Raw genomic sequence first — 62,750 nt, 5'->3', positions numbered from 1 at the left:
TAGGGTAAGTGCCTGACAGTCAGCTTTTTTGACTGTAATGTAAATCCCTGAGATTTAGCTTTTCAGCCATCAATTTCAAAAACACAACTAGGTGAAGAGCCAGGCCACCCCACCCATGAAGTCCCCTTTTTGGAAAGCCCTGGGTGACCTAGGGGGGCAACTGCTGGAGGGACCCTGCATTTCCCTTCCCAAGCTTTAATTCCTGCTTCTATGTTTTGACTTCACCAAAAAAGAGCAAACTCGTGAAACTCTAGACATTCCATCCTTGACCCCAATAAAGGTAGAACTCCAGGTCCTCCGAGCCCTCTGACGCCAAAAGTAGCATGGGCCCACTGGCATCCCTAGCTGATGGCACCCCTATGATAGACTGAGGTCTACCCACAACACATAGTGATGGAAACTTTGCTCAAGTATTCTTCAAAGGGGCCAAATACTTTGAAGTGGTTGTTTTGATACAATGATCTGCTCTTCTGGTCCCAAAGTTGTTTTAAATATGTCAAAAGACCTATCTATTATACATCAGTCTTTTAAAATTTTGAAGCAAAGAAAATAAATATCCACACCTAAACCATTAGCCTTTCCTTATTGACAATAATCATATCTGTTTAAAGTAGCAAGACATAAAAGAAACAAAAAAGCTTTTCTGCCTATTGAATCACTTTTTCTAATGATCTTCCAATAATACATTCTTCTTTCTTAAAAAGGATTTGACCATTCTAATTACTTATGAATTCTTCATGGAGATTCATCTAAAGAGCCCCAGTGGGAAGAAGAATATGTATGGATATCAAGCACTGATAGAGAACTCATTATGTGCTGGACACTCTTCTGAGCACTTTACATATATTAACTTGTATGATGCACACAATACTTCTAGAAAGTAGAGAGTATGACCATATCCATTTGAAAGTCAAGAAAATGACTTAACCAAGGTCATTCAGGGAAGTGGTGGAGTCAAAATTCAAAAAGTTATTCTGTCTTCAGAATTTATTCTCGTAAATACAGTAACAGTCTTTCTCTTAAGGTCACCCTGAGTCATTCGATAGGAAATGAAAAGTGAGACAAGAGGACCATCAGCTTACACAATAAGGATACACAAAGATTCTTGTTAAAAAAGATGACAGAGGCAGTCAGTTATGTGAAAATGAAGGTGGTCTAAAAAGCACAGCTCAGAGTACCAGAGAGTATAGAACAGGTCTCTCCAACACATTAATCGTCCGATCACAGAAAAGTATACTGCAAAGGAAGAAACAGTTTTGCAGAGCGTAATGCCTTTCGAGACTTTGGTGATGACCCAATTTAAGCTGTATGTCCTGACATTTTCAAAGACCAGTGTTTTGTACTCACCTTACTGGAGAATCTACTTTGACTTCTGCTTTAATCTTCACTGCTTGCTGCAGAATGTATTTAAACATTGTCCTACTCCCTTGAGACTCATTTTGTTGAAATTTTGATCTAACTCTAGGATAAAAAAAAATTGCATGTAATTACTTGAGGGAGAGTACCGTGGGTCTCTGTTTACTCTTGGAATGTCCCATTGAGAAAAATCAGAAAGTATTCTGTGCCTCTATCTAACTGAATAAATAAATTAGATACTATCAGGAACGCTGGAAATCATAAACATGCTTTTGTCAGCACCTCCGTTATGTACCATCATGCATGTATTAGGTATATTACACACACACAATGCATGAGTAAATGAAAGAATGACTTCCTAGAGAAATATTATTTAATATTTGATAATATAGCATCCATTATCCAAGATATTTCTACTGGATATATAATTATGGGTTTATATAAGATAATGCTTTACGACTTGTCTTGTTTTTGCCAATGTATCTGTGGTAAATCTTTTCTTCATCTGTTCATAAAGTATCTTTAATCTCTGTTTTTAAGGATTTCTCTTTATGATCGGTTTGTAGAAATTTGAATATAATGTTGGTATAATTTCCTTTCTATTTACCCTGCTTAGACTAATTTTAGCTTCTTATATCATGTATATATATACACACACATATATATACATGTACATATATGTAAATGTATCATATAGTGGTTTTTTAATGAATTTGAAAAAAAAATTCTGGCCAACATTTCTCACAGTGGCTTTTCTGGTCTACATACTCTTTTTTTCCCACTTGAACCTACATTTATTTATTTATTTATTTATTTATTTATTTATTTATTTATTTTTAAAGATTTTATTTATTTATTCGACAGAGATAGAGACAGCCAGCGAGAGAGGGAACACAAGCAGGGGGAGTGGGAGAGGAAGAAGCAGGCTCATAGCGGAAGAGCCTGATGTGGGGCTCGATCCCGGATCGCCGGGATCATGCCCTGAGCTGAAGGCAGATGCTTAACCGCTGTGCCACCCAGGTGCCCCTGAACCTACATTTAAATGTATAGTGTGCAGATTGTTATTGTTCTGCACTTAGTGTTTCTCCAATTTCTGTTTTCTCTCTGGCTTCATTGGGGGTAGCCTCTATTGTGACATGTGTAAGTGTAGTTGTCATTTCTTTTTCCGCTGCTTTACTCTCATCCCATATATATATTTGTTTGCATATATTATTGTACCTTAATTTATAGAAATTCCATTAGGTCATTTTTTAATTTTTCATTCACATCCTCAAAAGGTGAGGGTTTTATTAAATCATTCTGTATATTGGACATATTTTTAATATATTTTAAAATCCTTGCTTGATAATTCTATAATCACTGTCATTTCAAGACCTGTTTTAATCATCTCCTGGTGGGTTCACACGTTTCTGCCTTCACATATGCACAGTATTTGTAATTGGATGCTAAATATGTGAATTTTATAGTAATGAGTACTATAATTTTTGTGTCTTCCTCAGATAATGTTAAGTTGTAAACCATGTTAAACGATGTTAAGAATGTTATGAACAAGGGTTACTTGGCTTTTTTTGAGACTTGTTTTCAAACTATATGAAGAGAACTTTTACCTCTGAGATTTCTTTGGATGCCCAGGGATTGAACATGGACTCTACACTCCAGCTTTCTGAGATTCTCGTGTCTTCCTGCCCTGTGTGATCTCTGGAATTGTTCAGCTTATATTTCCATGCTCATTCTTTTAATCACCAGCGGACCTTCTCTGTTGGCATGCCCGAGTTGGTGTTGAGCCACAAACCAAGAAGACCTTGTAATCTAATAACTTTAAATGTAAATAAATTAAATTCTCCCAAGACAGGGATTGAAAGAATGGATTAAAAAAATTATGATCCAACTATACATTATCTGCAGGAGACTCACTTTGTTTACACTTTGTTGTGGGTTCAGAAAATACAGTGAAAACAAGATTGAGAAGATACCTACCTACCCCCACCAAAAAAAAAAAAAAAAAAACCTGACAGAAACAAACACACACTTGGTTTACTGATGCAGTCTTTAATAAGGGTTTTCAGTGGGACAAATGTGAGGTTCTATGGGATAACTAAAAGAAACTTTGAATCAAAAGCAAGGAACGTTTTGGGCGGGTGCATTTTATCAAGATTCAAAATATCAACTGAATATATATAAATAAATTGACTGAATATAAGAGAAAGAATTTGTCTGTACCTTACAATTAGTTTCTGTTCTGGAGCCAAAAAGAATGTAATTATATCTATTAGATTATTAAGTGGCATTTGCCTTTATCATAGTTTATTAGAACAATATTCCATATTGAATGTTAGATACAAGTTTTGCTTGATTCTTAAAGACCCTGTGGAAGGCATTCTTTACCTCTTTGTTCCTTAAGCTGTAGATGAAGGGGTTAAGCATGGGGATCACTAACGTGTAAAACACGGAGGCCATTTTATCCGTATCAAAGGAATGGGCAGATTTGGGCTGCATGTACATAAATAGTAGAGACCCATAAAACACAACCACCACTGTCAGATGAGAACCGCATGTGGAGAAAGCTTTTTTCCTGCCCTCTGCAGAATGCATTCGAAATATAGATATCAGAATTAGTATATAGGACACTAGGACTACCAGCAGCGAAGAGATCAAATTAAATGCTGAAAATAGTATGATCAACAATTGTATTTCTTGTGCATTTGAGCAGAGCATAAGTAACAAGGGAACATCATCACAATAGAAATGACTGATAACATTAGAACCACAGAAGGTCAATGTAAAAATCTTAATAGTGAACATTAGAGCCTGAAAGGTGCTATAGAGGTATGGAATGCCCACCAGCACATGGCAAAGTCTCTGGGACATAATAACATTGTAGAGCAGAGGGCTGCAGATGGCCAAATAGCGGTCGTAGGCCATAGCTGACAAGATGAAAAATTCACTGATAATGAACATAAGGAAGAAAGCCAACTGTGTGGCACATGCACAATAAGAAATGGTATTTTGATCCACAACAAAATTTACCAGCATCTTGGGACAAATGACAGTAGAATTACCAAGGTCAATGAAAGCCAGGTGCTGGATAAAAAAATACATAGGTGTGTGGAGGCGGGAGTCCACCTGGATCAAGGTGATCATTCCCAGGTTGCCCACCACTGTGATTGTGTAGATGACGAGGAAGACCCCAAACAGGGGAACCTGAAGCTCAGGCTGCCTTGTGATTCCCATCAGAATGAACCCAGTCAGGGATGTGAGATTCTGTTGGCCCATTTAGTCCAGTTAGCTCTTCTAGGAAGAAACAGAGAGGTTGCTATCAGCTTTCATGTAGTATCATTTAAACATATTATAATATTTGTAGACAGAGTATAGATTTTTCTGGGGGTAGAAAAACAATTCCCCCATCTGATTTTGAAACTAAAAGAAATGATAGAATCTTCTACTTCTCAACAGGAGGGATCCCTATGAAACACATGCACTGATATGGCTGATTAAACTCTAAATAGAGTCAACAATATTTGGAACATATCCACTGATTTTTAAAAAGTCACATAAGTATTGATATAGATTTATTAGGCTTTATTTCATCTACACAATGATATCACGATTTTTCTTTAGTATGCTTCCAATTTTGTATGAGAATTCCAGTGAAATTTTGATATTCTTAAAGAAAGAAGCGGAAGTAATATGGAGCTAATGAAGTTTGAGATTTAAATTCCCTCATTAGCATTTTCAAGGCCCTCGGTGGGGACTTAGCAATGATCTAACAAAGTGATATATCTTTGTAAAAGTTGAAAATGTAAAATATTTTAACCTTTTCGCCTTGATCAATTAAGGCCACTTTCTCTCTCCATTCCAGCTTCTGCTCCATCATGCTTCAGCTAATATCAAGATGCATTGGCATGTCTGCAGGCATTTGTGGGGTCCGGTAAAGGGAGATTGAGTAAATAATACTTTATTTGATGGTTAGTGAGTATATCTATATGTTTCAGAATCAATGACATTTATCACTGAATAGTGCTATCCATTTTGGTGTAAGAACAGCTTTTAAGAACACTACCACCAATACGCTGAGATATATGTAGAATTTCATTAATAAAAACATATTTATAGATTTTATGATGCTTCGACTATTAGTTTGTTTACAAGTGAACTTTTAAGATTTTTTTTTACTTTAAATAAACATTGACATTTACGCCTCAATTTACATGTGTAATTTTTATTTCCCTTTTTTTTTTTTAAAGAAAACTCTCAAATTAGTATAAGCTTCAAAATGCACAATATTTGGGTCCATTCCTGAGGTGCCTGGTGGCAAAGTTGGTTAAGGATCTGACTCTTGGCTTCAGTTCAGGTCGTGGTTTCAGGGTCCTGAGATCTAGTCTTGCATCAGGCTCCCTGCTCAGCAGGAGTCTGCTTAAGACTCTCTCTCCCTCTTACTCTGCCCATCTCCTCCACCAAATAAATATATCTTAAAAAAAAAAAAAGATTTATCTATTCATTTGAGAGAGAGAGAGAGAGAGAGCATGAGCAGGGGAAGGGAGCAGGCAAAGGGAGCAGGGAGCCCAACATGGGATTGGATTCCAGGACTCTGGGATCATGACCTGAGCTGAAGGCAGATGCTTAACTGACTGAGCCACCCAGGTGCCCCAATAAATAAAACTTTCAAAAAAAGAAAAAAAAGATGTAGGTCCCTTTCTGCTAAAATATACAATTTAAATCAGTATTCAGGGATTTTCAACATTGAATTTTACATGCTATATTTTCTCTAATATGGTTATTTATATTCATGAATTAATTCTTCCACTGTGGATATAAGGTCTATAAAGCATTTTAACGTATTTATTTGAGCATTTATTATATCAACTTATTCCTTGAATTGTAGAGTGGGATATACGTAGAGTATAACACTGTGATTTACAGGGGCGCCTGGGTGGCACAGCGGTTGAGCGTCTGCCTTCGACTCAGGGCGTGATCCCGGTGTTATGGGATCGAGCCCCACATCAGGCTCCTCCGCTATGAGCTTGCTTCTTCCTCTCCCACTCCCCCTGCTTGTGTTCCCTCTCTGCTGGCTGACTCTATCTCTGTCGAATAAATAAATAAAATCTTTTAAAAAAAAAAACACTGTGATTTGCAAATATTTCAGTGATAAGTCTCTCCTTTTTCATTTCATAAAATTTACATGGAAAGTCAGTAAAGCAAAGTGATTGAAGACAGTGAACCTGCTTTAGCTTAATGCACCTGGATTCCCTTCCTTTCACACTCAGTTTCTCAGTGAACATGTAGAATTCTGTAAGCATGATTTTCAACTGGAGAAGTAATTGGAATTGAACATATTTAGTTAGTTAAATGGAGAATAGAATTACTATAATGTAACAAGATATGTAACTTTAGCTTGCCCAGGTATCAGTCTGAATGGGTCAAGTTAGACTCTTCTACTGATCCTATGGAACTCCTGGGGACCTACCTCAAGGTCAGCTGGAGTCTGAAGCTACTTGGTGGCAGTTGGCAGAGTTCTAAGAATCTGCTTATTTTTAGTGTTGATTTAGCCAGTTTCATCCCAGGAATGGGCACGGAGGAGTGAAGACATACTGGAGATTGGTGAACCACTTCTATCCCATTTGGCTTGATGATATTGTCTACTGTTCTTCCATTGGGTCTCACCGAGCTTTCAGGGCCCTTCCTCTTTCACAAACAAGCACCACGTGTTGCAGGACCTGCTATCATGGGTTTTCCCACAGAATGGAAAATGCACTGGGCTAACCAAGGAATTCAGAATTCCAGTACCAATCCTAACACTTTGAAGTCTTTAATGTGTTGCAAAGAATTATTCTAGTGAGTTTATTGAATTTATCTCCTTTTCCAGTGTCAGTTATTACCTCCCTCTGAAGACGTCTGGATTATTTTACCCTGCCCATTCTTTTTTTCATATTAATTCTTATTTTATTGTGCTAAGAATACTTAACGTGAGATCTACCTCATGAAAAGTTGTTTAAATGTGCAATACAGTATTGTAAACTATACGCACAATGTTGTATAACTCATCCCTAGATCTTCTTCATCTTGTGTTAACTGAAACATTATACCTGTTGATTGGCAATTTCCCATATGATCTAGAAACCCTACTTCTTTTTTTTTTAAGATTTTATTTTTTTATTTGAGACAGAGAGAGAGAGAAGCACAAGCGAGGGGAATGGCAGACGGAGAAGGAGAAGCAGGCTTCCCACTGAGCAGGGAGCCCGACATAGGACTCGATCCCAGGACCCTGGGATCATGACCTGAGCCGAAGGCAGACGCTTAACCGCCTGAGCCACCCAGGTGCCCGAGAAACCCTACTTCTGAGTATTTATCAAAAAGAATTGCTATTAAGATCTTAAAGAGATAGTAATACCCTGTCCATTCTTCTTTGTTGAAAAGGATATCTGATCAGTTTTGAACACCATGATGGAAACATTTTAAATACTTCCATTTAGGGCTAACTAGTAGAGTACACAGGATATAAAAATATGCAAAGAGATGACTTATTAATCTTTAGGCATGGTAATATTAGTAAGGAGTTATTTGAAGTTCAGGGCTTTGTCCATAACTCTTAGAAGTTATTCTATTTTTTGCCAGTCTACTCAATCAGTTTGTAAAGCCCATTCTGCACAAATAAAACAAGTAGTAAGTAGCCCAGTTAGGAAAACAAAGGAATAACTAGAATATCTACACGCTCATGCCTGTGCGTCCTTAAATAACAACTATTTGTAGTTTATAAAATACTGCATGGGACCTATATATATCTTAAAATACTCTTTTTCAAATAATTTCACTGGATATATTTATATGAAAGGATATTATTTTTTTTTTTAAAGATTTTTTATTTATTCATTCGACAGAGATAGAGACAGCCAGCGAGAGAGGGAACACAAACGGGGAGTGGGAGAGGAAGAAGCAGGCTCATAGCAGAGGAGCCTGACGCGGGGCTCGATTCCATAACGCCGGGATCATGCCCTGAGCCGAAGGCAGACGCTTAACCGCCGTGCCACCCAGGCGCCCCTAGGAAAGGATATTATTAAACATTATATAAGACATATACTAAAAATTATTTTCTGTTTATCTGAAATTCATACATAACCTTTTATTCTGTATTTTATCTAGGAATCCTAGCCTTAACAGTTTCCAGTTGATGAGACCAGTGATGATTTTCTTTAGATATTTCTAACTTCCTCTTCACTTGTTCCTCTTCCACTATTGATTCTCACTAATCAAATGGATCTATGATATCTAGTCAATTCATAGGATTTAGTGCCCTAAAAAGACCATTCCACCACAGGAAACCACAGTTAACAAAAAATGTAATACATTTTTGTGGTGTATTAGAAAGAATCAGCTGTCAGTGACCGTAAGAGTGTCCATGGTTGGAAGCCAGGAATCATGGGAAATTGCCAAGACCCTGGTGATAATCAAAATTAACAAGTCCTAACCACTCACCTTTAGTGAACTGGGTTTTCTTCTTCTAAATTACTTTTGCTTTTTCTCTGGGTAGGGAGAATTTATGCTTCTCTTCTCCTTGTGAGGCTCCCGGAGGAAGTAGCATGTAATTCATCCAGAGGATGATGCCCAAATCATCTGAGAGATTTTTTAAAATTGTTATGTGTTACCTACCAATTATCCAGGACACCCTACATATTCCCTAGCGAAAAATGTAAATGCAAGGGACAACTTGAGGAGAAGAACAAACAACATAAATGATCTGGAGAGTTCCATGGAGACTTACATGATACAAATGCACTCATTTACACATTGTTGATGATTAAAGTAACAACGGAACATACTTTGACACCAGCTTTATCCCAGTAAAACTGGAACAGTTCCAAAAACCATGGATAAATTTGAAAATAACATCATAATCAAACAGGATTTTTTTTCTTTGAATTTATTATTCAAATACAAATATATCAGTGGCCACTGGGTTAAAATATGTCATTTAATGTCAGTAAGATAGATATTACTATTGCCATATTCAGAGGACACCAAGCTCAGATAATTTGCCCAAAGTCACATGGTTGACAACTAGAAGATTTGAAATTAAAGCCTCATCTTTACATGACTAATATACATACCTTGTCCTTTCATATGGCAAAGCTGTAATAATATTGTAATGCAGTGAGTTACTATAATGTTTACCTCAATGGTAGTGTCTCCTGAGCTGAGATCCCACCAGCTTTGGATGTTTAGTGAAACCTCATTAAGAGTAAAATCTATTGACTTGTTTTCAAATTCACTAATTCTTTTTCTGCAATGTCTAGTCTGCTGTTAAAAAGTGAATAATAAATGTTCATGTCTGATATTACCTCCTAATAACTCATTTGGGTTCTCTATCATAATTCCTGTTTCTCTTTTTAATATTTGTGTTTGCCTTTAAATTCTTGCAAACATTTGCAACTGTTTTAAAGCCCTTATCTGCTAATTCTATTATTTCTGTTATTCCTAGGTCTAGTACTGATGATTTGTTTTTACTGGGGTTATGGATACATTTTCCTGCTTCCTCAAAGTGCAGAGAAATATAACTTTGCATGCTAAACATTGCAAACATTCTGTAGTTGAGTAGGGAATTTTTAAATCTTTTTAAAACAGTGTTGAGTTTTATTTTGGCAAGGAGTTTGTTTACTTTTATTTACTTGCAAATAGACTTAATCCTTTTGAGAGTTAAAGTTGAGCTCTGTTAGAATGGAGTATAGTGAATCCTTTCCTCTGGGGCAAGTTCTCTCTTTCTGTGTCTCCACTGGAAGCCCTTAGATATTCAATGCTTCCTCACTAAGATTTGACAGAATTTGAATGTATCTCGCCCTGTGCGAATCACTCCTTTTCATCATACAGATCCCTGGTAGATTCTTTCTTCCTGGTAGTTGCTCCTGATCTGGGCTTATGGGGTCTCACCTTAATATGTGCACTTTAGAAGTCATCCAAAGTCTCAAACTCCATGCTAACACCTTAATCACTTTGCTTAGGTCTTGCTACCCCTGTAGTCAGCTCACACATTCCAGCACCTCAACCCTTCCTGATGATTTTGTGCTTTCATTTCAACTTGACTAGTGTCTTCTCCATGCGCCCCAACCACTGCCCCACGTCAGGAATCAGTTAATGCACCCCTCTTCTCACAGATCACAGTCCTGAACCTCCATTCATCAAATATCTGAAAACATTTGTTATATGTGCATTGTCCAATTTTCCAGTTGTTTTCAGCAGCAGAGTTATTAAAATCCAAGATTCCAGTTACAGAGATTGACAAAAGCCCTGAGGAAACACATGCTACCAATTTTCCCTTATCAGTCTGATTTTTAGCATCCATCTTGATGTAGGAAAGACATTACGGTTCGAAGCCAACAGCCAAGGAAGAATTCTTGAGATGTGTTTGTTGCAAAAAGGTGGTTTTATTAAAGCACAGGGTAGGACCCATGGGCAGAAAGAGCTGCACTGGGGTCTTGAGGAGCAGCCCATTATATACTTTCAAGTTGGGAGCTGGTTAGGGATAGCATAAGCCTCCCAGATATTTTGGAAACAAGGTTTTTAGGACCTTGACGGGGCAAGCTATTGTCAGGCAAGGTCATTTATTACTGTTTAGTAAAAACTCAGTCATGAGACCCTTCAGATGTAGATCAGTGGGTCATATGCTTGGAGGATGATAGTTAACATGCACCTTGGAGGGTTTAGAGATAAAGGAAGTTTCCAAAGGAATTTTTATACGTTAAAGTAGACTTTCAGGATCCTGGGGGGTTGGGATAATGCTAAGCTAAAATTGCCTTTTGCCCTTAGCAAAGTATTAACATCTAGGCAGTGGAGTTCCTAGAGGAATGTCCCTCTGCCTGTTTCAAGGACTTGTCAATGAGCTGTTAGATAGTAAGGAAATTTTATAATTTTTCTTCTGCCTTTGTTTCCCACGTCATTTCTCATTATGCCCCATGATCATTATCCACTCTTTTTCAGATCAGATTTCTACATATTCTGATGTAAGTGTCTTTGGGAAGATATTTATTCTTCAATCATTCTAGAAGTGAATATTCCATTATTTTTTATAACCCCTTATCTCCAGTGCACAACATAATGACTAGAGTCTATCATCCATCAGTGAATATTAGTTTGATGAGTGTAAGTGACTTGGAAAGCAAAGGCAAAAGAAAAAAAATAAATTTCCTTACTTCCTACAGCCCATTGACAAGCTGTTGAAACAAATATTGAGTAAACTTCCTCCGGTAGCTCAGCTGCCTCAATGTTAATACTTTGCTAAGGGCAAAAAGCAATCTTAGCTTAACATTATCCCAACCCCCCAGGATACTGTAAATCTACTTTAATGTATAAAAATTCCTTTGGAAACTTCTTTTATCTCTAAACCCCCCCAAGGTGCATGTTAACAATCAACCTCCAAGGATATGACCCACTGATCTACATCTGAAGGGTCTCAGAACTGAGTTTTTACTGAACAGTAATAAATGGCTTTTTCCTAACAATAGCTTGCCCTCTTAAGGTCCTAAAAACCTTGTTTCCAAAATACGTGGGAGGCTTATGCTCTCCCTAACCCCCTCAACTTGAAAGTGAATAATGGGCTGCTCCTCATGACCCCTGTGCAGCTCTTTCTGCCCATGGGTCCTGTCCCTGTGCCTTAATAAAACCACCTTTCTGCACCAAAGATGTCTCAAGAATTCTATCTTGGCTGTCAGCTGCAAAACCCAACATCTTCCCTACATCATAAACACTGACTCTGAACAGGATTTCTAGCAAGGTTTCTTCCAACCCCTTCTGCATGTTAAACTGACAATAGAGATAGGTGTCCCAACCGTCAGAATTTGCTTGTTTACCGTGTGTGTCTGTGTTGCTCTAAAGTAGTAACATTTGTCAGTTTCCTTATCTTGAACATCTGCGTAAAGACAAAGTGTGTAACAACCCTAGAAACGTCTATTTATCATTTCAGTAATTTACTTTTCTATTGAACAGATTATCTTCATTGTTGTTCCTATTACATTTTACTGATTTCAAAAATCTCCCCATCTTTTGCTTGATATTTCCTTAAGTTCTTTGTAGTATTTTAGTTAATAACACACATTAGGGAGGTATATGAACCATGGGAAAATGTAAAGTCCCTTGAGAAGCAGTGTTTCCTAAGGTTTCATTAGTTACCCTATAACGTGGAAGTGGTACTAGAGGTCCTTAGGGGCTCATGTAAAGGGTGTATTAATAAATAGCTGTCCCTTCTATCCAAATGTGTCCTCTTAGAGGAAAAAATTGAATATGTTAAAACTGTATTTATTAGTTTGTTATTCTGCTTGTCGTTCATTCATAGATAAGATTTGCCTTCAATTATTTTACCTGGGGTTATCTTCACACATATACTATTAATATAATAACTCTGTATATCATATAATCATTAACTTAAATTATTTTTGACTAAAGACTGAAAAACAGACAAAAGGGTATGAAGTTTCTAAAGTTGAAAGTTTAAAATATTTTTTGGTAAGTTAATTTATTTTGTAATTTTTTTTTCTTTTTCCTTTGAATTTCCTCCTATGTAGTAGATCAATTAGAAAATTTGTTTTAAATCTGATAGAATCATATGAGTCTTAAAAATGTTAGCGGTCATTTCATCTAACTCTGCAGCCTATCATTCAATTCTATTTCAATATCATCTTTAATTTTGCAGAGGACGGGCATCGCTGAAAAAGCAACGTAATCAAATTTCTAAATTCCTTTTGGAAGTGCCGTTTTTTAAAAATTATGCAAACTCTAACCAATACAACTTTCTGCAGCAATGGAAATGTCTATAATTTGTGCCGTTCGGGATAATGATTACTAGTCATATATGGATATTGAGCACTTGAATGGGGACTACTTCACAGAATTGAAATTTGATTCAGTTTCAGTTTCTATGTAAATATTCACTTGAATAGCTACTGCATAAGATAGTTCAGATGTGATGGACAGATGTTATATTCAGTTTTGAAAATCTGAGATTAACGTTATTTGCTGAAAGGACTCATACACTTGGCAAATGTTTAGGTAGTTTCTAAGCAGCATATGAGAAATTGTGAAAATTTATGGGCTAGTAATTTATCAAAGGAAATGTAAAATCATCCATATGCATACATTTAAATGTCATTTACATAAAATGGACCAGAGATTTAAAATTGGGGAAAGATAAATTGGCTGATTAAAGTATTTTTTCATGATTTATATTCATCCACATCTTCCTTTTAAAAAAACCTCACATAGCAATTGCCTATCAATATATTGCGTACCTACCTACTTATCTATCATCTATTACCTATCTATCATCTATCCATCATCTATCTCTATGATCTTTCTATTACATATCTATCTTACTATCTTATCTATAATTTGAGTACTTATACACTCAAAGCAACATTTAACATTTTGCTTGCAGTATCTCCTATTTTTCTTCAATAATCACGTGATGTAGGTGGAATTATATTCGGTCTGAGAGAAGATAAATGTATTTGCTAAAGTCAGTAAGTGATAGCAACATATTTGAATCATTGGGTTAATGTTAACCATTTCTTTTTCATGGCAAATAAAATATATTAATTAAAATAAGTCAAAAGAATATAAATAAGCCAAATTTTATTATTGTTTTCATTTCATTTCTAAAAACACACTTTTAACTTTTAAATGTAGAATATGGGAGAGTTCTATTCTATTATGGATCTATCAATTCTTACAGAAATAGAATACAAGTTGAATAAAACTAATGAAAATTGGATTCAGAAAACCAAAATTGTCATATATATTTATCATTGTATGAAGGATATGAGAAAAGTGTTCCAGAGCGATGATTGTGGCTACATGCATTTTAAATCTTATTTTTTCCATATATATATTGTGTGTGAGAGCTTGTATACACATAGACCTATATTTATATATACATGTACATAGCAAATAATTAAGTACATTAAATAGTATACACTTTATCTGTATAAACATCTATATAATGACAAGTTAACAGCAAAAGTAAATATATAATTTATTTATTCAAAGCCTCAGGTAACTTCTGAAATCTTCTAACTGTTCCATTTAGGCAAGACGTAGTTTTCAGTGCTCTGGATCTCAGAGAAACTGATTCCACTGAGGGTGTCTTTCCATGTCATGTGCTGTCACCTGCCCTATAGAGGCAGCACTTCAGAACAGACTGACATTTTGGAGAGCATAAAGGCTTTTGCACATATTTCCTTATGGGATAGAATCATAAGTAACACTGAAAAAAAATTGAGAATCTAATCAAGTCCCTACTGTTATAAATGAGAAGACTTCCGGGCTCCTGGGTGGCTTGTTGGTTAAGCATCTACCCTGGGCTCAGGTCATGATCTCAGGGTCCTGGGATCCCCAGAATCTGGTTCCCTCCTCAGCAGGGGTCTGCTTCTACCTCTTTCTCCCACTGCCCTTCCCCCCTATTCTTGCTCTCTCTCTTTCTCTCAAATAAATAAATAAATAAAATCTTTAGGGGAGCCTGGGAGGCTCAGTCGTTAAGCATCTGCCTTCGGCTCAGGGTGTGATCCCAGAGTCCCGGGATCCAGCCCCACATCGGGCTCCCTGCTCCACTGGGAGCCTGCTTCTTCCTCTCCCACTCCCCCTGCTTGTGTTCCCTCTCTCCCTGGCTGTCTCTCTCTGTCCAATAAATAAATAAAATCTTAAAATAAGTAAATAAATACATAAATAAATAAAATCTTTAAAAATAAATAAATGAAGAGACTTAGATTCAGCAAAATAATAATTTATTCAAGGACACACCTCTATGTATGTTTCTACTTGTCTTTAATAAATACCAGATTGTCCTGTTCCTTCTAATCCCTTGTTTTTTCATCCCAGATTTCAAGATAAGGAATTACCAAATGGCTGAAGAGAATTCCACAGCTGTTACTGAATTTATTCTTTTGGGACTGACAGACCGTGCTGACCTGAAAATTATATTTTTTGTGTTGTTCTTGGTGATTTACATCATTACCTTGGTGGGGAATCTGGGCATGATTTTCTTAATCCAAACCACTCCCAAGCTCCACACACCCATGTACTGTTTCCTCAGCTGCCTTTCATTTGTAGATGCCTGCTATTCATCTGCAATCGCTCCAAAAATGCTGATCAACCTTCTAGTTGTGAGGGAAACCATCTCATTCTCTGGCTGCATAGTGCAGCATTTGTGTTTTGGGGTGTTTATCACCACAGAAGGCTTTTTGTTGTCGGTGATGGCGTACGACCGGTATGTGGCCATTGTCAACCCTTTGCTTTACAGTGTAGCCATGTCTAAGAGGAAGTGTGTAGGACTGGTCACTGGGTCCTTCGTAGGTGGAATGATTAACTCATTGACACACACGATAAGCTTGGGCAGACTGTCCTTTTGTGGGTCCAATGTTGTCAGCCACTTCTTCTGTGATGTTCCCCCACTGTTAAAGCTGTCATGTTCTGATACTTCCTTGAATGAGCTGTTGCTCTTAACCTTCTCTGGAGTCATTGCCATGGCCACCTTCTTGATTGTGATCATTTCCTATGTGTTCATTGTTTTCGCTATCCTGAGGATCCGCTCAGCGGCAGGCAGACAGAAAGCCTTCTCCACCTGTGCCTCCCACCTGACTGCGGTGACCATATTCTATGGTACCTTAAGCTTTAGTTACATCCAGCCAAGTTCCCAGTATTCTGTAGAACAGGAGAAGGTGGTTTCTGTGTTCTACACGCTAGTGATTCCCATGCTAAACCCACTGATTTACAGTCTGAGAAACAAAGAGGTAAAGGATGCTGTGGCAAGGGCCATAGAAACGAAACATTTCCCCTGTTAATTTCAACTCCCTGCTAATCCTACAACAGTCTATCAGTCCGTTCTTCACTTACTAACATTCCCATGAATTTAACTAAGTGTAGAGTTTCCAAGTATAGTACAAACCATTTTATTCTGCATGCTCATTTCCATGTGAGGAAACAAGAGTACAAAGTAGAAGTGATTTAATTCATAACTGTATTTGAGAATAGATAACTCAAATCTCAGCTCATGTGAGATACTAGACTATTGATAATCTGCATTGATTTTAGTAAGTTCAATAAACTATTTTTTCAATATATAGGATTATAAATTTTCTAATATCTGGAAAACTAAAAGAAAAAATATGCATATACTTTTGGAGATATGAAGAATTAGGGATTTTTCTAAGATATATAAAATTATTTGCTCAGAAAATTAAGATAATTGCATATATTTTTCTTTTATTTTCAAAACTTGCTTTAAATTTTAAATATTAGTAAATCTCCATGTTAACAAAAAAGGTGTTATTCCAAATGATATTTTCAAACTAGTAGTTACTTGTCTATTCATCTTCAACTTGTGTGTCAGTGACCTCAGCAACAAAGATGGGGAATGAGACAATTATAGTTACAATCCTCAGCTTACAATAATGAGCTTGCCCTCCCCTCCCAAAAAAATCCATCCAAAAAGATAGACACATGTATAAAATGATTCCATTTTAAAGTAGGAAAAATTCAGCACTCTTCCCGTCTATATCTCCCTTCAAGGTTCTACTTCATGTTCTTTCCTGATTAAAAAAAAAAGTCCCGCATTCTGAAAAATCACGTGATGGATATTAATACCCACCTAGAAGTTTAGTTCTACAATGATGAATTGCTTGATCATGTAACTTCATTACTTCCCTCCATTTTAGAAATGCTGATCTTTTACCAGAAAGTGCTGTAAATAATATTATAATACATTAAAAATAAAAAGTATTTCTGTTATGTACAGTGTTCTGTATGTGGAGCTCTATTACTATGGATATCAGAGGAGACAACCTGAGGTGTTTAAAACTAGTGAGGAAGTTTTTAAAGTAGCTAAACAGTTTTACATTTGTGAGTTCATACCTGACGGTGAAGACATTGCCAATATGCCAGAAGAGTGACAAGATCTAGAAAAGGAAAAGTGATTTTTGTCTTTCCTATGAACAATGACAATAACAAAGCTATTGTAAAAGTAGTTGTTTTTATATATTTGTGTTGTAAGACCTGGGGCAGGAAAGTAGGTTGATTTCAAAGAAATGTGCTGTTCATTCAAAGAAATGTGCTGGGATATAAGTCACATTCCATGTAGGTGTAGTCTCAAATAGAATAATCATCTTCATCATTGTAAAGCTAATAATACATCATAGAATAATGTGTTTTTTTTTTCCGAGAGAGAGCATAAGTGGGGTGGGGGGAGGGGGCAGAGAGAGAGGGAGAAGCAGGCTCCCTGCTGAGCAGGGAGACTGATTCTGGGCTCTATTCAGGACCCTGGGATCATGACCTGAGCCAAAGGCAGACTCTTAAACCAAATGAGCCACTTAGGTGCCCCTAAAATAATGTGTTTTATTGAAGTAACACCCTGATTTCTAGGACAAGCAAACATATATGCATACAGATCTCCATGTATATTCCTATAACCTAAAAAGAAGAATTAATATAAAAAAAAAGATCAGTGGAAGAAAATCAATTTTCCCATACTCTATTTTTTAAAAGATTTAAGAGAGAGAGCATGTGAGTAGGGGAGGGATAGAAAGGGAGGGAGGGAGGGAGAGAATCTTAAGCAGGCGCCATGGCCAGTGCAGAGCCTAACATGGGGCTCATCAGAAGACCCTGAAGTCATGATCTGAGCTGAAACTGAGTCAGAAGCTCAAGCGACTGAGGCAACCAGACAACCCTTCCTATGCTCTTTTTAGATAACCTCATTTGTCATTCATATTTACAAAGAAATCTGGTACAGTCACTATTTTTAGTATATTCCTGAAAAGGGAAATTTACAGATCCCACTAATTAATTCAGATGCATCAAAATTTAAAATTTTAACATATGCCTAATAATTTTAACCTTTAGTTATTTTATTTTAATCATCTTTTAACATTTTTCCTGAGCCCTCTTTGTTGTTAATATAGGTATGCTATTTTTCTTCATTTAATATTTCTTAGTATGCATTTCTTATTCTTTATCTTTCAAATTGGTCATGTCATTAAATTTTAGTTTTTGCATTTATTCATGTATATTTTCTCATATGTATATGTTATTCAAATATCTGAAATTGTTTTTGACTGAAGTCCACTTTTTTTTTTCTTCAGGCACACGAAGGCTTGCTTCTATGCCTAGTTAATAATATTCATGCAAGTACATTTTTTTTCCCCTAAAATTCTGGGAATCCTATGGTCTTCAGAGTAACCAGCTTAATAGGTTTAATTTTTTAAGAATTATTAAATCTGCTTCTGCTGAGTGCCAGAAGTACTCCTATGTTTATCCTGGAGTCTCCCAATCAACTCAGTCAGACATAATCTCATTCCCATGCTGATTCTGGTTTTATTGCTATGGCAATAACTCCCCGTTTCAGCTCAAAATGTTTTGTTTGCTTTATTCTTTTTGTTTGTTGGCTTTTTTTTTTTAAAGATTTTATTTCTTTATTTGACAGAGATAGTGACAGCCAGCGAGAGAGGGAACACAAGCAGGGGGAGTGGGAGAGGAAGAAGCAGGCTCATAGCGGAGGAACCTGATGTGGGGCTCGATCCCATAACGCCGGGATCACGCCCTGAGCTGAAGGCAGAGGCTTAACCGCTGTGCCACCCAGGCGCCCCTGTCTGTTGGCTTTTGAGGGTCTTTGGCTTTCATTCAGCACAGCTATGTTTTGAAATCCATGGCTCATCCTGGATGCAGTTATAGTGTGACAAGGGTATCGTTTTGGAGAACTTGTCCAGTATACAGTTAGGAGGGTAAATCTTGCTACAAGTTACCGACATTCTCCTCTGATCTTTTTAAGGATGCGTAATACACATGTTAAGTTCCTGATTTGTTTCTTTGGTTATGTCAGGGTTTTTCTTTTTCTTTCTTTTTCTGTTAGAGGAAGTAGAATTAGAAATTTACCCTTTTCATTTTTATTTTTTAAAGATTTATTAATTATTTATTTCAGAGAGAGAGCACAAGCAGGGAGGGGGCAGAGGGAGAGGGAGAGAAGCAGACTCCTAGCTAAGCATGGACACTGATGTGGGGCTCAATCTCACGAACCTGAAATCAGGAACTGAGGTGAAATCAAGAGTTGAACACTTAACCAACTGAACCACCCAGGTGCCCCAGAAAGTTACCCTTTTTGAGATGCCTAATTATTTCCCCTGTTGAATTCCTCTGGAGAATTCTTTTCCTGGAACCACCATCTTTATCTTGGAGAAAGGGGATCAAGTCCTTAACTCGGTGTGCTATGAAGGGAAAGCTCTTCCTCCTGGCAAGAGAACCCCAGTTGTCATTTAACATCCCTCCCATAATGCCATCCATCTTATTACACTGACTGTCCCCCACCAAAAGACCTCCTTTTAAGTTTTCCCACTATACTTTTAAAAACCTTGTAGTCTTCAAGGTTAATGAGAGGACAGAAAGGACTATCAGAAAGAAGAAATATGCAGTGCTCCTCTACTGAGTCTTGTATGTTATCCTTTTTGTCCACAACCTAAAGTTTGCTATGGATCCCAATGGCCAAACTGGGTTGGCCTTGCCTGATACCAGAGTCAATGGTGATAATCTAATAAATTCTGCCAGAACATTTTTGGAGGGGAGAAAATGAACAACTTCACATCTCTTCCTCAAACTAGTTTTTTGTTATGGTCTAATCCGTCTCACAACTCTGGGCCAGTGTATATTTCCCACACCAAGACACAACTTCTGTTTAGCTAGATTTTCTCATAGGTATCACTCATTTATTCTTTCTTCCTGATTTCTTCTTTAGTACATTGCCAGTCAACCTACAACCCTGGTCTTTTTGGAAGATGTTTTTTCCCCTTTGCTTTTTCCCTTTTAACAATTTGACAACTTTATTTTGTTTTTATTTTATTTATTTATTTATTTTTATTTTTTATTTTTTTAAATATTTTATTTATTTATTCGACAGAGATAGAGACAGCCAGTGAGAGAGGGAACACAAGCAGGGGGAGTGGGAGAGGAAGAAGCAGGCTCATAGCAGAGGAGCCTGATGTGGGGTTCGATCCCAGATCGCCGGGATCACGCCCTGAGCCGAAGGCAGACGCTTAACCGCTGTGCCACCCAGGCGCCCCTTATTTTGTTTTTAAACATTTTAAATATATTTATTGTTTTCTAGACTCTTCATTTAGGAGGCTTTCTTTGTCATTGTGTTTTGCAGTTGAATGGTGAGTTCATGTTTAATAGGATCTTTGCTGGGTAATCCTGGGTGGCCGATTCCATCAGTGGTCCTGAGTGGTACGACTCAGACCACTGTATTTAATTTCTCAGCTAGAAGTTTCCTCGCTTAGGCAGACAGCAAAATCCAAATGTCCACCCATATGAGAAAAGACTGTGGCTACTGATTCTCAGGTGAGATGTTTTTCCTACAAGATGCCAGATGATGGTAGGCAAGTTTATTTATAATTTGTTCTGATAAGCAGATTTATTTAGTTAGAATTTGAATGAAATGCCAGTCTTTCAAAGATAGTGGATTTATATTTGGGTTTTAGTGGAGTTCTGTGTTGTTCATGGACCCAAATTCTTACCATCTTTTTGAACAAACTGAATATTACTTATAAAGTTATAAAGTTTTGCAAATGTCCACAGGAGAGTCATGGTGTCAGTGTCTATGTTTACATTTGATTTTTTTTTTTTACATTTTTTCCCTTTGAGCCCAAAACAGTCCCATTTACTTATTTGTTATCTACAAATGTTATGGTATGTTTTGCTTTTATATTCAGCATTTCAATGGATTCTCTTTCAAAGTATTTTTTGAGGATGGTAGAGTTATATCTAGTCTTCCATTTGCTAGAAGCAGAAGTACAACCATGTTTGCTTGTTTGTTTGTTTTCGATAATGCCAATCTTTCTAGCGCCTAACACAATGTCTAGCTTTCCTTGGTCCTCAAGAAATAGTTGTGAAATAGGGGTGCCTGGGTGGTTATTTCTGTTAAGCATGACTCTTGACTTCAGCTCAAGTCATGATCTCAGGTCATGATCTCAGGGTTGTGAGATTGAGCCCTGCGTGGAACTCTGCTCAGTGCGGAGTCTGCTTGAGAGTCTCTCTCTCCCTCTTCCTCTGCTGCTCCTCTCCTACTCATACACACACACTCTCTAAAAAAAAAAAAAAAAAAAGCAAACTAGAAAACAGCCCTCCAAAACCCCTCAAAAATTAAAAAAAAATCTTTAGAAAAAGAAGTATTGTTAAATGAATGAAAATATTGTTGAAGCTAAATATAATATCTTATAGGAATAAGACATGGCCTTCTTCCAATCCTTATATTCATTATATTCATTATATAGAATGGAGAATTAGACTCTGAACAGAATTGTGTGGATATGGGTGATGGGGTGCTGCTTCCTAACTTTTTAGAAATAATATCCATTATGAAGCAGGATTCTGCTTGTGCAATTTTTCCTTGCTAAGACTTGGCCCAGTCCATATGATATCTTAATGAAATGTTATCCATTTTATGCAAATTATTTATAATCAATATTTCTATTTTCTCACACTTGGTTCTCTGTTCCTTTCCACTCTTTTTAACATTTTTCATGTTACACATCTTAGAGAAACTAGTCTCATTGGAATACCTTGAGAGAGTCCCTGAGAAACCAGAATGCAATCAAAGGGTAATTTTGTTGTTGTTGCTTTAGAGTAATTGGTATCTGAACTATAGGGCTTCTGGCCTAATTAGAAAAACAACAAGAAAATACATATTTATATCCATATGTACTTGCCCCTTCTTTCAAATTTGTCCTCTATGAGGAAAGAATTAAAGATGTAAAACCATTGCTTCTTTTTTCCATTATGTTTGTTTTGTAATGTGTTACCTGATATATTTTTTAACCTGGAATTATCTTCAGTTATCTATCATTAAAATATTGATCATTCTGATTCTCAGAAAAAATATTCATTGATTTGATTTCTAAGAAAAGAGTAAGAAACAATGGAGATAGATCTGAGTATTCTAAATAAACTAATATCCTAAAATTTTCCATCTTTGGTAGGATAAATTCAATCCTTTTAATATCTTTCTTTTTAATTTCTTTCTTTTCTTCTCTTTTTTACTATTCATCATTCTTTCTGCAGATAATTGAAAATTTCAAATATGGTAGAATCATATCAATGTTTTGATTCTTAAAGTTCATGTAAGTCAAGTCCATATCATTTTATATAATTCAATTTACAATATTGCCATCACCTTTTGGTGCTAAAGTTATATAGTTTTATATTTGGGTAATTAATTTAATTTTTAATTCCTTTTAAATATGCTTTTTCCTAAGTTATAGTTTATAACAAAATTCATATTTGTAAGTGATCCTTCTTTGTTAACAAAATCATTTCTTTTTTTTTTTTTTAAGATTTTATTTATTTATTTGACAGAGACAGCCAGCGAGAGAGGGAACACAAGCAGGGGGAGTGGAAGAGGAAGAAGCAGGCTCATAGCGGAGGAGCCTGATGTGGGGCTTGATCCCATAATGCCAAGATCACCCCCTGAGCCGAAGGCAGACACTTAAAGACTGAACCACCCAGGAGCCCCAACAAAATCATTTCATTTAATACTCTAAGAGCAGCAGAAGAAAGAGCAGGTATAAGATCTATGAAAATGCAGTTTTGAAATACTCAGACGTCATTTGTTGTGCATACTCTTCCATATTGTGATGGTAATCTTTAAAGAGCATGTCAGAGATCATGAATATATTTTCTATATAATATCTAGTATATATATTTACTATACTATACTATATTAGATAGCATATAGTATATATAATATTATAGTATTATATATACTATAGTATATATAATATATACTCTATTTACATTATATAGTGTAAATTATATATATTTATATAAAAATTATATATATTTATATATTATAATACAAATAAATATATATATTTCCCTAATAAACTGTCATTCCTCTATCTTTTTTCACAGCAGCTTTAATGAGAAGAAACAAAAAATGGCTGAAGAGAATTATACATCTGTTACTGAGTTTATTCTTTTGGGACTGACAGACCGTGCTGACCTGAAAATTATGCTTTTTGTGTTGTTCTTGGTGATTTACGTCATTACCTTGGTGGGGAATCTGGGCATGATTTTCTTAATCCAAACCACTCCCAAGCTCCACACACCCATGTACTGTTTCCTCAGCTGCCTTTCATTTGTAGATGCCTGCTATTCATCTGCAATCGCTCCAAAAATGCTGATCAACCTTCTAGTTGTGAGGGGAACCATTACTTTCTCTGCTTGTATGGTACAACATTTGTGTTTTGGGGTGTTTGTCACCACAGAAGGCTTTTTGTTGTCGGTGATGGCATATGACCGGTATGTGGCCATCGTCAACCCTTTGCTTTACAGTGTAGCCATGTCTAAGAGGAAGTGTGTAGGACTGGTCACTGGGTCCTGGATATGTGGAATAATTAACTCTTTAATACACACAGTAAGCTTGGGCAGACTGTCCTTCTGTAGGTTGAATGTTATCAGTCATTTCTTCTGTGATATTCCCTCACTCCTAAAGCTGTCATGTTCTGATACTTCCTTGAATGAGCTGTTGCTCTTAACCTTCTCTGGAGTCATTGCCATGGCCACCTTCTTGATTGTGATCATTTCCTATGTGTTCATTGTTTTCACTATCCTGAGGATCCGCTCAGCGGCAGGCAGACAGAAAGCCTTCTCCACCTGTGCCTCCCACCTGACTGCGGTGACCATATTTTATGGTACCTTAAGCTTTAGTTACATCCAGCCAAGTTCCCAGTATTCTGTAGAACAGGAGAAGGTGGTTTCTGTGTTCTACACGCTAGTGATTCCCATGCTAAACCCACTGATTTACAGTCTGAGAAACAAAGAAGTAAAGGATGCTGTGGCAAGGGCCATAGAAATGAAACATTTCCCCTGTTAATTTCAACTCCCTGCTAATCCTCCAACAGTCTACCAGTCAAATCTTACTTCTGTGAATTCCATCAACATTAAAGCTTTTAAGGATTGTACAGATCTGTTCATTCTACACACTTATTTGTCATATAAGGAGGCAGCCAGAAAAGGCAAGCTATTTAATTCATATAGTTGCATCACAAAACCAATAGACTGTCATTTAAATCTTCTGATATTCTGGGATGCAAATCTTGGAATCAATGCAAAATACTGTATTACATTAATTTTTTTTGTGATTTAGAGAAAATAATTGTATAATAACACTTGCAATTGAGGGAATAAAAATAGGGAATTTATTAAAAATATTTTTTTTTCTCAAAAATCCAAGACATAGATATAATCGTATAGCTGAAATTTGCCTTCATTAGCTTATATTTTGATCTAAAGAGTGGTTGTGATATTGTAATTGGTAATAAGAAATATATATATATATATGGCCTTCACCCAATTTCTGGCACAGAGCTCCCCAAACCCTTGGAATCTGGCAAATAATAAGAGCAAAAAAGATGTCTTTTATTATGTCAATGAGGTAACTTTTGAAAAGTACCTCAGGATGGGGGCTGTTGCTAGGGGAACTGATCACAAATACATGGATGGAAATTTCAGTTTTACCCCCTGATTTCTGGGGATTGGAGGGGGGCCAGTGATTTAATTCATCTTGCTGTGTAATGAAGCCTCCATAAATATCCAAAAGGAATGGGTTTAGAAAGCTTCCAGATTGGTAAACCAGAACACTTCCAAATGCCACTATCCCAGGCCTCAAACTCAATGAGGACAGAAGCTCCATTCTTCGGGTAGTGCCTGCATTACATCACATTCCTTACTCTATGTATCTCCTCATCTGGCTGGTGATTTGTATCCTTTGACGTTCCTTGTAATATACCAGTAATCCAGTGAGCAAACTGTTTATCTGAGTTCCGAGAGCTGCCATAGCAAACGTACCAAACCCAAGGAATGGGGTCATTAGAACCTCTAGTTTGGACTCAGTTGGCCAGAAGCCCAAGTAACAACCTGGTCTTGGGCTGGGTTGAATTGTAGGACTTCTTGCTGGTGGATATTTTTGCCGCTAACATCAGCAGAATTGGGCTGAAGAGGGAGACTTTTCAGGCTGCGAAGCCCTGCCTGAGCAATGCCAGAAGCTCTCAGTTCTGACCACCAGTGTGTGATGTTCTGGCTGAAAATTACATGAAGAGTTAACGGTGAAAAAAATGTGGGAAAACCATATACACAGACACACACTGGAATTGGGGTACAGCATCATTTCATAACAGCTTTTCAAAAAAGCTTGTTATTTGGTCCATGTTGCTTGCTTTTCTAGGTCTTACTCTCTGAAGAGGGAGGGTGGTTGACTTCTGAGTACTTTTGAGATTAGTACGGGAGCTTCAAGATTTCCACTTCAGACGTTTCAGTTCTAGTTCTGTGTGTAGGATCACTTAAAGAGCAATTTCTAGTAAAATTCAAAACCTCTTTTTTTAAGCATCCTCTTCTTCTTCCTTTAAGATTTAAAACAACAACAAAAAAATGCCATGAACACATGCTGGAAACTTATCATTTACAAAAATTCTGTTGAATACACTTAAAAATCAGACTATGTAAGCTAACACATACTTACTGGCTTAGTTCTGCAAGTTCTCAGTGATTTGATAGCTTTCCTTCATTTAATAATGTCCACTTTTACTATTAATAAACAAAAATAAATCTGATGGAAATATTTGCATTAACATTAAATTAAATTGAATTAAGTACAATTTTTCTGTATTTTTGAGTTCTAATACTGTTAAGGTCAGTACTTGCCATCTGGGATCCTCAAAGCCCATGAGTCAGTGGAAGAAATATTCAAGTGATTTTTTTTTTTAAAGATTTTATTTATTTATTTTACAGAGAGAGAGAGAGCCAGTGAAAGAGGGAACAGAAGCAGGGGGAGTGGGAGAGGAAGAAGCAGGCTCCCAGTGGAGGAGCCTGATGCAGGGCTCGATCCCAGAACGCCGGGATCATGCCCTGATCCGAAGGGAGACACTTAACAACTGAGCCACCCAGGCGCCCCTATTCAAGTGATTTTATTGTTGCTAGTTTATGATTGATAGGCCAAGCATATTCAACTGCTTAACAAAATCTCTATAAATAGGAAAAAACAGTTTCAGATATTCCTGTGATAAAATTGTACACTTTCGCAATTGCAAAATGATTGTATTTACAAATAGATTTTGGAATGTATATGCTATGGATATGAATTGATTTAAAATACTTATAACAATCAAGCAGGAGAGATAACAAGAGAGTGCCATAAAATTATTTCCAACAACAATATAATAACATCTTCTGGATGAAAAAGAAAGTGGTTCTTGTGAGATGGACACTACTCCTGGTAGAGATGCTGTGAAGAGTGTTGAAGGGACAGCAAGGTTGAAAGGACAAGAAACCACATAAACTGAGTTGATAAAGCAGTGTAGGGTTTGAGAGGATTGATGTGAATTTTGAAGTAGTTCTACCACGGGAAAAATGCTACCAAGAAGAATTGCATGCTACAGAGAAATTCATTAGTGAAAGGAAAAGATCGATCAATGCAGCAAATTTCATTGCCTTATTTTAAGAAATTGCCTCAGCCACCCCAGCCTTCAGCAACTACTGTCCCATCAGTCAACAGCCAGCAACATGGAGATGATACCCTCCGCCAGTAAAAAGATTATGACTCTGGAAGCTCAGAGCTCCATCAGATGAGGGTTAGCATTTTTATCAATAAAGTATTTTTTTAAAGGTTTTATTTATATATTTGACAGAGATAGAGAGAGAGAGTGCACAAGCAGGGGGAGCAGTGGAGGGAAAGGGAGAAGGAGGCTCTCCGCTGAGCAAGGAGGCTGAAGCAGGGCTGGATCCCAGGACCCTGGGATCATGACCTGAGCAGAAGGCAGACACCTAAATGACTGAGCCACCCAGGCGCCCCAATAAAGTATTTTTAAAAATTATGTACATGTTTTTTTAGACATAATGCTATTGCCTCCTTAATAGAGTGCAGTATGGTATAAATACAACTTTTATAGGCACTGGGGAATTCATTTCACTGACTTTGGGGTGATACTGGCTTTATTAGTGCAGTGGAACTTGATCTGCAATATCTCTAAGGTCTGTACAGTATATCGAGTATTGTCCTGATACGTGTAAATGTCCCAAGGCTGCTGACTGCAGTGATTAGACAAATAAAATGAACAAGAACAGGAATGTCTGTCAACCCCATGAAAAGAAACTTCACGAATCAACCTGTACAGATTGTCATCGAAAAAGCTGCTGAAAACCAGAGGTGTCAACAGAGACCAAGTGGGGAATCTGGCCTTCTTTTTTCCATCTGGCAGTCATAAGGCAGTTCCCTCCGTCCCCTGCTAGAGCATTGCCAGAGAAACTCAATTAAACAGGCAATGTAATATAAAATCCAATGTCTTATATAAAAATGTTCAAGTTTCAGATCTGTAAAAGATCCCAGACACAAGGGTACCAATATTGTGTAAGTACACGTCTATGAAATGCCCCGATGGGTGACATCATAGGGACAGGAAAGAGATTGTTGTTGCTTGAGGCTGGGGTTTGGAGGTGTTGACAGGAAGTGAGGACTAGCTACTAATAGGTACAAGGCCTCTTTCTGGGGTAATGAAAATGTCCTAAAATTGATTGTGGTATAGGTCATACAACTCTGTGAATATACTATAATCCTTGAATTGTACACTTAAAATGGGTATAGTGTGTGGCTTCTAAATTATATCTCAATTAAACTGCTATAAAAATAAAATTAGCAACAGGAAAAAAAATCAACTTATGTGACTATTACTAGATCTGAAATCAGGAGGTTAATCTATATAACCCACCCTGCAAGAGACAGAAACCACATTTATTTAATAAGTATTAAGTTCTTTATGGCTAGATGAAATATGCAAAGTTTGATAACTTCATAAAAAAATAAAACCTTGAAAGATATCTTTGTATTCTTCTATTCCTAAATCATTTTTTTTAAAAATAAATCTATAGTATCTATGGAATCAATGTGCACTGTGATGGCTGCGGAAAAATTCTATGAATAGGTAGTTTTTAAAAATGCCAACATTTTCTTTTTTTTTTTTTTTAAAGATTTTATTTATTTATTCGACAGAGATAGAGACAGCCAGCGAGAGAGGGAACACAAGCAGGGGGAGTGGGAGAGGAAGAAGCAGGCTCATAGCAGAAGAGCCTGATGTGGGGCTCGATCCCAGATGGCCAGGATCACACCCTGAGCTGAAGGCAGACGCTTAACCGCTGTGCCACCCAGGCGCCCCCAAAATGCCAACATTTTCTATGACAGAATAAAAACTGAATTTTTCCTTTGTCTACTCTATGGTTGATCAATTTCTATTATTCTGAGTTATAAACAAGATATTGAGCTATGAATTATATAAATAGGCAGATCTCTCTGACCATACAGTTTGCTATTATTTCATGCATCCTGTCATGTAAGTTTGTTGGGATTTAAAGAATATCATACGATATATTTTAATCCTTATCATCAAGGAGACAATAAAGGTAAGACTGACTGTAAATATAAGATGAAATTCTTTTTTTTTTTAAAGATATTATTTATTTATTTGACAGAGATAGAGACAGCCAGCAAGAGAGGGAACACAAGCGGGGGGAGTGGGAGAGGAAGAAGCAGGCTCATAGCAGAAGAGCCTGATGTGGGGCTCGATCCCATAACCCCGGGATCACGCCCTGAGCCGAAGGCAGACGCTTAACCGCTGTGCCACCCAGGCGCCCCTAAGATGAAATTCTGCTCAGATATGACACAGGAAAGATTGGAAAGGCATGCCCATATAGTTCCAGAATGTGTCATTCATACATACTAGAAATTCGAATAGAGTTCCTCCTGTAATATGACATCTAAGTCTTCTCTATCTCACTGCATTCCTATTCTGCTCTTCAGTGGTTCCCCTATCTCCAGGGAATTCTGAGATATATGTGGTACTGGTTGTCATTTCCCATAACTTTCTTTCCCAATGGTGCCCTTCTCCAATTAAGAAATCATATGCAGATGCAGCTTGACACCTGGGAATATTATGATTATAGTGGATCGTTAAATATTTAATGAATCACATATTATTCTTTATTCTAAATATAATAACATTTAACTTTCATACTCAAGCTTCTCAATTAGTAATCTCTCTCTGGTATTTTCAGGAGCTCTTTCAATGACAGCCTGTGTAGGTTGATTAAAAAACCTTTTTTGTTTTCATGAGGTTGATAGAGCTATAGCTTATTCTTTTTATCTGTGTAATCACTGTGGTGGGAAGCCTTTGGATGCTTACATGAATCAGGGCAATATTCAAAATATTGTACTTCTTTGGGGAGGTACTTTTCACATCTTAGTCTATACGGATGGCACGCTCTAAAATAACATGGTGGCCAACCTTCACAACTGGATGTGATGGTCTGCCTTTCCCCACTGTTCAGAATGTTTATTTCCATGCGTGTAATGGGTCACTCCACACACACTGGCTCAAGATAGAGGGTTTCATTTAAAAAAGTGATGGACTGTTGAGCTCTGTGGCTTTCCCTAGCTCCATAGCACAACAGTGTCAGAGTCAATACATTCTTTCGTCCTTAAGTTGATTTCCCGAATGGCTGAAGCTCAGATAAAATTTCTGCAAAGCCTAAGGAGCAGAAGATGATAGAGAATAAATATTTCCCTACAGGCCTTTCTTTTCTTTGGGAAAGAATATCTATCTCTCATACTGCCCTGGTAGGATTCCTACTACAAATCATTAACAGTAGACTTTTTGGTGTTTTTTGGAATTCTGCTTCTTCTCCTTACCCTTCGTTTCTCGAAGGTAGCCGAACATCTTAGAACAGAAATCATTTCTTAACATAGAAACTGCCTTGTTTGTTTCTTTTTAGGAAGTTTCTGACAACCTAATGCAAATTCTTGTCCCTCTGATTTATTACAGATTGACTCAGGCTTTGTCCTGCATTCACTTTGCAATGGCTTTCTATCTGAGCAAAATCACTCATATGAAATGCCTGATTAATTACTGTGAGTCAATTTATTTCTTTTTAATTGACTAATTTTATGCTTCTTGAATTCTTTTTCTTTTTCTTTCTTTTTTTAAAAGATCTTAGTTATTTATTTGAGAGAGGGAGAGAGTGTGAGAGAGCTCAGGAGCAGTGGGGAGGAGCAGAGGGAGAAGCAGACTCCCCAGTGAGCAGGGAGCCCAGCGTGGGGCTCGATTCCAGGACCCTGAGATCATGACCTGAGCTGAAGACAGACACTTGACTGACTGAGCCACCCAGGCGCCTCTAGAATTCTTCTTCTATGCAGACATGGCTTTCACTATTTTATGAATTTCTTTGCTGTTCCTCCTCTTCTAATCTGACATCTGCCAAAGTGAAATGTTACTCTCTGTCATCTCTGGGATGACATAAGTGGAGCATAAAAAGGACATTAAGAGACAATATAGGATACTTCTTAAGGGCGAGAAGTCTCGAGTATGAACTAGACCACCTGGCTTTGAACCTAACACCTAATGCATTGTGTACTCTGAGAATTTACTTAACCTTTCTGAATCAACATTTCATAATATAAAAAATAAAAACTTTAATAGACTCTATCTCAGACAGTTGTCATGAGGAAAATTAATCCAGACGTGAAGGATGCCTGTCATATAGTACCCAAAGATGAAATGTTATTACCCAGTAGTCTTTATGACAATCACAAAGGTTCTTTTCAAGTACATCAACAGTTTGATAATATTTATCCTCACATGACACTGTTGATGCAATATTTTTTTTTTATCTTGAGACTTTATTTTTTAGAGAAGTTTTAGGTTCACTGCAAACTTAAGAAGAAGGTACAGTTTTCCCATATATTCCTTGCCCCCACAAACGCATAGCCTCCCATCCCATTATCCACATCCCCCACTAGAGCGGTACATTTGTTACAATCAATGAACCTACACTCTTATATCATTTTCATTGAAACTCCATCATTTACATCAGGGTTCCCCTTTGGGATTTCACCTTCTATTGCTTTGGACAAATATATAATGACTTGTCTCTACCATTGTTGCTTCAAACAAAGTATTTTTACTGCCCTAAAAATTTTCTTTGCTCCTCTATTCATCCTGTCCTCTGTTCTAACTCCTATCAGCCATTGATCTCTGTACTGTCTCCATAGTTTTGCCTTTTTCAGAGTGTTGTATAGTTGGAATCATACAGCATCCATTCACTTAAGGTTGTACCATATCTTTTCATGGCTTGGTAGCTCCTTTCTTTTTAGCGCTGAATACTATTCCATTGTCTGCATGTGTCCTAGTTTACTTACCCATACATCTACTGAAGGGCATCTTGGTTGCTTCATATCATGCACTTTTAAAATTTTATTCCAATGAATTCTTTTTATTAAATGGTCATTAAACAGAAAATTTTATTGCATCATGGTGAACAAAGCAAATATTACAAACTAATAACTACAGTAAAATCCCAGAACTATTAAGAAGAATAAAAATAAGCAAAAGGAAGATAAAAATAAAAATAAGTGCACAGGAAAATGTGGAATAATGTATAGCAACTGTGCACAAAAGTCAAGGTCAATATCTCTTTGCCATGTAACAGTCCTCATTTACCTTAGAAATGTGGCATAGTGCAAATGACAGGATTATTTTCCTCGGCTTCCCACAAGTAGGACAATCAATCAATGTAATTAAATGATGACAGCCAATTAAACTATAGTACACAATCAATATTGATAAATATTGGGAAACATCAATCCTAGGAAAGAGAGGCAATGCAATGAATGCACTGTAGAATAGTCCTCTTATGCAAGGATACAAAAACAACTGGGGCATACTTGTTAAACATGAATAATTACTCTTTTTAAAAAAGGTAAGGAAATGTTACAATATTCTAGACCAAAGAGCCAGTTATTAAGAAAGAACAGGGACTCCTGGGTTAAGCATTGGATACTTGGTTTTGGCTCAAGTCATGATCTCATGGGTCATGAGATTGAGCCCCACATCTGTCTCCACACTTAGCGTGGAGTCTGCTTGAAGATTCTCTCCTTCTGCCCCTCCTCCCCATAAAGAAATAAATCTTAAAAAAATAAAAGAAAAAGAAACAATCATTGAGGGAAAAGCACAAACTGAGGAGCCCTCAAAATATGACCTTAATTTGAACATTCTCTGATATCAACATGGACTTTTTGAGACAAACCATGTGCCAATTAGATTGCTGGATTACAAAGTATGTTCCGCCAATAGACTTACACACTGATGAGGAAAAAGATGGGATCCCCAATGCTTGTAGTAAGGGTGTTTGAACAAGCTAATATGAGTACCTCAAATCATTAGGTATCACAGAAACAACCAGTACTAACTCTAATTCTAAAACATACTTAGGGAAGAGTGTGGATAAAACAGAAGGAAAGGACTTACACACACACACACACACACAGACACACATGCACACACACACATACATAGGGATGGCAATTTTATTCTAATAGGTGAGAAAAACACCAAAACCTTGACAGCTTTGTGTGTGCACGTGTGTACACCCATCTAACACATTCTACTGTACTGTAGTATTTACTTGATTAACGTATACAATCTACCTTTTGCTCTGAAGGAAGGCAATTTTATTTTAGGAAGGCAAAGCTTTCTACGTTGTTCACAAATCAATTTACAACAGTTAGAAGTGTCTAGCACATGTAAGACAATCTATAAATAGATAATATATCTTGAACTCATTTGTATTTGCTCTTTTCTTTGGAGGCACATAGAACACAATTTAAAGTCCACAACCGGGATGCCTGGGTGGCTCAGTCGGTTAAGCATCTGCCTTCAGCTCAGGTCATGATCCCAGGGTCCTGGGATCAAGTCCCCCATCGGGCTCCTTGCTCACTGGGGAACCTGCTTCTCCCTCTACCTGCCTCTCCCTATGCTTATGTTCTCTCTCTGTCTCTCTCTCTCTGACAAATAAATAAATAAAACCTTTACAAAATAAAGTCCATAACCTAGTTTATAGGAATCATATTAGATAGTGAATTTTAAGAAAAAATACTACATAGTTTTTTCCACATCCTCCGTCTTGCATATTTTACATCTTTGTTCCTCAGGCTATAGATCAAGGGATTCAGCATGGGGATAACGAGGGTGTAAAATATGGACGCCACTTTGTCAGTGTCAGAGGAATGACTGGACTCGGGTTGCACATACATGAATATCAAAGTCCCGTAGAACACTGTGGCCACTGTCAGGTGGGACCCACAGGTGGAAAAGGCCTTGTGCCGCCCCTCAGCTGAGTTCATCCTGACGATGGCTACCAGGATCAGCAGGTAAGACACAAGAACTATCAGAAGGGATGAAATCAAATCAAAACCAGCTAAGATCAGAATAATCATTTCAGTTTCATGTGTATTTGAGCAGAGCAAAGTTAACAAGGGGACACAGTCACAGTAGAAATGACTGATGACATTGTAGCCACAGAAGGATAAACTAAAAATATTTATGGTGACTATGAGAGACACAAATGTGCTGTAGAGGTAGGGGATGGCCACCAGCACGTGACACACCCTTTGTGACATGATGACAGGGTAGAGCAGAGGGTTACAGATGGCCACGTAGCGGTCATAGGACATTGCGGTTAGAATAAAAAGTTCACTAACAATGAACACAAGAAAGAAAGCTAGTTGTATAGCACAAAAATAGTAAGAAATTGTATTTTGATCCACAACAAAATTTGCTAACATTTTGGGTCCCACGGTTGTTGAATAACCAAGATCAGTGAAAGCCAGGTGTCTGAGGAAGAAGTACATGGGTGTTTGGAACCTGGGGTCCACCTTGGTGAGGATGATCATGCCCAGGTTGCCCACCACTGAGACCGTGTAGATGATGAGGAAGAGCCCAAATAATGGAGCCTGCAGCTCAGGACGGTCTGTGATCCCCATGAGAATGAATTCATTGAGCACTGTCAGATTTGGAGTTTCCATGCAGGCTTATCACGAAACCTATTCTGGATGGAGACATCAGCATGGTCAGTAGATTTCATGCATTATCACCTGAGTGATTTTTAGCATGCAAAACTAGCACAAATAAAATACATCCAAACTTTCCAATTTCAGATATTTGAAAATAAAACCATCTCCCACAAAGACTAATGTAGATAAACACAGATAGGCAATGGTTCTCAACTGAAGGTGATTTTGCTAACCAGGTGACATTTTATCAATGTCTAGAAGACATTTGGGTTGTCACACCTGGAAGGTGGGATTCTACTGGCTAATGATGGTTAAAGGTCGGTTATGTTTCTAAACATCCTACTAGACCCAATATCCAGTCCAAAATATCAATAGTGCCAAGTTTGAGAAACCAAGATGGTATTGATAGTTAAATAATAAAGAGGAAGAGAGGGAGGGAGAAATAGAAACATAGGTAGATACAGACATGTATAGATATATAAATATAGAGACAGATAGAGACATAGAAACATATAGGAATAATTAAAAACATCAAAACTATATTAAAATTTGGGTGTAACATATAAACTATATGGTGCTATATTTTAAAGTTTTCTATTAAAAATAAAGCTTTCTATTAGTCATTTATATATTTGCAATTACACAACTTTTATAAATTGCACTTAATAGTATGACTCTATACATATGTCAATATATAATAAATTATATTATACAATTACATAATGATTACAAATAAAAATTTAAAACCACAAATTCTAAAAATACACAGAACTCGCTACTCCAACACCTAAACCAATAAAATGCTTTAGCCCCACAGGTGATACGGGCTGAAACAGTTGACATCCTTGACAGATACTGGACAAGTGAGTAAATAAGAAAACTATAACAAATCGTAGTTGAGAATTGTCTTTATCGCATAAATATATGACATATATTTATGTAAATAGAGTGTGTGTTATGCCTCTACTTATGGCATATATGAAAGTTACTTTGGGCCAATAATTTAAACTTATTTAAAACTCCATTCTCATATACAAAACAATACTTCCTTACATAGGGCTATTGAGAGGGATGAATGAAGATGAAATGATTCAGCGCGCCTACGTATGGGTTCTTTGGGGTTTTTTTTGTTTGTTTTTTTAAAAAGATTTTATTTATTTATTTGACAGAGATAGAGACAGCCAGCGAGAGAGGGAACACAAGCAGGGGGAGTGGGAGAGGAAGAAGCAGGCTCATAGCGGAGGAGCCTGATGTGGGGCTCGATCCCACAATGCCGGGATCACACCCCGAGCCCAAACAGACGCGTAACCGCTGTGCCACCCAGGCGCCCCTCGAAGCAGATTTCTTTACATAGTTGTATGTAAATCCTTCTGGGCTCTGAGATATCTTCTTTGCCTAGGCTATGATGATGAACAGGAAGAGGTCAAGTAAGATGGAATGTGACATAATGCAGGCCCTGCCCGATCCCTTCTCTGTAACTAAATGGAACCATCAAGGTGCTATTCTTTTAATTACTTATCTTCTAATTTTCTAACTATTTTATCAAAATGCCAATATAAGTTAATTTTGATAGAACTTTTCTTAAAATGTTACTCTTCCCCTAGGGGCCTTTTCATTATAATTGACATGTACTCACTTGTATGTGACAAATCAAAAACATTTCATCATGCAAGAACCTAGGAGAAAATGAAGAAGTCATTTTCATGGGCAAATTGGGAGAATGAGGAGCACCTGGGTGGCTCAGTTGGTTAAGTGTCTGACTTTGGCTCAGGTCATGATCCCAGGGTTCTGGGATTGAGTCCCTGCTTCCTGGCTCCTGGGCCCCTTCTCTCTGCCCCTTCCCCCGCTCCTGTTCTCTCTCTCTATTTATTTTTTTATTTTTATTTATTTATTTTTTTTAAAGATTTTATTTATTTGTTTATTTGACAGAGACAGCCAGCCAGTGAGAGAGGGAACACAAGCAGGGGGAGTGGGAGAGGAAGAAGCAGGCTCTTAGCGGAGGAGCCTGATGTGGGGCTCGATCCCAGAGCGCTGGGATCACTCCCTGAGCCGAAGGCAGACGCTTAAGGACTGCGCCACCCAGGCGCCCCTCTCTCTCTCTATTTAGTAAATAAATAAAATCTTTAAAAAAATTGGGTGAATGAGCAGTCACTGGCATTGTTTTCATATGATAAAGATTCATAAAAAACTTCCTTTGGATAAAGAGATACTGTACTTTAAAAACTGAAGAAAGTCACTGTGTTATAGGATACCATAGAGGCAAAATAAAGTACACTAAAGATGAGATATTCATGGATTCTTTGATATTACATTAAATTCTCCTATACCTTAGGGCCACAGGAACTTTTCCAAACTATAATACAAAACGCAGATATACACTGTAATCAAATAAAAATGTATCTATTCCTAATAATATACTGATTAAGAATATACCACTAAGAACTGAATGGCAGATTAAGATAAGAGAATTCTTAAGTTTAAAATATTGCAAGCATGAGTCCTTTCTTAAGAAAAAAATAAATAGAGGGGCACCTGGGTCAGTTAAAGCATCTGACTCTTGGTTTCCGCTGTCATGATCTTAGGGTTGTGGGATCAAGGCCAGAGTCAGGCTCCCTGCTGAGCGTGGAGTCTGCTTGTCCTTCTCTCTGTGCTCCTCCCCTACCCATGTGTTTCTCTCAAAACTTATTAATTAATTAATTAATCTTAAAAAAAGAAACAGCAATGTACTGGTTAAAATGAAAACTTACATTAGGAGATGTAGGGACATTAAATATAGTTGCATTGCATAATCACAGCAGTCTCTGCTCCACAAGAAAATAGAGACATACAACTTTAGGACATTAAATATAGAAGTGATTATATAAACTTTGCATTTAATTCACTTAAAATATTGCTTCTAATGTTATGAACTCCTGATCACGTATCCTGCCTGATGTGTGCGACTTTCTTACATCAGAAAGATGGAAATGTGTATCAGTAGTTAGTAATTTCAGAAAAATCTCTTCAACAAATGCGGTAAGAAGTGGTATAAACCCTGTTTTTCCTTGTTTCATTTTGTTTTGCAAATACAAAAGGCTGAGAAAAATCAGACTTGGCAAGTTCCACTTTTTCTGTAACATAAAGAAAGATAAACATGTCTTTTTATTTTCCTTTCAGCTTTCGAGTTCTAGGAAAAGAACCAAATTGCTTTTTCATAGTTTGACATCTTTGTTGAAGACGGATTGTTACTTATTGTTTTTAAGGCTACATTCTTGGAGATAATTGTATCTGCTTCTTGTTGGATCCTACCTAAAACCGAAGCACATGCTGAACATTGTACCGTTACCATAAAGCTGGGTACTTAAAAGTCTGCTAACATCCAAAGAATGCTTTTCACATCCCAGTGGGAAGTTGAAATCCCCTTTTGTGTCATCAAGCAATCTGTAAAGCATCATATGTATATTTTATTTAAAAAATCGTTAAATCTTAAATTATGTTGAGAGGGTCACAAAAAAGAACCTGGGGCAACTAAATAACGAAGAATTTGGAAGGACATCAGAATGCAAGACTGAATACAGGCAGCTTCTTAATTTGCCAATTTTAAAAAATGAATCTCTCTAGTTATGCTTCATTCGCTCTCAATTTTGGCCTGCATTGGAGATGAAATTATTTATATAAAATGAATGGTTTATAAGCAATAGCATGATGTTGCTTCAGAGATGTTTTTGAATGGTTAGTCTGTCGATCCAGGCGAAAATAGTCAAAAAAATAATGTGGATAGAAAAGGACAAGTGTCCTATTCCTGCTCAGGCATTATGGAGTTCTAGAAAGCAAAGCAAAGCAAAGCAAAAACAAACCCCAAAACTAAATCATAAATGGCAACTTTTTGCTAGAGCTTTGCTCTTGAACTAAAGCAGAACCTTGCTATGTCACTTGATCATTGTCGATCTTAGTGCATAAGACAGCCCATGCAATATTCTATCATTTTACCTGCAGTGAAGCCTCTGTCTTGACTCCCTCATGTGTTTCTTATGGGGCATAGTGAGAAGAATTTATGGATTTGTTTTTACCTTTTGAGACTCTCCCTGAGGAGATTCCAAGCAATTTGTTGATTATCCCTAAAGTATTTCAGAGCATAGCAAAATGTCTGGAGGTTGTCCTTTAATTATCAGAGAAAATTTGTGTTCACTCTTGCTTTCTCTTTTTTTTTTTCCTATTTCTTTCTTTTTGACTTCCTTCCTGACTTGCACCCTTCCTCCCTCCCTTCCTTCCTCTTTTCCTATTTTTTACTCATGGTTAACTTTCCTTTTGTAGCACATGGGACTCTTGATGAAAATATCACATCTATAGGACACGCCATCAAGAATCTGCATTTCCATGGTGGTCTCCTCAAATGAATGGCACAGTGTAGAAGAGTTTAAACACTGCCTTGTCACATTATGTTAAAGTTCATAGGGAATTAAAATAATACATTATGAAGATAGGAGCTGCCTTGATTTGTTGCTCAAGTTGTTTTCACTTTTCCTTTAGGGATAGAAATTAGTTACTGTTACTTCTCATTTCATTGTGAGTTTCCATCTGTCTGTTCACCATTTTTCTTTTTTTGTTTTTTGTTTTTCCTTTTACTGCATATTGTACCTAAAATTTCAGTGATTTCATTCTGTGCACCCCCCCTCCTTAAAAACGGATCTCTTCCCTTGACATAAAGTTCAATCCGGCTGCCCCTTTATAGGGACACCCCCTGACTCTGCCTCTGTCACTGTTCCTAACTCCTGGTAATCACTATTCTCTTTTCCATCACTCTATTTTTGTCATTTAAAGAATGTTTTATAAATAATACACTATTTGTAATCTTCTGAGATGGGATTTTTTTCATCCAACAGACTTCTTTTGAGATTCACTTGTGTTTTGTGTGTACACCTCATTTGTTCCTTTATTGTTGCTGAGTAGTATGCCATGATACTGAGGACAGAATTTGTTTAACCACTCACTCACTGAAAGGCATTTGGGTTCTTTCTAGTTTTCAACTATTATGAGTAAAACATCTCTAAACATTCACTTAAAGATGATTGCATGAAGATAACGTCTCATTCCCTTCAGGTAAGTATCCAAGAGGGTGACTGGTGGCTTGTTTTAATTTGGACCAAGTCCAGTTTACCAGCATTTACTTTAATAGATTATGGTTTTGATGTCATGTCTATAAACTCTTCACTAGTCCAAGGTGCTGAATATAGGCTTTCCCCTATGCTTTTATCTAAGTGTATTATATAGTTTGCCATTTTATACTTAAGTTGTCATTCAATCTTTGTATAAGGTTTAGCCTAGCATTGTTTGTTAAATTTCATCTCTGTATTCCCGATTACAATATCACTAATTTTTTAGAAGATTTTTATTTATTTATTTATTTATTTATTTATTTATTTATTTATTTAATTTATTTATTTATTTTAGTGCAAACATGGGGAGGGGCAGAGGGAGAGGGAGAGAATCTCAAGCAGATTCCATGCTGTACAAGAAGGCTGTCTGGAGGCTTGATCTCAAGGCCCTGAGATCATGACCTGAGCTGAAGTCAAGAATTATTTGCTCAACCAAATGAACCACCCAGACATCCCAACACCACTTTTTTTTCTTTTTTTTAAGGCTATTCTCCTGCTGTTGAATTATCTTTGCATCTTTTGGAAAACTGGTAGAAGTATTTCCAAAGGTCTATTTCTGTCTAGTCATGTGACATTGATTTATGTGTTTGTATCTCCACCAAGTTCACGTAGTCTCCATTATTGTGGCTACGTAGTGAACCTCAACACGGAGTAGATTTTCTTACTTGTTATGCTACACTTTAAAATGTGTTTTATCTCTGCTCATTCCCTGAACTTTCATGTATATTTCAGTATAAAAGTCTTGCCAGGTTTGCATTAAATCTATAGCTCAGCTTATAAAGAATTGATATTTTTAGCATATTGTCTTTTAATCTATGAACTCAATATGTCTACTAATTTGTCAGATCTTTTTCGATTTCTTTAATCACTATTTTGTACTTCTCTGCATTCAGATCCTGTACACAATTTGCTTGTTTCTATCTCCATATTTCAGGTGGGGGACTTTTATGTGCATATTTGCCATCTTTATGTATTTGGTGACATACTTTTCAAATGTTTTGCCCATTCTGGAGGTCTATTATTGTTATCATTGAGTTTTGAGACATCTGTGTATATTGAGGAACAAGCCCTTTATGAAATACACTACCTAAATACACTATTGTCTTCCAGAACGTAAACAGGTTTTACACCTTCTTAAGAGTATCTTTTGAAGAGTGAAATATATCATTTTGATGTCTTACAATGTAAGAAATTGTGTTGCGTTGGTTTTACTCTGGGTATCGTACTTAAGAAATCTTTCCTAACCTGAGATCATGAATATATTCTACTATGTTTCCTCCCGAAATTTTTAGATTTTTAGATATTACATTTACATCTAAGATCCATTGTTGGCGAATCTTTATATGAGTTATTTGTCAACATTCAATATTTTATATATACCCATCTAGTTAGTCCATCATCATTTGTTGAAAGGTCTAGTTTTTTTCAACAAATGACCTTTTTCTTTTGCCCTGTGGAAAATTTATTGTTCATACCTGTGGGGGTCCGTTTCTGGTCTATCAATTTTGTTTCATTGATCTATTTGTCAATTTTTATACCAGTGCCACACCCTTTTAACAACTGTAGCTTTGGATAGGGCTTGAAATCAGTTAAGAGTTGCCGTAATGTTTTTATTACAACTCTGTTTCTCTTTTAAAGTTAATTCAGCTATTCTAGGTCTTTGCATTTCTTTCTATTTTTTAGTTTCATACAATTTAGCATTAGCTAACATCTCCACCATGTTACTGACCTAAACATACCTACCAAAACATAATGCCTGCTTGAATTTTTATTTGAGTTACATTGAATCTCTAGGTACATTTGAGAAAGTTTGATATTTTAGCAATATTGAATATTCCAGAAACTAAACATCGTATATCTTTCACTTATTTACATCTTCTTTAGTGTCTAATAGCAATGTTTCTTAATGTTGTGTACATGTAATTTTCATATTTATCTTTAAGTAATTTCAGTTTTCGATACACTTTCAGCACATATTTTAAAATCTCATTTTCAGGGGTGCCTGGTTGGTTCAGTTGGCTAAGCACCTGACTCTTGACTTCTGGCTCAGGTTGTGATCTCAGCGTTGTGAGATTGGGCCCTGTGTTTGGCTCCCTGTGAGCTCTGCTTGATATTCTCTCTCTCTCTGCCCCTGCCCTGCACTCTCTTTCTCTCTCTCTTTCAAATAAATAAATAAATAAGAAAATAAATATTCCATTTCTAATTTGTCCTTGGTAGTGTAGAGAATTAAACATTATTTTGTATCCTGATCCTCCTTTTGAAACAACACTAAATTCACTAGTATGGTCAAAGTTTTTACCTTTAATGGACAGTGAAACTTTAAAATGTTTTGCTGCATTTATTGAGAGGTTAGCATTTTTTTCCCTGTTTCTTTTTTTTTTCTTTTTAAGATTCTATATATTTATTTGAGAAAGAGAGAGAGAGAGAACACAAGAGGGGGAGGGGCAAAGGGAGGGGGGACACTGAGTGGCTAGCCTGTTGGGGTCTTGATTCCAGCACCCTGGGATCATGACCTGAACAGAAGGCCTATGCTTAACCAACTGAGCCCGTCAGGTGCCCCTTTTTTTCTCTTTTTAGTTTTTAATATGTGATTTTATTTTTAAATGTTAAATCATCTGTACATTTCTGGGGTAAGCCTAATATGGGGCATTATTGTTTTTACATACTGCTAGATTTCATTTGCTAAAACTCTTATTACAATTGTTGCATAAGTGATCATGACTGATATTGCTCTGTTGTTTTCTTTTCTTATGAAGCTTTTGTTTTTGATATCAGGGAAAAGTGTTCCTCAAAGAAAGCCGAGTTTTCACTTCAATTTTCTAGAAGAAAATGTATATAACTGGTTTCTTCATTTTCCCTAAGTACTTGGAGTTCCCCAGTTAAGACTCCTAGGCGTGATTTTAGATTAGTGAGAGTTATTTTTCATGTATATTTCCATATTGAGATCCTTTCCATCTTGGATTTTTTTGTACAGTGTTTCTTCGTGTCCGTATACAAATGTGCCCTTCTTAATACCTGACCTGAAACATGGATTTTTTTTTTACATGCATCCTTAGTGTCTCTAAATTTCTTGTACTTTTAGTATTCTAAATTTTGTTAATTTTTCTGAATCATCACTGCATATCTATAAAATTCTAATATTCTTCATAATTTCACATAAAAGTTTCAGTTATGTACCAATTCTTTATTTGTTTGAATTTTTCCATTTTATGGGAAAATACTAAACTTTCTGAAATGTAAATGTGATAAAATATGCCAAAAATAAGGAAGAAGGTCAGATTTTAGAAGGGTTAGGAGGAAGTCTTCCAGAAGATATAACATATACTATGTAAATTGTTGCATATCCTACCTAAATTCCGCTAGAAATATACTATAGACCAAATTATGGGATTATCTCCTATTGCTTCCTAAGGAGGGATTATCAAATTGATGCAGTGAAACAATGGACCCTAATGAAAATATTTTACACATTTATACGAACCAATATTGAGGAAAGTTATCCCGTGAAAAGGCGACAAACCTAATTCAACATAGAATAGACCTTTTATGCAAAGATACAAAACCAATTCAATAACTAATTTTAAACAAGAAGTATTCTTAAGTTTCAGAGATGAGAAAGTGTAACAATCCCATTAGACAAAAATAAGCAGTTAGAAATCAAGACCCCAATCAAACATAAAATTGAAAATCAAAAGTTGGAAGCTTCTATGGGAGACCTCAAGAAATTTGTTTTTTTTCTCCAGCTTTATTGAGATATAAATGACATATAACAAGTGTAAGGTGTAAGAGGTGTTGATTTGATACACTTCTGTACTGCAATATGATTACAATTTAGCATTAGCTAACGTCTCCATCATGTTACATAAGTATGATTTTTTATTCTTGCATTGAGGACGTTTAAGATTTACTCTCTTAACAACTTTAAAGTATATAATGGTGTACTGTTAACTATAATCAAGAAAATTTATCTTCATTTGTATATGCACTGGTATAAAGAAACGGGTTAAGACAAATGAGATGTTGCACTGATATTGTGAGTTCCTGAATTGCCAAGTATGTTGAGTTAATAGATTTCCTAGGGCTCATAAACAAACGCACTGATGAGGACAGCAGGACCCTGAGATCCTCCACATGGTACTGGAGTATTTGAGCAAATTCACATGACTGATGACTTCCAATCATAGTTCTACACTGAGCCTCCTTGAAATCCACAGTAAGTTTGATTTCAACACATGCCATAAAAAGAGTATAAAGACAGGTGCCTGGGAGGTTCAGGCAGTTAAGCATCTGCCTTCAGCTCAGCTATGATCCCAAGGTCATGGCATCAAGTCCCACATGGGGCGCCTTGCTCAGTGTGGAGTCTGCTTCTCCCTCTCCCTCTACCCCTCCCCACTGCTCATCCTCTTGATTTTGCTCTCTCTCTCTTAAATAAATAAAAAAATAAATAAATAAATAAAATAAATGAAATCTTTAAAAAATGAAGAGTATAAAGGCTAAAAGAGAAGAATGAACTTACACAAACACATGCACGTGCACAATGACACACGGTCAATGGGATATTTATTCTGTTAATTGGGAATAACACAAGAATCATCTGAACCCCCCTTTGTGCCTCCTATTCTTCCTCACCCCCACACAGCAGACCCACTCTCTTATCTGCTTTTATGGACTTTGGTGTCTTAACCAATTCAACTCTACTATAAATTGTACCTAATTATTATATTTATAATTTATCTCTCCCCCTCAAGGAAAGCAAGCGCTTTTCCTGTTTTGTATACTAATGTATTTACAGCCCATAGAATGGTGACTGGCCCTTAGAAGATAACCTCTACATGTATGATGAACTCATTTGTGTTTCCTATTATTACTTCTAGAGACATACAGAACAATTTTGAAGTCCATAACCTAATTTATGGAGACTGTATCGTATATAAACTTAAAGAAAAAAGATTGCATAGTTTTTTCCACATCCTCCGTCTTGCATATTTTACATCTTTGTTCCTCAAGCTATAGATCAAGGGATTCAGCATGGGGATAACGAGGGTGTAAAATACGGACGCCACTTTGTCAGTGTCAAAGGAATGACTGGACTCGGGTTGCACATACATGAATATCAAAGTCCCGTAGAACACTATGGCCACTGTCAGGTGGGACCCACAGGTGGAAAAAGCCTTGTGCCGCCCCTCAGCTGAGTTCATCCTGACGATGGCTACCAGGATCAGCAGGTAAGACACCAGAACTATCAGAAGGGAGAAAATCAAATTAAAGCCTGCTAAGATCAGAATAATCAGTTCAATTTCATGTGTATTTGAGCAGAGCAAAGCTAACAAGGGGAGACTGTCACAGTAGAAATGACTGATGACATTGTAACCACAGAAGAATGAACTAAAAATCTTGACGGTGACTAGAAGAGACACAAATGTGCTGTAGAGGTAAGGGATGACCACCAGCACATGACACACCCTTTGTGACATGATGACAGGGTAGAGCAGAGGGTTACAGATTGCCACGTAGCGGTCATAGGACATTGCCGACAGAATGAACAGCTCACTAATGATGAACACAAGAAAGCAAGCCAGTTGTATAGCACAAAAACAATAAGAGATTGTATTTTGGTCCACAACAAAATTTACTAACATTTTGGGTCCTATGGTTGTTGAATAACCAAGATCAGTGAAAGCCAGGTGTCTGAGGAAGAAGTACATGGGTGTTTGGAGCCTGGAGTCCACCTTGGTGAGGATGATCATGCCCAGGTTGCCCACCACTGAGATCAAATAGATGATGAGGAACAGCCCAAATAATGGAGCCTGCAGCTCAGGACGGTCTGTGATCCCCATGAGAATGAATTCATTCAGCACTGTCAGATTGTGTTTTTCCATCCAGGGTTATTAGAACATCGATTCTGGATAAATACATCATCATAGTCAGTAGATTTCACGCATTAACTCCTGGGAGATGTTTTAGTAGGGCAAACTGGTATAAATAATATACATCCAAACTTTCTAGTTTAGGATATTTGAAAACAAACCCATCCCCCACAAAGACTACTATCATAGGTAGAGAAAGAAAGAGAATGGAAATAGATGAGTAACTCTCAACTGGAGCCATTTTACTCCAAAAGAATATTTTCCAATGTGTGGAGATATTTTAGTTGTCACAACTGGGAGTTGGGATGCTACTGACTTCTAATGGTTAGACACCTGTTAAGCTGCTAAATATGTTATCCTATCAAATATCTAGGCCATAAAAATATTGAGCTAGGAATAACAACAGTAAGAGTTAAGACATTCTGATGATATAGTTAGATAGAAGATAGATGATAGATCATAGATGGATTGATAAATATGGATTCTAAAGCAAAAATAACAAAAGTTAAAACTTCCAGGATTAGATAAATGGGTGATAGTTTTAGTATTCTTGAAAGTATTCTATCATTTATATGACACAATCACAAAATGACACTTATCAAATACATCAATCATATGACCTAATACATATGTCAATTATGTAATAAAAATTTTAAGTCACGAATTCCCTAAAGGCATAATACCCACTCCTCAAAACATAATTCTATGAAATATATGCCTACAGTTGAAATTGACTGGAAAGTTGACATACTTGACAGATATTTGACAGGTGTATGAATAAGAAAAGCATAACAGATCATAGTGGGAATTACTTATAGGGTAAAACATACCAGGAGATACAGTTTTTGCTGTACTCTATTTTATAGTATATACAAAGGGTTAATTGGGGCAAAACGTGTAAGTTCTCTAAAACTCTTCATTCTCATATATAAAACAGACATTTCCTTGAAGAGCTTTTTGGGTAGGATAAATGAAATTTCAATAGTTCCATATGTTCTATGTTACCTGGAAATAGTTCTCAAAAATCAAGTACACTGTGGGCTTTTGTTTGTTTCCTTGCTTGCTTGTTTAATAGTGACAGTAACTTACCAGAAATGCTTCTGTTCTCTTTACTTATATGCCTGTACCTTCTCTGGACTGTGACTTCGGTTCCTTGTCAAGGCTCTCGTGTGAATCGGTGAGGGCCCGGTTAAGCAGGATGTGACACATGCAACTCGTCCCAGTCCTTACCTCACTCCCTATGACATGACTAACTGAACAATCATTTGCTACTTTTTGGATTACTTATCTTCTAATTTTCTTGTCTATTTTAATAATGTTTTAGTATAAGCTATGTTAATATAAATTTGCTTAAAATATTATTCTTGCCTTTGTGGCCTTTTCATTAAAATAGAGATAAACTAGCTTGTACATAACAAATCAGATGCAATTTATCGAGCAAGAAACTAAGGGAACATGGTGAAATTGGGAGGATAAAGAGGCTACTAGCAGAGGTTTCACATAATGAAGGTTCATAGACATTCCCTTTGAATTAAAAGATATGATACTTCAAAGAAAGAAAAAGTTGAAAGTCACTGTGATACACAATCCGATAGAGACACAATAAAATACACTAAAGGTGAGGTGTATGTGGATCCCTGGATGGGATTGAAATCGTTCTGTACATTACGTCCACGGGAACCCCTTCAAACTACGAAATAGCGCATAATGGAGATAAACAAGTACATAATCACATACCATGTATCTAAATATCCTAAAAAACACAGATAAAAACTATGCCAGAGTGGGAGGTGGATGGCATGCTAAGGTAAGAGAATTATTTTTGGTTTACAAAAATTGTGTGGGGGGGCACCTGGGTGGCTCAGTTGGTTCAGCATCTGCCTTTGGCTCAGGTCATGATCTCAGGGTCCTGGGATGGAGCTCAGCGGGGAGTCTGCAACTCCCTCTCCCTCTTCCTCTCCCTCTGCCTCTCTCCTGGCTTGTGCTCTCTCTCTTTCTCTCTCTCCCTCTCATTCTCTCTCTCAAAAAAATAAAGAAAATCTTAAAAAAAAGAATATCTGAAAAGATATTTAAAAAGTAAAAAATAAAAACTTGTGGGCATCAATGCTTTGGTTTACAGTAAAAGGAAATGCTACTGCCTGCAATCAAATTGCTAGACCGAAGTCTCTGAGCGAGCTGTATACAAGCAGACGGAAACATACAATTCCACGTTTAAATGTCAAGGTAATTATATGTACTTTCCACTTAAATTCACTTGTGAACTTACTTATAAGTTTGTGACCTCTTGCTATTCTGCACGCTCTGATGCACGCACCTTTCTTATATTAGAAAGACGATCATGTGTGTCAGTAGATTATGTTAGAGAAACAGTAAGTGCAATGGAAAAGCAGTATGAATCTTGGGTTTTCCTTGTTTCTTTTCTTTCTGCTTTGTTTCATCTTCCTTTCCAATCGTGGAAGGCTAAAAAAATAAATATCATTTTTATAAGGATTACTAGTCATCCTTTGATTCATTTATTTAAATTTTTTAAACTAAGAACTTTGTTTTATTTTTTTAAATTTATTAATTTTTTTATTATGTTATGTTAGTCACCGTACAGTACATCCTTAGTTTTTGATGTAGTGTTCCATGATTCATTGTTTGAGTATAACACCCAGTATTATTTGAATTCTTAAATTTTTAAATGATTTTTTTTTTTTAGGGGGATTGAGAGAGAGCGAGCAGGGGAGGGGCAGACAGAGAGGGAGAGAGAGATTTCTAAACTGTGAGCTGAGCCACATATGGGGCTCGATCTCACTACCCTGACATCATGACCTGAGCTGAAATCAAGACTCAGAAGCTTAGCCTGAGCCACCCCTGTGCCCCTAAATAGCATTATTTAAGTACCAATTTTTCTATGAGGTGAAGAAAGATAGAAAGATTTCCTCTCATCTTTTCTGTGAAAGGAATCACATTGCTTTTCCATAGTTTACTATCTCTGTCGAATATTAGATATTTATTTTTTTAAGATACATGCTTTGCGATAATTATACCTGCTATCTGTCAGAACCCACTGGAAAATAAAGAAAATTGTGACTATTGTTCCATTACCATAGAGCTTGATCCTGAAGTGTCTTCTAATAGTCAAATAGCGCTTTGCACACCTCAGCGGGAGGTTGCAACCCCTCTTCTCCTTATCAAGATATCAGGTGCTAAATATATGAATCCATTATGTAAATAGTCATTAAATATGAAGTTATTTTCAAGAGAACCACAAAAAGTGTCTGGAGTCACTGAATAAGCGTTTGGAATGACCTAACAATGTGAGAAGACACCTGTCAGTTTTTAAATTTTGCCACTTAAAAAAATATCATTTTCTTTACCTGTGCATTCTTTGCTCTCAGTTTTGGCTTCCCTCTGAAACAAAATGATTGCTATTAAACAGAAGTATTTTATAACAGTATGAAAACGAAGTTTCAAAGATGCACTGGAGTATTTAGCCTCTCATTCCACGTGAAAACGTTCCAAAAATTCACCAGAAAGGAAAAGGAGGTAAGTCCTACTCTTTCTCAGGCACCAGGGTGGCTGGAAAGCAAAGCCAACTGAGCCAGAAATGGTCCCGTTTCGCCTGGGCTTTGCCGTGGAGTTCGGGCGGAACTTTACGAGCATCACTGAATCATTGTGGGCATTTCGTAGCTTCAGGCGCCACACACATATTCTGTCATTTTTACCTGTAATGAAGCCTCCGTCCTGACTCCCGAATGTGTTTCTTAACATGGCATATTGAGAACAATTTATGGATGTTTTTCACCTTTGAGACTCTCCCTGGGGAGATGCGAGCAATTTGTTTACTATTGTTAATGCGTATGAGAGCGTTAAAAAAATGCCTGGAGGTTGTCCATTCCTAAGCAGGGACAATTTGTACTTACCCGTGAATTAATTATCTCCCTACCTATCATCTATCACCTATTATCTATCCATCCATCATCTGTTGAAGTATTTATTTATTGTCTATGTCACTCCTATTTTTCACTCTAATTTAACTTTTCCTTGGCACCTCCCAGGACTCTTGATTGAAACGTCATGTATTTCCAGCAGGCTCCTCCAGAGTCCCTATTTCCACACTGGTCTCCTCAAATGGGTGACGCGGCGGAGAAATGATAAATTCTGTGCTATAAGTTTACTTTAAAATTGTAAATGGAATAAAAATGATACGTTAGGCACATGTGACATGGTGTTTCCTTGATTTTCATTGTCGTTTTCAATATTCTTTCCCCACCAAAGCAGAAACTAGCTAGGCATCCTCCTCACTGCGTCGTTGCCATGGCTGACTCCTTACTCCTGCTGCTTTGACTTTACTTTTTCTCCTCAGTTTCACATTGCAGCATTTCAGTTATTTCCTTCTGTGCAACCCCATTCCAATGTTTCTTTTCCACCTTGAAATATGCTCTGTGGTACTTGATATATGCCTAGATTATCAATTTGTCCCTGCAACAATATAATATTTTACTTACATAGAACAATGTGTGTGTGTTATATAGATTTCATTCTGCATTGAAGTCACTTTTCTCACTTGCTGTGTATAGATGATAGGACACTTTTTGCTTCATTTTGTATTATAATCCCTGATATATATTTAACGAATTTCACTTAATATTTTATTGATAAATATTTTGTTTCCAACTCTTGCTTATTGCCAACATTACAGTGTAGGGCCTCAATGAACACCCCTGAGTTTGTTCCATTAAAAATTGTATATAAAAATAAATAAGTAAATAAAAATTATATATGTGCATTCTTAATAAGAGAGAGTAAAATATATTCATTAATTTTCCAAAATATTTCAGATGTATTATCCCAATATACTCTTGTATTAATAAGCACAAGAGGGGTGCCTGGGTGGCTCAGTCAGTTAAGCATCCAACTTTTGATCTCAGCTCAGGTCTTGATCCTTTTATGTTAGTAGCAGTTCCTGATTTCCAATTATTATATTCTTTGAAAAATATAATACTTTTTGATTTGAACTCTGTATCTACTTAATAATGAAATAGAGACCAATTTTTAAGTGAACGAACTATATTATCAAAATTTATAAATCTTAATACATATTTTTCTCTTTTTGGCTTATATCTGAGGGTTAATCAAAGACACTCGAATATTTATTTTAGGAGTGGGATATCGTGATCCTTTTATTCATGGTTTGGTTTTTGCAAATCCATATATTATTAACATTTCACTGTAACTCTGTCTAATGTATAGAATCTAAGAAAAAACATTTTCTTATATTTATATATGTATATGTCATACTTAGGTATATAATTTTTCTTAATAATTAAAAAATAAACCATAAAGGCCCTCTTAATATTTATGCTTACATGACGATATATACATGTGTGTGCGTGTGTGTGTGCGTGTATGTGTATTTTCTTATGAATTATTTTTATTTGAATTTTGTTGACTTTGCAGATAATTTCATTCCATAATGGTGGACTCAGAAAACAGTCCCTTCTCTCTGTGATGTAAATATGTCTCCTGAATGCTAGAAAATAATAAAAATAAACAAAAAATAAGGGGATTTGGGAGGATTATGTAGGAAGTATGCCCCAAATGCACACTAAGTATATAAATGGCTATATATCATACCACATGTTCACTGTCCAAATCATGGACTCCTCTCCTTTTATTGTCTTCAGGCAGGATCATCAAATCAATGTAGTCAAACAATATATCCTAATAAAAATATAGTGCACACTCATTTGAAGCAGATTTGTGGAAAAAGAGAGGATACACCCTCATTTATGATAGAGTAGACTTCATATGTAAGCATACAAAAACAACTAGAATATGAGTTATTTTTAAAAGATATTTATTTATTTATTTATTTATTTATTTATTTATTCATTCATTCATTCATTCATTCATTCATTTATTTGAGAGAGAGCACAGGAGCAGGAGGGGAGCTGCAGAGGGAGAGGTAGCAGCAGACTCTCTGCTGAGCAGGGAGCCAGACATGGGGCTGGATCCCAGCATGCCAGGATCATGATCATGACATGAGCCAAAGGCAGAAGCTTAACCAACTGAGCCACCCAGGAGCCCCTGGACTGTGCCTTTTACACAATAGTTATCCTTGTTTTTCAGAGAGATAAGAAGGAGTAACTCCATTGAACAAAAACAAGCATTTAAGAATCAAGATCAAGCTGGTAGGAACAATAAGAAATCCTGTAGGGGTCTATGGCAGACTGCATGAAACTTAATTCAATTGTTCTACCTGCTGTTACATGCAACGGGAAGATTTAGACAAGATGAGATGCTGTGCGATCTTCTGGATTGCTGAGATGCCAAGTGTGGTAGTTGATAGGCTCTCTAGGGCTCCTTTGTGAAAGTCATGGCACTCAGGAGGAAAGAGCAGGGCACAAAGACCCCTTGTGGAATGGAGATATTTGAGCAAATTCAGATGACTGATGACTTCAAGTTAGTGCAATACCCTGAACCTCCTTAAAGCTACCAACAAGTGTGTTTTTGACACCCCACAGAAGCCACATCGGCTAATCAGAAAGGATGTACTTACAGAAAAAACACCTACATACACATCATACATGGACACTGGAACGTTTATTCTGATAGTTGATACCAACACAAGTCATTTGAGCTCTCTTTCTCTACCAGCTATTCTTTACTCCCACACAGCGTACCCACACTCCTTGCTTGGTGTTACAGCCTTTAGTCTCCTCACCCACCCTACTGTGCTAACATGTTGCCCAGTTTTTATGCTTATCACGCATCTCTTTGCCTCAGGAAGGGAAAATATGTTTATTTTTTACTCACAATGTGAATAAAAATTTAGAGTACGTAGATGTCAATCTTTAGATACATGTTGAACTCATTTACGCTGGCTTTTCCCTCTGAAGGAACATATAGAAATGCTTATGTTGATAGTCTATTTCTTAGGAACCACGTAGTGTACAATAAAGTTAGGAAAGGTATTGCATAATTTCTTCCGTATCCTATGTAAAGCAGATTTCACATCTTTGTTCCTCAAGCTATAGATCAAGGGATTCAGCATGGGGATAACGAGGGTGTAAAATACGGACGCCACTTTGTCAGTGTCAGAGGAATGACTGGACTCGGGTTGCACATACATGAATATCAAAGTCCCATAGAACACTGTGACCACTGTCAGGTGGGACCCACAGGTGGAAAAAGCCTTGTGCAGACCCTCAGCTGAGTTCATCCTGACGATGGCTACCAGGATCAGCAGGTAAGACACCAGAACTATCAGAAGGGATGAAATCAAATTTAAAACAGAGAAAATCAAAATTGTCAATTCAACTTCATGAGCATTTGAGCAGAGCAAAGATAGCAAGGGGACACAATCACAGTAGAAATGATTGACAATATTGAAGCCACAGAAGAGCGAATTAAAAATCCTCACGGTGACTGTAAGAGACACAAATGTGCTGTAGAGGTAGGGGATGGCCACCAGCACATGACACACCCTTTGTGACATGATGACAGGGTAGAGCAGAGGGTTACAGATGGCCACGTAGCGGTCATAGGACATTGCTGACAGAATGAACAGCTCACTAACAATGAACATAATGTAGAAAGCTCCCTGTGTGGCACACAAATAATAGGAAATCGTGTTTTCTTCCACAATGAAACTTACTAACATTTTTGGTCCCACAGTTGTCGAATAACCAAGATCACTGAAAGCCAGGTGTCTGAGGAAGAAGTACATGGGTGTTTGGAGCCTGGGGTCCACCTTAGTGAGGATGATCATGCCCAGGTTGCCCACCACTGAGATCAAATAGATGATCAGGAAGAGCCCAAATAATGGAGCCTGCAGCTCAGGACGATGTGTGATCCCCATGAGAATGAATTCATTCAGCACTGTCAGATTGTGTTTTTCCATCCAGGGTTATTGGAAAACCTGTGGGTAATCAGATAGTAAATAGCTTTCATGTCACCTCATCTGGTAGTGCTTTATCTTGAATACAAGTTAAATAGAGGTGTCAGGAGTCTGTGAGTGAGCTATAAGAAAGCAACAGAAAAATACAGCATTGTAACATTAAATAATAAACACGTTTCTAGAAAATCCACATTGACCTCACATAAAACATTGCTGATAAGATTGTCAGCTTCTGATAAACTACCCCAGACCCAAGTACACACATTCTTATGTCAGAAATCCTGAGCTGTTAGGAAAAACTGTTTTAAATGAACAGAAGAAGAAACTATGTAAGTGTTGAGGTGCAAGGATGAGAGGTGAAAGAAAAAATGACATGACAAGTGCTGATTTTGTGTGAGATAAGGCGAGAGAGAAGGGGTTTCTCTCTCCAGTTTGAGACACCTAGGGAAAGCGTCAAATTGCTTTTTGATAGTTTACTATATGTTTCAATGATCAGATCATTGTTTTTTAAAGTTACACCCTTTAAGAAAAGTATCTGTGCTTCCTGTCAGATTCCACCGGAAATTGAACGTGCTGTACCTTGTACCGTCAACACAAAACTGGGCACTTAAAAGCATCCTAGCCTCCAAATATTGCTCTTCACATCTCAATGTGAGGTGGAATTTCTCCTTTCACTCATTATGAATTAGAAAAAACCCCACCTTTATAAATAAGTTGATTGAAATAGCTCTCAATATTTTTGAGAAGGAAATAAGAAAAATATAGTCACTAAACAACTGAGGATTTAGGTATCAAACAAGCACCTGAATAGTTACAGTTTCATAATTCTGCCATAATTTCTCTTTTTTTGTTTTTTATTCCTGACTCTTTAGTTAGGGTTTATGGTCTCTCAGTTCTGACCTGTATTGTTTATATAATCAAGTATTTACATGAAACATACATTTACATAAGCAATATGTCCCCGACATTTCAAAAATGCCTATTAGCCCTTGTGAAAATACTTGGACAGTAATGTGAAGAGAACGGAGAGCACTCTTGCTCTGTCATGCATTAGCAATAGTAGGATGCAGAAGTGAATCAGAAATCCGAATATTTTGCTATGCTTTGACATGGAATAAAAGTGTGACCTTGCAAATGTCACCAAAACTATTTGGATATAGGCATAATACAGCAGCACATGAAATACTCTGTTTACCTGTGATGAGACCTCTGTCTTGGCTTCCCGTGTACTTCATAATATGAAGATGTGGGATCAATTTATGGATTCTTTTCGCCCTCTGAATCTCTCCCTGAGGATATGCCGAGCAATTTCTTAATCATCCCTAAAGCATTTGAAAGCTTAATAGAATGCAAGGAGGGTTTATTAATTGTCTAGAACAATTTATATTCACCAATGAATTAAGTTTTTTTGTTAGTGTACTACATTCATACATCTTACTTTTGAGTAACTCTTTCTTCCCCCTGCTTTGATGGTTAATTTTATGTATTCAGTTGGCTAGTCTAGGGTGCCCAGTTGTTTAGTCAAAAATTAGTTCAGATGTTGTTATAAAGATATTTTTTACATGTGATTAAAATTCAAATTAATGGACTTTGAGTATAGCCATGTACCTTCTGGAATGTAGGTGGGCCTCATTCAATCAGTTGAAAGCCTTATGGAACAAAAGATGAGGTCCCCCAAAGACAAACAAATTATGCTCTGACTGAAATATAGAAAATCTACCTTAGTTTCCCCCTTTTGTACTCAAGACTGCAGTGCCAACTCTTGTAATCCTAGGCTACTCCATAGATTTTGCCTTGCCAATCCCAACAATCGTATGTGTTAATTTCTTAAAATATCTCCCTCTCTCTCTCAAACCTATATTATCATATATTATATATAATTATATATGTATTAATACATTGTATAAAATATGTTACATATATAAAATATTATATATCCATATATATATATATATATATATATATATATATATATATATATATATATATATAACCTCCTTTAGGTTTTATTCCTCTGAAGTACCTTAACCAAAACAAACATATAGGAAATGGATTAATTTATGTTATCTATACACCAAGCTTTCCAGTATTCCTGCAGTTCTACAACGGTCTCCTTAGATGGATGACACAATGGACGCCTCAGATGACACAGGGGGTCATATTCAAGCACTGTCTTTTTTTTTTTTTTTTAAGATTTTATTTATTTATTTGACAGAGATAGAAACAGCGAGCGAGAGAGGGAACACAAGCAGGGGGAGTGGGAGAGGAAGAAGCAGGCTCACAGCGGAAGAGCCTGATGCGGGGCTCGATCCCATAACGCCGGGATCACGCCCTGAGCCGAAGGCAGGCGCTTAACCGCTGTGCCACCCAGGCGCCCCTCAAGCACTGTCTTATTGCATTATTCAATGATTAAATGAGGGGCCCCTGGGTGGTTCAGTCAGTTAAGCATCCAACTCTTGGTCTCAGATCAGGTCATGATTTCAGGGTCCTGAGATCGAGTCCCCCATGGCCTGGCGTGCCGTGCAGGGTCTGCTTGTCCCATTCCCTCTGCTCCTCCCACCCACACCCCTCTCAAATAAATAAATAAAATCTTAAAAAAATAAACATTTAAATGAACTAAAAGTAATAAGATACTGTGTATATAAGGTGCTGTGTCCTTTCTTTTTCTTTCTTTCTTTCTTTCTTTCTTTCTTTCTTTCTTTCTTTCTTTCTTTCTTTCTTTTCTTTTTTTTTCTTTCCTTTTTTTTTTTTTTGGCTATAGAGAATGAAATTAGTTACTCTTATTTCTCATTCTTTTTTCACAGTAACTTCTCCTTGTCTGTTTAGGTCTTCTTTTTTATTTTATTTGTCTGTATTAGAGCTCAATATTTCTTGTTTTTCCATCATGCCAAATATCCATTCCAATTATTTTTTTCTCCATTGTCACCTGCTCTACTGTACTTGACGTATATAGTACAAGATCAATATATTCTGCAAATATATAATATTTTATATGCATATGTTTTGCTATGTTATTTTGCTATAAATTGTGTAGCTGCATTTTACCTCACATCACCTATTTGTGATGTTCTCATGTTGTGATTTCTTTTTGCTTCTTTCTTCATTACAGTCAACAATATATAATGAATTTTATGGATCTATTCTTGGTATGTGCTTGTCTCCAACCTCAGTTATCAGCAATGCTAGTCCAACACAGAGTTCCATGAAAAGCCTTGACTCGCCATGTAAATATGTTGCAAACAAAATTATCCATGGTACACATTTCACATACCTGTCTCTGGATGTGTGTGTGTGTGTGTGTGTGTGTGTGTGTGTGTGTGTTAATATACACATAGATCCATCTACATGTATGCATATGACCACACATAAACACCCACACAGCACAATGATCACTTGGAAAGAGAAAACAATTCATTTAATTTTGTTAAATATTCCAGATTGGTTGTACCAGTACCAATATCCTCTTGTACCAGCAAATAGATGAGGTTCTTGGGTCTTCACATCTATGACAGGTGCCTGAATTATGTTCTCTCCTGTTAACTGAATACTACTTTTTAAAAAAGATTTAATTAATTAATTAATTAATTTAGGGGGAGTGAGGGAACAAGGGACGGGGCAGAGGAGAGGAAGAGAGAGAATCTCAAGCAGACTCCATGTTGAATGCAGAGCCTGACAAAGGGCTTGATCTCACAACCTTGAGATCATGACCTGATCTAAAATCAAGAGCTGGTCACTTAACCAACAGCCACCCCAGCACCCCTCTTAACTGGATAATAGTTAAAATATGCTTGTATTACCGACTTTTCCCTTGGTTTTGGTTTGATCTCTTGGCATGGTTAGTAATGAAGTGAAACAACTTAGGTAGGTATCATTGAAAATAATACACTGCACATATATAAAGTATAAAATTTGATAAGTTTTAACATATGTATGTATGTATGTATCTCTCCATGTAATATTTCCATGCTACCTCATCCTACCCCATAATGTCTCAGACAGACTTGGATTTAATTTAACTTTTTATTTTGAAAAAGTTACAAAATTATAAGAAGCTGGAGCAAAGGAGTACAGAGCTCCTGCATCTCACTTAGTGTCCACTCGTGGTAACAACTTGCATCAATATCGTACAATACAGATTGTACCATGGAAATCATGAAATTAATATTGGTACAATACTCTGCCTATTCAGGTCACCAGTTTTTTTGTGTGTGATCATTTTTGTGTTTGCACTGAACTATATATGTGTGTATATATATATACATACACACACACACAGTATATATACACACACATATATACCTTCATACCTATACAGTTTTAATCAGACGTACACATGTGTAATCAGCATAACAATCAACAGACAGGCTTATTCCATCGCTACATGGGTCACTTATGCCATTCCTTCATAGCCACCCCTCTTCCCTTCCCTCCTTCCTTTGTCCTTAATCCCTGTCAACCACTAATCCATTTTTTATCACTATACTTTCTGGGTACAAAATTCTCAGTTGACAGTTATTTTGTTTCAATATTTTAATGATGATGCTCCATTGTCTTCTCACTTGCAGTGCTTCTGATGATAAATCCATTATCTTTATTCCTCTGTATATAAAGTGTCTTTGCTTTTTCACTGCTAAATGTTTTATTTATCACTGGCTTCGAGAAATTTGATGGTGAGGTGCCTTCAGGTAGTTGTCTATGTGTTTCTTGTATCGGGGGTTTGTTAATCTTCTTGAATCTGAGGTCTTTTAATTTTTATCATGTTTGATTATTTTTTACCTGTATTTTCTTCAATTAATTCTAATGACATTTTTCTTTGGGGAAATCAGTTGTATGCATACTTGGCTGCTTGAAACTGTCTCCCAGTTTATTATAATTCTTTTTATGTTTTTGGGTCTTTTCACTCCCTGTGTTTCATTTTGATACTTTTTATTGCTGTCTCTATAGACTCACTAATCGTTACTTCTGTGATGTCTAATCTGCTGTAAATACAATCCCATTTATCTTTCACCTTGAACATGGTACTTTTTATCTCTAGAAGCTGAGATTCATTTTTTTAATGCCTTCATGTCTCTAGTTACCTTTTTGAAAATATGATATACAATAACAGTTTTTTGCCCTTGTTTGCTATTTCAAACATATGTGCAAGTTCTTGATCAGTTTCCATTGATTGTCTATTCTATTCATTATAGATCATGTATTCCTGCTTCTTTGTATGCCTGATAACTATAGAATGTCTTTCATTTATTGTGAACCTTTCTTGATGGATACTGGATTAATTTATATTTTAAAAATATTCCTTGAATTTTGTTCTAGGATATAGTTATTTGGAAATAGTTTAATTCTTTCAGATATTGTTTTTATAACTTCTTAGGTGGGACCAGAGCAGCAAGCAATTTAGGGCTAATTATTCCACTTACTGAAGGAAGACTTCCTTGAGTACTCTACCGAAAGCCCTATAAACTATGAGGTTTTCTACTCCCTCTGCAATACATTGGCACAATTTCTACCTCTGTTTGAGTTCCGGAAACCGTTGCCTTTCATCTTCTTAGACGATTCTTTCTCTCACCTGGATGGTTTCCTCTTGCATGCACTGATCACTAATCTGCACAATAATTGAGGAAGACTTTCTGCAGAGATCCAGTGTTCGTTCTCTGTACAGCTCTCCTAGTGTTGGCACTATGTCTTGCAAAATTGAGCTACCATAGTCTTACTGGACTCTCAGATTTGTGTTTTCAACTCAGGCAGGTAAAGCAATCAATCATAGGATTCACCTCATTTGTTCCTCATCCATCAGGGAAACTAGACTTTGTTGCTTGATTTCAATGTTGTGACAACTTGTTTCATATATCTTGTCTCTGCTTTTGTTTGGTTTGGTGCTTTTTTTTCCTTCTTCTTGTTTTAATGGGAAGTTAAGGCCATATTAATTGAAAGCAGAAAACAGTATTCAGCATATCTTAAGATGAGCCCTGGAACTAGTCTTTTCATTCTTCTTAAATAATTATTTCCCTTTTTATGCCTCTTATACCCTACATAAATGCGAAGAAATAGAGATTTTCTTAAAAATATGTTAAGAATTTAATCACTTCTATCTTCTGACTGTTCTTGTCCTGGATTAAATCTCTATTCTCTCTCAAATGTATCATGATTAATCCCTAAGAATTTTCAATTTCTATTCTTTGAGTCTGCCATCCATTATTTCCACAGCAATCATAGCTGTCCCTTAATCAAAGATCGATCAAGCCACTCCTTAGCTCAAAATCCTCCAAAAGCTTTATTATCATTCAGAATACAAGGCAAGTTTTACAATGGTCTATATAGCCCTACAAGATCAAATTCTATGTTACAAGTTCATCATGTCTCTTTTATTTCCTAATCATGTTTACGCTCCCACCACCTTTGACTCTGGTGTTCTTCAGCACATGAGGCATTGAGAACTGCTGCTATGTCAGCTCTGTCCCCGTGGAACAGACTTCCACTAGGTAGCCAGAGTCTACTCACTCAGCTCCTCAAGTGTTTGTTTCAATGCCATCTTTGCAGAGTGCTCCCTGACAACCTTAATTAAAAGGTGACCCCCATCCTAGTTACTTGTTCGATCTCATTTTCATATTGCTCAATTCAATCCATCCCACTGTACAGACCACTTCATTTTTTTTAAAGGGTTACTTGATATTCTTGTCAATGTGAAGTCCAAAGCTTTACACTATAGCTCCCTTTGAGCAGAGCCCTGTAATTCATATAAAAACCTTCTAAGACATGGGTTGTAGATAATTTCAGTCAATATAGTTTAAGGAGTATGCAGTGTCATACAATGTGCAGACCACTTCTCACGCTATTTTCTGTAAGCCCCATAAAGGAAGGATTTTGGTTGTTCAACTTCATAATATATGTTTATTTCCTTGATCAATCCATTCATATAATATCTATCAGGTACCTTCTTTGTGTGGGACTTTTACTATGCTAGACAGTTATAGATAAGGTTGTGAAAGGGATATACAGACTCCCAGGTTTTATAAAAAGAAGTGTTTAGTGGAAGAGACAGACAAATAGGGTAGTGCGAGAACATGTAAGAATGGCACTAGACCTGGAATTGAAACTAAATTAGGTTAGTATCTGAAGTGTGAGAAAGATGAAACAATCTGTTGGTGATTATCCTCATTTGAATTTGAAAATAATGAATAATTTTCTATACTTCTATGCTTATCAAACATTGATTCTTACCCATCCCTTGGAAGCAAGACTACAGCAAAGTTAATTATAATATACATTGCCTAATACATAGTTATTTGTTTGTGTATCCTACAGTGAATTTTAAATAGAACATTTGCAAACATTCTGCAGGCCCTATACAGGGCATTTTTCACCTCTTTGTTCCTCAAGCTGTAGATCATGGGATTCAGCATGGGGATAACCAAAGTGTAGAATAAGGAGGCTATTTTATCAGTATCAAATGAATGACTCGATTTGGGCTGCACATACATAAAAAATAGAGTACCGTAAAATATGACTATCACTGTCAGATGGGATCCACAGGTGGAGAAAGCCTTGTGCCTGCCCTCTGTAGAGTTCATCCTGAGCACAGCAACAAGTATCAGCATGTAAGACACAAGGACTATCAGAAGAGATGACACCAAATTAAAAGCTGAAAAGATCAGAATTATCAACTTAATTTCATGTGTGCCTGAGCAGAGCAAAGCTATCAATGGGAGACTATCACAGTAGAAATGTCTGATGACATTATAGCCACCAAACGATGAAAGGAAAATTTTTATAATGGTCAGCAAAGACAAAAGGATGCTGTATAGATAGGGGATTGCCACCAGCAACTGACATAATCTATGTGACATGATGACTGTGTAGAGCAGAGGGTTACAGATGGCCACATAGCGGTCATAGGCCATTGCTGACAAAATGAAAATTTCACTAGTAATAAACATACTGAAGAAAGTGAGTTGGGTAGCACACCAGTTATAAGAGATGGTAGGCCGATCTACAGCAAAGTTTACCAGCATGTTGGGTCCCACAGCTGTTGAATAACCCAGATCAGTGAGAGCCAGGTGTCTGAGGAAGAAGTACATGGGTGTTTGTAGTCCAGAGTCTATCTTGGTGAGGATGATCAAGCTCAGGTTACCCACCACCAAGACGAAGTAAACAGTGAGGAAGAGTCCAAACAATGGAGCCTGAAGCTCAGGGGGTCCTGTGATTCCCAGTAGAATGAATTCTTTCCATCTTGTTAGGTTGTGTTTCTCTGTGCAGGCCATTTGGGAAACCTACACTGGGAATAAATATAAAAATAATCATTAACTTGCTTGACATATGACTAAGATGACCATTGTAGAAAGTGAATAAAGGCTGAAATCTTGCATTTATGGCCTGTTGCTTTACATTTGCTGTTCCAACACCTGGCAGCTCAATTCTCTCTCTCCCAGCTGAACTCCTTACAGCTTTCTTAGATATGACACCAAAAGCACAAACAGCAAAAGTAAAAATAGATAAATGGACATAATCAAAATTAAAAAAAAAACAAAATGAAAAACAGACAAACTTTTGTGCATCAGAGAACACTACCAAAGAATGAAAAGATGACCCACACAATGAAGGAGATTGCAAATCACATATCCTGTAAAGCTCTATTATATAGAATATATAAAAGATTCTTCAATTCAATAGCAAAAAAACCAAACAACCCAAATTAGAAAACAGGCTAAAGGCTTGAACAGACATTTCTCACAGAAGATATACAAATGGCCAATAAGTACATGAAGAAAGGTTCAACACCATTTGTCATTAGAAAAATGCAAATCAAAACTACGAGACACCACCTCACACCCTATAGAATGGTTATTTTTTTAGAGATTTTATTTATTTATTTATTTGAGAGAGTGAGAGAGAGCACAAGCCAGGGCGGAAAGGCAGAGGGAGAAGCAGACCCCCTGCTGAGCAGGGAGCCCAATGTGGGGCTCCATCCCAGGACCCTGGTATCATGATCTGAGCTGAAGGCAGATGCCTATGGACCGAGTCACCCAGGCACCCCTAGGATGGTAATTTATTTATTTATAAAAGGAAAATTATAACTTGCTGCCTCATAACAAATGTCTAGCTTTCACCAAAAACTATAATAAAGATGTTTACAACCTTGTATTCACCCAGAAACCTCGGTTATCAAAGCAGATCGTTAAGGAGATGGCTAAATCATTGAAGGAGGTATCAGATCCTAATGGGGTCCTGAAGAGTCACTGGTCTGAATTAGTCACAGAGACAGGTGCAGTCCACTCACGTCTGAGGAGGCATCTCTCTGTGCTCCCATGCGTTCCTGACACAACCCAGTGAGAAGGATTTATGTGTATCTGTTTGCCTTTTAGGCTCTCCCTCAGGAGAAAAAATACAAGTTAATTAAGCCTGGAGGTTAAAAATGAACCGTGGTATATCTGCTAATTATACAGGGCATCTTTACATCCCCCTACAAATAAAGTTCTGTAGATAACTTTCCACACAGTATCTCTCTCTCTTTTTTTTTAAAAGATTTTATTTATTTATTCGACAGAGATAGAGACAGCCAGCGAGAGGGGGAACAGAAGCAGGGGGAGTGGGAGAGGAAGAAGCAG

The 62,750-nt window shown here is 36.8% G+C and overlaps 7 protein-coding genes across 7 annotated transcripts; 2 read left to right on the top strand and 5 right to left on the bottom strand.

Annotated features, from left to right (window-relative positions):
• Positions 1-3,663: 3,663 nt before the first annotated feature.
• OR8K5 (olfactory receptor family 8 subfamily K member 5) lies at positions 3,664-4,632 on the bottom strand. The gene has a single exon (XM_045786499.2). The coding sequence runs from the start codon at positions 4,627-4,629 to the stop codon at positions 3,664-3,666; it is 966 nt and encodes a 321-aa protein (XP_045642455.1). The 5' UTR covers positions 4,630-4,632.
• Positions 4,633-15,224: 10,592 nt separating this feature from the next.
• On the top strand, positions 15,225-16,172 carry LOC123785272 (olfactory receptor 5J3-like). The gene has a single exon (XM_045786996.2). The coding sequence runs from the start codon at positions 15,234-15,236 to the stop codon at positions 16,170-16,172; it is 939 nt and encodes a 312-aa protein (XP_045642952.2). The 5' UTR covers positions 15,225-15,233.
• Positions 16,173-23,302: 7,130 nt separating this feature from the next.
• Positions 23,303-24,241, top strand: LOC123785271 (olfactory receptor 5J2-like). The gene has a single exon (XM_045786995.1). It carries the CDS (start codon positions 23,303-23,305, stop codon positions 24,239-24,241), a length of 939 nt encoding a protein of 312 aa, XP_045642951.1.
• Positions 24,242-33,328: 9,087 nt separating this feature from the next.
• On the bottom strand, positions 33,329-34,270 carry LOC123785270 (olfactory receptor 8K3-like). Its single transcript, XM_045786994.2, has one exon. The coding sequence runs from the start codon at positions 34,268-34,270 to the stop codon at positions 33,329-33,331; it is 942 nt and encodes a 313-aa protein (XP_045642950.2).
• A 10,033-nt stretch (positions 34,271-44,303) lies between these two features.
• Positions 44,304-45,272, bottom strand: LOC123784962 (olfactory receptor 8K3-like). The gene has a single exon (XM_045786498.2). It carries the CDS (start codon positions 45,270-45,272, stop codon positions 44,304-44,306), a length of 969 nt encoding a protein of 322 aa, XP_045642454.2.
• A 6,904-nt stretch (positions 45,273-52,176) lies between these two features.
• Positions 52,177-53,151, bottom strand: LOC123784959 (olfactory receptor 8K3-like). The gene has a single exon (XM_045786496.1). It carries the CDS (start codon positions 53,149-53,151, stop codon positions 52,177-52,179), a length of 975 nt encoding a protein of 324 aa, XP_045642452.1.
• A 4,527-nt stretch (positions 53,152-57,678) lies between these two features.
• LOC123784958 (olfactory receptor 8K3-like) lies at positions 57,679-61,406 on the bottom strand. The gene is made up of 2 exons (XM_045786495.2): positions 60,478-61,406; positions 57,679-57,883 (listed from the first exon to the last, which is right to left on the bottom strand). The coding sequence occupies exons 1-2, from the start codon at positions 61,404-61,406 to the stop codon at positions 57,679-57,681; spliced, it is 1,134 nt and encodes a 377-aa protein (XP_045642451.2).
• Positions 61,407-62,750: the final 1,344 nt, after the last annotated feature.

The sequence above is a fragment of the Ursus americanus genome, chromosome 24, assembly GCF_024610735.1.
Source record: "Ursus americanus isolate L20-20 chromosome 24, mUrsAme1.1.p, whole genome shotgun sequence".
NCBI classification, from domain to species: Eukaryota; Metazoa; Chordata; class Mammalia; order Carnivora; family Ursidae; genus Ursus; species Ursus americanus.
This window is presented reverse-complemented; position numbering and strand designations above follow the sequence as displayed.

Coding starts and splice junctions, on each gene's coding strand:
- LOC123784958 (XM_045786495.2), bottom strand. CDS start 61,406: ATGGCCTGCACAGAGAAACACAACCTAACAAGATGGAAAGAATTCATT. Junction 57,884..60,477: donor CTGTATAGGGCCTGCAGAAT/GTTTGCAAATGT, acceptor AAAAGACCTCAG/ATTCAAGAAGATTAACAAAC.
- OR8K5 (XM_045786499.2), bottom strand. CDS start 4,629: ATGGGCCAACAGAATCTCACATCCCTGACTGGGTTCATTCTGATGGGA.
- LOC123785270 (XM_045786994.2), bottom strand. CDS start 34,270: ATGGAAACTCCAAATCTGACAGTGCTCAATGAATTCATTCTCATGGGG.
- LOC123785271 (XM_045786995.1), top strand. CDS start 23,303: ATGGCTGAAGAGAATTATACATCTGTTACTGAGTTTATTCTTTTGGGA.
- LOC123784959 (XM_045786496.1), bottom strand. CDS start 53,151: ATGGAAAAACACAATCTGACAGTGCTGAATGAATTCATTCTCATGGGG.
- LOC123785272 (XM_045786996.2), top strand. CDS start 15,234: ATGGCTGAAGAGAATTCCACAGCTGTTACTGAATTTATTCTTTTGGGA.
- LOC123784962 (XM_045786498.2), bottom strand. CDS start 45,272: ATGGAAAAACACAATCTGACAGTGCTGAATGAATTCATTCTCATGGGG.